Here is a 72089-nt window from a genome sequence, read left to right as displayed (position 1 = left end):
TGGAGCCAGGAATTGATACTGGAACCTCGGAGTCAGGACTTGATGTTTGAAACTTGGAGCCAGGGCTTGATACTGGAACCTTGGAGCCAGGATTTGATACTGGAACATCGGAGCCAGGACTTGTTACTGGAACCTCGGAGCCAGGACTCGATACTGGAACATCGGAGACAGGATACTGGAACCTCCGAGCCAGGACTTGTTACTGGAACCTCGGAGCCAGGACTTGATACTGGAACCTCGGAGCTAGGACTTGATATTTGAACCTCGGAGACAGGACTTGATACTGGAACCTCGGAGCCAGGACTTGTTACTGGAACCTCGGAGCCAGGACTTGATACTGGAACCTCGGAGCCAGGACTTGAGACTGGAACCTCGGAGCCAGGAATTGATACTGGAACCTCGGAGTCAGGGCTTGATATTTGAAACTCGGAGCCTGGACTTGATACTGGAACCTCAGAGCAAGGACTTGATACTGGAACATCGGAGCCAGGACTTGATACTGGAACCTCGGAGCCAGGAATTGATACTGGAACATCGGAGACAGGACTTGCTACTGGAACCTCGGAGCCAGGAATTGATACTGGAACCTCGGAGTCAGGGCTTGATATTTGAAACTCGGAGCCTGGACTTGATACTGGAACCTCAGAGCAAGGACTTGATACTGGAACATCGGAGCCAGGACTTGATACTGGAACCTCGGAGCCAGGAATTGATACTGGAACATCGGAGCCAGGACTTGCTACTGGAACCTCGGAGCCAGGAATTGATACTGGAACCTCGGAGTCAGGGCTTGATATTTGAAACTCGGAGCCTGGACTTGATACTGGAACCTCAGAGCAAGGACTTGATACTGGAACATCGGAGCCAGGACTTGATCCTGGAACCTCGGAGCCAGGAATTGATACTGGAACATCGGAGCCAGGGCTTGATACTGGAACCTCAAAGCAAGGACTTGATACTGGAACCTCGGAGCCAGTTCTTGATACTGGAACCTCGGAGTCAGGGCTTGATATTAGAAGCTCAGAGCCTGGACTTGATATTTGAACCTCAGAGCCAGGACTTGATACTGGAACCTCGGAGCCAGGACTTGCTACTGGAACAATCGGAGTCAGGACTTGTTGTTTGAAACTTGGAGCCAGGGCTTGATACTGGAACCTTGGAGCCAGGAATTGATACTGGAACCTCGGAGTCAGGACTTGATGTTTGAAACTTGGAGCCAGGGCTTGATACTGGAACCTTGGAGCCAGGATTTGATACTGGAACATCGGAGCCAGGACTTGTTACTGGAACCTCGGAGCCAGGACACGATACTGGAACATCGGAGACAGGATACTGGAACCTCCGAGCCAGGACTTGTTACTGGAACCTCGGAGCCAGGACTTGATACTGGAACCTCGGAGCCAGGACTTGTTACTGGAACCTCGGAGTCAGGACTTGATACTGGAACCTCGGAGCCAGGACTTGAGACTGGAACCTCGGAGCCAGGAATTGATACTGGAACATCGGAGCCAGGACTTGATACTGTAACCTCGGAGCCAGGAATTGATACGGGAACCTCGGAGTCAGGGCTTGATATTTGAAACTCTGAGCCTGGACTTGATACTGGAACCTCAGAGCAAGGACTTGATACTGGAACATCGGAGCCAGGACTTGATACTGGAACCTCGGAGCCAGGAATTGATACTGGAACATCGGAGACAGGACTTGTTACTGGAACCTCGGAGCCAGGAATTGATACTGGAACCTCGGAGTCAGGGCTTGATATTTGAAACTCGGAGCCTGGACTTGATACTGGAACCTCAGAGCAAGGACTTGATACTGGAACATCGGAGCCAGGACTTGATACTGGAACCTCGGAGCCAGGAATTGATACTGGAACATCGGAGCCAGGACTTGATACTGGAACCTCGGAGCCAGGAATTGATACTGGAACCTCGGAGTCAGGGCTTGATATTTGAAACTCGGAGCCAGGACTTGATACTGGAACCTCGGAGCCAGTTCTTGATACTGGAACCTCAGAGCCAGGACTTGATACTGGAACCTCGGAGCCAGTTCTTGATACTGGAACCTCGGAGCCAGTTCTTGATACTGGAACCTCGGAGTGAGGACTTGATATTTGAAACTCGGAGCCTGGACTTGATATTTGAACCTCAGAGCCAGGAATTGATACTGGATCATCGGAGACAGGACTTGATACTGGAACCTCGGAGCCAGTTCTTGATACTGGAACCTCAGAGCCAGTACTTGATATTTGAAACTCGGAGCCTGGACTTTATATTTGAAACTCGGAGCCAGGATTTATATTTGAAACTCGGAGCCAGGACTTGATATTTGAAACTCTGAGCCAGGACTTGATACTGGAACCTCGGAGCCAGGACTTGATATTTGAACCGCAGAGCCAGGACTTGATATCTGCAACTCGGAGCCTGGACTTGATACTGGAACCTCAGAGCAAGGACTTGATACTGAAACCTCGGAGCCAGAATTCGATACTGGAACCTCGGGACTGGGACTGAATATTTGAACCTCGGAGCCAGGACTTGATACTGGACCCTCCGAGCCAGGACTTGATACTGGAACCTCGGAGGCAGGACTTGATACTGGAACCTCGGAGTCAGGGCTTGATATTAGAAGCTCAGAGCCTGGACTTGATATTTGAAACTCTGAGCCAGGACTTGATATTTCAAACTCGGAGCTTGGACTTGATACTGGAACCTCGGAGTGATGACTTGATATTTGAAACTCGGAGCCTGGACTTGATATTTGAACCTCAGAGCCAGGACTTGATATTTGAAACTTGGAGCCTGGACTTGATACTGGAACCTCGGAGCCAGGACTTGATACTGGAACCTCGGAGCCTGGAATTGATACTGGAACCTCAGAGCCAGGACTTGATATTTGAAACTCGGAGCCTGGACTTTATATTTGAAACTCGGAGCCAGGATTTATATTTGAAACTCGGAGCCAGGACTTGATATTTGAAACTCTGAGCCAGGACTTGATACTGGAACCTCGGAGCCAGGACTTGATATTTGAACCTCAGAGCCAGGACTTGATATCTGAAACTCGGAGCCTGGACTTGATACTGGAACCTCAGAGCAAGGACTTGATACTGGAACCTCGGAGCCAGAATTCGATACTGGAACCTCGGGACTGGGACTGAATATTTGAACCTCGGAGCCAGGACTTGATACTGGACCCTCCGAGCCAGGACTTGATACTGGAACCTCGGAGGCAGGACTTGATACTGGAACCTCGGAGTCAGGGCTTGATATTAGAAGCTCAGAGCCTGGACTTGATATTTGAAACTCTGAGCCAGGACTTGATATTTCAAACTCGGAGCTTGGACTTGATACTGGAACCTCGGAGTGAGGACTTGATATTTGAAACTCGGAGCCTGGACTTGATATTTGAACCTCAGAGCCAGGACTTGATATTTGAAACTTGGAGCCTGGACTTGATACTGGAACCTCGGAGCCAGGACTTGATACTGGAACCTCGGAGCCTGGAATTGATACTGGAACCTCGGGACTTGGACTTAATATTTGAACCTCGGAGCCAGGACTTGATATTGGACCCTCCGAGCCAGGACTTGATACTGGAACCTCGGAGTCTGTACTTGATACTGGAACCTCGGAGGCAGGACTTGATATTGGAAACTCGGAGCCAGGACTCTATATTTGAAACTCGGAGCCAGGACTTGATATTTGAAACTCTGAGCCAGGACTTGATATTTGAAACTCGGAGCTTGGACTTGATACTGGAACCTCGGAGTCTGTACTTGATACTGGAACCTCGGAGGCAGGACTTGATATTGTAAACTCGGAGCCAGGACTTTATATTTGAAACTCGGAGCCAGGACTTGATATTTGAAACTCTGAGCCAGGACTTGATATTTGAAACTCGGAGCTTGGACTTGATACTGGAACCTCAGAGCAAGGACTTGATACTGGAACCTCGGAGCCAGTTCTTGAGACTGGAACCTCGGAGTCAGGGCTTGATATTAGAAGCTCAGAGCCTGGACTTGATATTTGAATCTCAGAGCCAGGACTTGATATTTGAAACTCGGAGCCTGGACTTGATACTGGAACCTCGGAGCCAAGACTTGATATTTGAACCTCAGAGCCAGGACTTGATATTTGAAACTTGGAGCTTGGACTTGATACTGGAACCTCGGAGCCAGTTCTTGATACTGGAACCTCGGAGTCAGGGCTTGATATTAGAAGCTCAGAGCCTGGACTTGATATTTGAACCTCAGAGCCAGGACTTGATATTTGAAACTCGGAGCCTGGACTTGATACTGGAACCTCGGAGCCAGGACTTGCTACTGGAACCTCGGAGTCAGTACTTGCTACTGGAACATCGGAGCCAGAATTCGATACTGGAACCTCGTAGCCAGGACTTGATGTTTGAAAGTTGGAGCCAGGGCTTGATACTGGAACCTTGGAGCCAGGAATTGATACTGAACCTCGGAGCCAGGACTTCATACTGGAACCTCGGAGCTAGGACTTGATATTTGAACCTCAGAGCCAGGACTTGATACTGGAACATCGGAGACAGGACTTGATACTGGAACCTCGGAGCCAGGACTTGTTACTGGAACCTCGGAGCCAGGACTTGATACTGGAACATCGGAGACAGGACTTGATACTGGAACCTCGGAGCCAGGACTAGTTACTGGAACCTCGGAGCCAGGACTTGATACTGGAACATCGGAGACAGGACTTGATACTGGAACCTCCGAGCCAGGACATGTTACTGTAACCTCGGAGCCAGGACTTGATACTGGAACCTCGGAGCTAGGACTTGATATTTGAACCTCGGAGTCAGGACTTGATACTGGAACATCGGAGACAGGACTTGATACTGGAACCTCGGAGCCAGGACTTTTTACTGGAACCTCGGAGCCAGGACTTGATACTGGAACCTCGGAGCCAGGACTTGTTACTGGAACCTCGGAGTCAGGAATTGATACTGGAACATCGGAGACAGGACTTGATACTGGAACCTCGGAGCCAGGAATTGATACTGGAACCTCGGAGCCAGGACTTGATACTGGAACCTCGGAGCCAGGACTTGATACGGGAACCTTGGATCCAGGACTTGATATTTGAACCTCAGAGCCAGTACTTGATATATGAAACTCGGAGCCTGGACTTTATACTGGAACCTCGGAGTGAGGACTTGATATTTGAAACTCGGAGCCTGGACTTGATATTTGAACCTCAGAGCCAGGACTTGATATTTGAAACTTGGAGCCAGGACTTGATACTGGAACATCGGAGCCAGGACTTGCTACTGGAACATCGGAGCCAGGACTTGATACTGGAACCTCGGAGCCAGGACTTGATACTGGAACCTCGGAGCCAGGACTTGCTACTGGAACATCGGAGCCAGGACTTGATACTGGAACCTCGGAGCCAGGACTTGATACTGGAACCTCGGAGCCAGGACTTGCTACTGGAACATCGGAGCCAGGACTTGATACTGGAACCACGGAGCCAGGACTTGATATTTGAACCTCGGAGCCAGGACTTGATACTGGATCCTCGGAGCCAGGACTTGATACTGGAACCTCGGAGCCAGGACTTGATACTTGAACCTCGGAGCCAGGATTTGATACTGGAACCTCGGAGCCAGGAATTGATACTGGAACATCGGAACCAGGACTTGATACTGGAACCTCGGAGCCAGGACTTGATACTCAAACTCAGGACATAAAACACTGAGCCGGGAATCCTCCTTAGACTCTGTACGGAGTCGGGTCTCTTCTTGACACAGGGTCAGGACTCTTATAGGGTACAGGGCCGGGACCCCTTTTAAACACAGGACACGGATACAGAGACCGCACAATGATAGACGGTACTATATCTGAGCACAAGTTTTCTCCAAGCAGCGGTGAGCTCCTGACTCACCCTGGCGGGTTAACCTTGCCGGACCCGCTCTGGCAAGGGTAGGAGGCTTGCTGGCACTGGCTTCGGGAGGAGACTTGGCTCGCTCTGGCAAGAAACTTAGTTTGCTCCGGCTAGATGACTTTGGCTCGCATTAGTTTCAGTGATTTCTTTAATGCTCCATAACGCTCCATAGCTCTCTTGCCCCGAACAGCTGAAGCCAGAGACGTATAAACTGCTGGTTTGGTCAAGAATAAATTGCCTTTAATCACCAAGCCCGAGGGACACGGGAAAACAGGGAATTAAAGGGAAACAAGGAGTCAACGGTCCAGATCGTAACACAAACAAGGTAAGTTTAAAGCGAACCCAGTCCGGAACATGGCAAGAGGTGTCTTCAGCTTCCATGATCTCTGCCCTGAATTTAACTTCCCACCACACTCCATGATTCTCTCTTTACTTGCCAAGGAATGAGAAGATATTAGGATAGATGACCAAATCCCTGGTCAATAGGACAGATCTTAATATACTCAAAACCTGCCTTTTTGGCCAGGCTTTTGCTGATCTGCCCAACAACATCTTCACTTGTGTCTTGCTGATAGAGAGCTAACAGAAGGGATAACATTATGTGTCTTCACTGATCTATTTCCTGCAGATGCATTTTTCCAGGGCACCATTGATAGGAGTGATCTTATCAACTGCAACATCTTTCTGGTGGCATATGTCCTTCGTGACTTTCTAGTCTAGGCCACAGAGGAGATTCACTAGAATGATGTCTGGGATGAAATGCTTCAACTTTGAGCAGGGGTAGAATAGTTTCGGATTGTTTACCTTGGATCTGTGAAGGCCAACGAAGTACCAGACGGTGGTACACAGAATTATGAGGGACTTAGATAGATTGGAAAAGATTTCTTCCAATGCAGAAATGTCTAAAGCCAAAGAGCTTAGGTTTACAGGGAAGAATAAAAACATTGAAGTGGATATAAAAATTCTTTGTCATGCAGAGGATGTTTGCAATCTGAGAAAATGGTGGAGACATGTACTCTTGTAACATTAAAAATATCATTTGGGTGAGTGCTTGCATTGTCAAGGCATAGTGAGCTGAGGTCCAAAGGGTAATAAATATGCTTAATATAGGTGGTACCAGACAGTGGGTTGAAAAGTTTGTTTCTGTACTGTGCAGTTTTTTCAAATATGTATATGACTATATGACACAAAAAACTCCCTACACATTGTGTAGAATTTCCATCATGTTTATTGGAATAGATTAAGTCTGTGTAACAAAAATATTTAAAAATTCTCTATTCAACTCGGGCTAGTTGCATATGCATTCACAAACAAAGGATACTTTTCATCCACTAAACGATCTGAACTGGAGAATGCCAACAAACACTCACACAGCCTTTTCTCTGTCTAACTAATCTCGACATACTTGTCCCTATCTTCTCCAGCTCTCAGCACTAGGACTGGTCATGACCTAGCCAAAGACAAAATTCTCCTCCTACGCCAAGAAGTTGCACCTTTTTTACACCCTGTAAGATTCCTTCAAAGCAGAACATAATTATCACCCCAGTGCTTTTCCATCCTTTCATGTTACCAGCTATACCCAAATATCTCTTACAAACTTCAGCCCAGACACATAATTTAGGAAAAAAAGAGACAATAGGTCTGTTAGGATGAATATATTATTCATTATCAAATCACAGGGATGTGCACCGATGCACGTCTCCAGACTATCACAACATTCCAAGCTCACACCATTCTTTCTTCAAACTTCCATTTTATTTTGACATGTACGAAGGAGCAATCACAATTAATTCTTCCCTTACAAGCTGGGAGTTCAAAACAGAGATCCATGATGTATTGTTTACCATTGGTAGCAATAGATGCAATTCCACAATACCTGTATGTTGATAACATGACATATTTTTATCAATCAGTCATGTTACAGAGACCAGTACCTGGATGCCAATGATAATGCCAAAGCATTTGTAAGCATCTTCCTTTTGGAAGCGGGTGACTCTTCTTGATGTTGTCTGTTGATTTTGGCTGCTACAGAAGCTATTCTTCAGCCACTTCAATTTATTCCACTCGGTATAAAGAAATGGAGGATAGTACTGAAAATTTCAAAGTCAAGGAACCAAAAACATCTTCAGTAGAGTACTTAAGATGTTCATTCCAAAACCAAATGTCCCTCCAGCCAAGCTATTCCAGTACATTTACAATGCTGGCATCCGCTCAATGAAGCAAGGTAATAATCAAATTAATTACTGCTCATTAGTTAACTAATTAATTATCAGTAAGGATGTCAACAATGTAAATGATTCATCTGAGCATCACTTAATCCTTTACAACCTGCTCATCAAAGCTCATCTGTTGAATTTGCTATTAGGACCATTTAGATCTAAACTCATGGTGATGTGAGGACAATTGGCCTTGACTTCAAGGTAGTACTTGACTGAGTCCACCAACAAGGAATCTCAGAAAATTTTCGCTAATTGATTATACTGTAGTTGATGGAGGTCAATAATCAATGCCCTAAATCATTGCTAGAAGCTTTTCAGGGCCATGTCCTGGACCAGTTATTTTCATCATCTTCATCAATGACCTCCTTCCATTATAAAGTTAGAAGTGATTTGATGATTGGAAACAAAAGTCAATTACATTATAATTCCTCAAAGAATGAAACAACTCATATGTTGATGTAGAAAGATCAAGACAACCTTTGGTAACCTTTATGTCACACAAGTGCAGGGCAACACAACTAAAGCAACTCCCTTTGACATTCAATAACATTACCATCAGAGTTCCACAGCATCCACATTCTGGGGTCACTATTAACCAGAAAATACTGGACCATCCACATTAATATTAGGTCTTAAAGAGCAGATCAGAGGCTACAAGTGAATCTCTGGACACCCAGATTGTCTCCAACATCAAATCAGGAGTGTATTGGAATGTACATACTGTATATCAGAAACACTACTCAGCCCATGAGAGAAACAAGCTTCCTCCCCATTAGGCTCTGGCTACACTTCTCACTACTTTGGAAAAGCAGCCAACATATACGAAGATGCCTCCCACCTCAGACATTCTTTATTTGGAGGTGCAAAAGCAGGAACAGACCCAACAAGCCTGTGCCACTCAATTACACCCGTGCAACCAATGAACCTACTAACCTGGACATCCTTGGAATGTGCGAGGAATGCAGAGCAGCCAGGGGAATCCTACAAGGCCATGGGGAGAACGTACAAACTCCTTACAGACAGCATCAAACCGGAGTCCCTGATGTTGTAATAGTGTTACACTAATCACTGTTACTGTGCCTCCCATGATTCTCCTTACTCACCACACCCATTAAGTAAACCATACAAAAGCCCAAAAGCATGTACGACCAGGATTAAGGACAGCTTCTGCCCTGCTGTTATAATACTACTGAATGTATCTCTTGTAGAATAACATTTAATCTTGATCTTACAATCACCATGGCTTTGCACGTTATTTTCTTCCTGCACAGCACTTTCTGTCTGACTATAATACCTTTTCCTACATTCATTTATTACCTTTACCTTTGCCAATAGTTGGTAGGGGAGGGGGAGAGAAAAGGGGAGGCTTGTTGGGCCTGTTATCTATCTTCACAACACCTCCTAAACTATCTAGAACAAGGGTTCCCAACCTGAGGTCCACAGACCCCTTGCTTAATGCTATAAAAATGGTTGGGAACCCTTGATCTAGAAGTACAAAGGAATCAGATATCAGCACCAGTTCCAGGTTCCCCTCCAAGTCACTCTTCATCCTAAATGGGTCTATGTCCTGTCAGCTCTCTATCTGATAGCACAATAGAAGTCACCAGTAAGACAACTGCTCTCCAATGAATTGCAACTGACTGAAGTGTGATTAGAGGTAGTCCTGAAAACTGACTTTGCTATTGACGTCTATATGGCCTCCTCTACATTGGTGAGACCTATCGTAAGTTGGGGAACTGCTTCATTGATTATCTCTGCTCCATCCGTCAAAAGCGGAACTTCCTGCGGTCAAACATTTTTATTACATTTTCCATTCCCATTCTGACATGTCAGTGCCTGGCTTCCATTTGTGTCATGAAGAGGCCACCTCCCAGATGGAGGAGCAACACCATATATTCCATCTGAGTAGAGTCCAACCTGATGGCATGAATATCGATTTCTCGTTCTGATAAAAATAAATTTCCCTCCCCCTCACCCTCTTCTATTCCCCACTCTGGTCCCTTACCTGATCTCACCTGATTATCACCTCCCCCTGCGTCCCTTCTTCCTTCCGTCTCTCCTATGGTCCACTCTCCTCTCCTATCAAATTCCTTCCTCTCCACCCCTTTACCACCTGGCTTCACCTAGCACCTTCTAGCTATTCTCCTTTCCCTCTCTCCAATTTTTATTCTGGCATCTTCCCCCTTCTTCTCTAGTCCTGAAGGCGTGTATAGGCCCAATATGTTGACATTTTATTCATTTCCATAGATCCTGCCTGCCCTGCTTTTGTGTGTGTTGCTTTGGTTTTTCAGCTTCTGCAGAATGTTTTAAAAAAAGTAAGTCGGTCTCTGTCAAATTTTGCTTGATAATTTTTTGGGGGAAGTGCTTAGATCTTTAAATGAAATAAATTAGTTGGATTTTCTTTCCAAAATGTGCTGATAAATTATTACAGCAGCTCCAGATTGCTTTGCACTTGATGCACTTAATGTTTTTGATCTTTTCAGTGAGCCACGTGCAATCATCTAATGATTCATTTTTGGCTGGTTGATAATTTTCATTATATTGTTTTTCTAAGTTTTACAATATCTCCCAAATTGAGAATTAGATAATTGATGCAATTGTTTGTAAGTTTTCAGAAATCCTTCTCAGCAATATATCTTCAATATACATTCAATATTGATTAACTGCATTTTGTAAATGTCACGTTCACCTTCTATGTTGATAAAGCATAATTTTAATAGAATTCATTTTTCGAGATCATTCTTTATTAATTAACCTTGACCAATTTACTAGGTCAAATATATTGGTGGATAAATGCAAGTACGAACTGATGAGGCTTTCTAAAGATTGGTCGAAATGCATTTGGAATATTGAAGCAATTTTGAACCCCCTATCAATGGAAGAATTTTCTGGTCCTGGACACTGTCCAGGGGACATTCACAAAAATGATCCCAGTAATAAAAGGCTTAACACACGATAAATGTGTAATGTCTCTGGACTGTACTCAGTGGAATGAGGGGAGGTGTGGGGTGGGGGTGGGGGTGGTAATCTCATTGACATTAAAGGCATGGATAGTGTGGAGACGGAAAGAATGTCTCTATTAGTAGAAGAGTCTGGGATCCAAGGTGACGGCCTCATAATTAAGCAATATCTCTATAAAACTGAGATGAGGAGAAATTATTCTGAGTATAAACCTGTGGAACTGCTTGCCATAGAGGGCTGCAGAGGCCAAGCCTTTGGCTGTATTTAAGGTGGTTTGATAGGTTCTTGTTTGGTAAGAGGGGTTAAGGGTTACAGGAAGATCACTAGAGAATGTAGTTGAAAGAATCAGCCATGATGAATGACAGAATAATCTTAATGAGCCAAGTGGTTTATTATGCTCTTATATTTTAGTTTTATGATCTAATGGGTCTGGAATCACAGAGATAAGTCTGGTAGATTTTCTCTCATGAAGAGCTTTAATAATAAGCTTTTTGAACGGCCCAGTAGTTTTTTTGGTTTCATTACATAGAGTGTTTTTCTTAAAGTTCCATTGTAGCGGTGTGGTACACGCAGCACCAAAATAACGACACAGAGTTGGTAAACTGCAGTTAAAGAAGATTTTATTCGAACTTCGCAGCTTTGTTTTAAAGCCTCCCTGATCCCGCCCTCCCCGGGCGCGGATGCTGTAGGGGGCACGTACTCACAATCCCGCGCGAGCCTTTCCCTTTGTTGGTGAAGCAGACCTGGTGCCCTTTTGGGACTGGCCTTTATGCCGGCGCACTGGCTATTTGTGAGCCGGTTCGAGTGCGCTAGGAAGTGGGTCGCCACACCATGTTATTAACTGAATGTAAATACCACAGTTGCTGTTGTGGGGTTTGAACTCAGACCTACTGGATTATTAATCCTGCCCTATAGGCTGCCACTGCAGTAATTTTCTGAATGTGAACTGTCCTCTATTCAGGACATTTATAGCAGCGGGTGTGAAGAAAGGGCCCGGAGGTTCATCAACCACAACCACAAATTGTTTCAGCTGCTTCCGTCTGGCAAACGGTGCCGCAGCATTAAGGCCAGGACCAACGGGCTACGGGACAGCTTCTTTCACCAGGTCACCAGATTGAACAATACACATTGATCTGATTGATATCTGACTGTACATACACGTATACAAAAACAGCTATCTATACCATCAGTGTTTGGGCAATATCCTCCCACTTTCCCCTTCCTTATTACTTGGATATTATGACAGAAACACAATATCAAGATTGTTACTTCCTCATTTTGTGAGATGGATGTAAGAAATAACATTCTAGTTCTAATTCTAATTGAGGACACTTTCAAAATGCGATACTTCAAAAAGGCAGCATCGATCATTAAGAAACCCCACCACCCAGGTCATGCCCGCTACTCATTGCTACCATGAAAGAGGAGGTATGGGTCTGATCACCTGACTGTACTTCTACTCCCTGAGTATAGGCAGAGACTAAAGACTGAAGAATCAGTAGTGAGGACCAAGAAGGCATGGACAAGGGAAGCACAGGAGCTCCTTCAGGATTGCTTTGAATCGGTGGACTGGACTGTATTTGGGAATTAACCAGGGGCATGCCCTTTTCTCACTGTTACCATCAGGCAGGAGGTACAGAAGCCTGAAGGCACACACTCAGCGATTCAAGAATAGTTTTTTCCCCTCTGCCTTCTGATTCCTAAATGAACATTGAACCGTGAGCACTACCTCACTTTTTAAATATATATTATTTCTATTCTTGCATGATTTTCAATCTGTTCAATACATGTGTACTGAATGGATTTTCTCATTTATTTATTTTTCTTCTTCTGTATTATGTATTGCATTGATCTGCTGCTGCTAAGTTAACAAATTCCATGACACCTGCCAGTGATAATAAACTGGATTTTGATTTTGTATGATTGCTGCTCTTTTGATGCACATGGGACCTCCTGCTGCAGGAGTGAGAGTTTGAAGAGCCTTGGACTCTCCTGCCATTTGATTGGAACAGGTTTTCAGTGGAATGGAAAATATTCAGGGATTATTGTCAAATCTGAATGAATATCCAACAATTGTCATTGACTTCATCAAGATCTGCGTGGGTGATTATGTGCCTTTGAGAACATCCCAGAGAGTCTCAAACCAAAAGCTATGGATGAACCTGAACATTTGCAGTCTTCTGAGGGCTAGATCTGCAGCATTCAAGACCAGTGCTCCAGATCTACACAAAAGTCCAGGTACACCCTATGGAAGGTTATTTTAAGAGCAAAAAAAAACAAGTTCTGGTTGAAGTTAGAGGTAATCGGACTCATGTCATCACTAGCAGGGTTTGCAGGCCAGTACACCCTACAAAGCCAAACCTAACCCCATGATTGGCTGTGATTCTCCACTCCCAGAGGAGCACTACAGCTTTTACGCACTCTTTGAAAGAGAGAATAGGACTAAGCCCATGCGAATCCCTGCAGCACCTTCTGATCCTGCGATCTCTATCATGGAGGACAACATCAGAACATCTTTCAAGAGAAAGAACCTTCACAGGGTCAGGCCCTGATGGTGTACCTGGTTGACCAATGAAAACCTGTGTTAACCAAACGCAGGAGTGTCGTTAGAGAGAAGGTACGAGAGCCTCAGGCTTCACACCAACTTACCACCCCTCAACCATCAGGCTCTTGAACAAAAGGGGAAAACTACACTCACTTAACCATCCATTGAGATATTCCCACAACTGATGATCTCACTTTAAGGACTCTTCCCACTGTCTCTTGCAAAAATGCCACCCCCTTCTCACAATCCCTCTGTCTCCACCGCATCTGCTCTCAAGATGAGGCTTTTCATTCCAGGATGAAGGAGATGTTAAACAAAGGGGCTTCCCTTCTTCCACCATCAACTCTGCTCTCAAATGCATCTCTCCAATTTCCCACACATCTGCCCTCACCCCATCCAGCCACCACCCCATTCGGGATAGGGTCCCCCTTGTCCTCACCTACCATCCCACCAGCCTCCAGGTCCAACATATAATTCTCCTTAACCTCCAAAGGGATCCCACTACCAAGCACATCTTTCCCTCCCCCCCCCCACCTTTCTGTTTTCCTCAGGGATCGCTACCCACGTGAATCCCTTGTCCATTCATTCCCCCCCCACCCCCCGACCATCCGTTCCCACCAATCTCCCTCCTGGCACTTATCCTTGTAAACGGAACAAGTGCTACACCTGCCCTTACACTTCCTCCCTCACCACCATTCAGGGCCCCAGACAGTCCTTCCAGGTGAGGCGACACTTCACCTGTGAGTCGGCTGGTGTGGTATTCTGCATCCGGTGCTCCTGGTGTGGCCTTTTATATATTGGTGAGACCCGACGCAGACTGGGAGACCGTTTTGTGGAACACCTACACTCAGTCCACCAGAGGAAGCAGGATCTCCCAGTGGCCACACATTTTAATTCCACGTCCCATTCTGATATGTCTATCCATGGTCTCCTCTACTGTCACAATGAAGCCACACTCAGGATGGAGGAACAACACATTATATACCGGCTGGGTAGCCTCCAACCTGATGGCATGAACATTGACTTCTCTAACTTCCGTTAATGACCCTTCTCCCCTTCTTTCCCCATCCCTGATATATTTAGTTTCTCCCCCTCCCCTCTTTTTTTCTCTCTGTTTCTGCCCATAACTCTGCCTGTTCTCCATCTCCCTCTGGTGCACCCCTCCCCCTTTCTTTCTCCCTAGCCCTCCCGTCCCATGATCCTTTCCCTTCTCCAGCTCTGTATCCCTTTTGCCAATCACCTTTCCAGCACTTAGCTTCATCCCACCCCCTCCGGTCTTTTCCTATTGTTTCACATTTCCCCCTCCCCATCCTACTTTCAGATCTCTTACTATCTTTCCTTTCAGTTAGTCCTGATGAAGGGTCTCAGCCTGAATCGTCGACAGTGCTTCTGCCTATAGATGCTACCTGGCCTGCTGCGTTCCACCAGCACTTTGGGTGTGTTGCTTAAATTTCCAGCATCTGCAGATTTCCTCATGTAGACAATAAAGCTGCCTCCTCACAGATCCAGTAACTGCTGATTCACTTTTGACTGTGTGGAATTTGCATGTTCTCGCTGTGACCATGTGGATTTCCTCCATGTGTTCCAGTTTCCTCCCTTGTTTGGAAGTGTGGTTGTCTTGTCCTTTGTCTGTAGGTGAGTGTTAGAATATGAGAGAGTTAATGTGGAATGTAGGCAGAGAGTTTAGTGGTCAGTGTTGACTCAAGTGATTGAATGATCTGTTTTTAAGCCTTATGACACTATCACTCATAGATTTACAATTATTGATAACAACACGAATCAGAAATGGAGCCGATTGCATGTTGCTAAAATTGCCAATATTTTGTGATTGTCATTGCAAGATAATGATTATTTTGTTTTCAATTGATTATATATTACAATCAATTTTTTAATTTTTCATCACAGCTTGCATGGTTTCTTTGTAATTATATGAGCTCTGTCAGCTCCAGGTGGTAATACAGCCACAATCGATAACCTTTTCTCTACAATTAATCTTTATTTTTGGAGTTAATGCAACCAATGACATGATCTAAGCCAGAAGAGTGCGGTGACAATGAAGAGTTAGATATTGTAAGAGTTGTATTGCCATCTAGCTCAACCTGATGCCAATACAACAACTTTAATCATCTTCTATTTCAGAGTCAAAGTATGTAGCCAAGATGGGAAATGGCCATATTGTTGCCTTGAAAGGCATCTTGTAACATGAGTCACCGAAAGCCAAAAAATGTGATAAGGACTACATTATCAATGGTAGAATATGCAACTGACAACAGCATAACATTATACCAAATTTGACCTGCATCCTACTAAAGGAATGTTATGTTTCTGTTGCATAAATCATTGCTGAGATCACTCTTGAAGTACTGTGTACTGTTTTAGTCACCCTGTTATAGGAATGATATAGCTGAACTGGAAAGGTTAATCAGGATGTATCCAGGACTAGAGGGCCTTACTTACAGGAAGAGGTTGGCCAAGCTAGATTTTTATTACAGGGAATGTAAGAAAGTAAGGGGTGTTACTATGGAAATGTTTAAAATTATGAGAGACATAGATAAAGTGGATGATAACAGGCCTCCCCCAGAACTAGGGGCATAGATTTAGGCCAATAGTGGCACAATTAAAAAGGAACCTGAAGGGCAACATTTTCATGCCAATGATGGTGAATAGATATTGGCATCAGGTTGAACAAGGTGGTAACATAACTCTTACAAACCTAATTATTCATTGACATGCCAGAGGAAGTGGTTGAGGCAGGTATAATAATAGGTCCATCGTAGGGTGGGGCATAGAGGGATATGGGCTGAATGCAGGGAGTTGGGATGAGCCAAGTGGGCAACATAGTCAGCATGGACTCATTGCCCCAAAGGGCCTGTGTCCGTGTTGTATTGCTCTTGACTTTATAAAAGCATTGATATTTATGATCCTGGCCTTGACTTGTGTGCCTAACATGCCAGAAGGAAGTTACACAAGTGCATGTGCTCTTTAGTTTGCTGACCATCTGTCACAGAATCAAATATCTCATTCAATATGTTCCAATCATGAGTGATCCAAGCTTCTATGAGCTGGTCAAGAAGGCCTATCACCATGGCAGTTCAGATTGTTGACCAAAGAGGCCAAAAATGACAGAGGGAGCCCTGTGATTGATTTTCTATAACCCTGATCACAGGGCTCCTCGCCTAACATATGCTGATGTGACAGTGTCTTTCCTGAACCCTGCAGAATTCCTTCCTGTTTTTCAAGATTCTCCCCAAAGTGCTGCAAGTTTGCTGTAGTGGAGGAAATGTGGATTGTATTACTTATGACATTGTCATCTGGGACTGAGCAAGTTTTAGCTAAGTCATGGGGTATCACACTCTTAAACCATCACCCTAATATTCCATTGGTTGATGTTTGGCTAAGTAGGAATTCAAACTGAGGAAATTAATCTTCATGTGCAACTTAGACATAAAAAACATATACAAATGTATCTTATTTCGGGTCAATATTTTCAGTTAGCCACACAATCATCTCCCTTCTTAATGGTTTCAGATGCTGAGAGACAGAAAGCTATTTCATGTCACAGATTGATAAGTGACGAAGTAACAAAAGAAATGAATTGTCCATGGATATGGAGATAAGAAGCTGGGGAGAGAAATGAACTCAGCCCAATACATCAATAGCTTGTCCCTCCCCCACCAACGGTAGTGTCTGTGAGAGACCTATCCACACAGACAAGGCTGTAATTGCTGCCAAAGGTGCATCTACTAAATACTGACTTGAAGAGGTGAAGACTTATGTAATCAATTATTTTGTGTTTCATATTTGTAATAAATTTAGATCACTTTGTAGAGATCTGTTTTCACTTTGACATGAGTCTCTTTCTGTTGATCAGTGTCAAAAAAGCCAAATTAAACCCACAGTGATTCAATGTTGCAAAACAATAAAAGATAAAAACTTCAAAGGGGGGGGGTGAAGTTTTTTGTAACTCAAATTTTTATTATTATTTATTCTTATTTTACAAAGCAGCACAGCATATCATAGAGCAGATACAGTACAGCGTATTTACACAGACATCCCATGACAGCAAAACATATAAAACTAAGAAACAGAAAAAAAACTTCTAATTTAATTTTAAATTAGTATACAACCAAAATTGATCCCATGTGTCTTGCACTTTTCCCTCACTGTTAATTCTTCCCAACATGTGTTCATACGATGAAATCTTAACCATTTCCTCAGTCCATTCCCTCACAGTGGGACATCTGGGTTTTTCCCAGTTTTGCAATATAATTCTTGCAGCTGTGATGAGACCCACCTTTAAAATAGTAAATCTGTCATTGTTTATGTTAGGTATCATTGTCCTAACACCGAGGAGACAAAGCCATGGGTACAAGGGCAGTGTAGGACCCGACCTATTCCCCAACAAATCAAGAACTTTACACCAAAATGGACGAAACATGGAACACTGCCAAATCATGTGAAAATATGTGCCCACCTCATTTTCACATTTTCAGCATAAATTATTATCAACAATCCCCATTTTGTAGAGTCTAGTTGGCATTCAATAATATCTGTGCACTATCTTAGTAGATGATACAATAGGTGATCTCTATGAGAATGGGATTTTTATGTCATATGTGGATTTGCAAAGGAAATATAACTTTGTAGATAAAGGGAATTTCTGGAAGTATTTACAAATAAGACATTGTGTTAGTAGCATATTCAAGAATGGTGGCCCACAAAGTAACCCTTTAACTGAAAACTTCACAGGAAGTTCATAAAGCATCAATGTTTTATAAAATGTTCAAGCACTCTGGGTGAACTGTGTAACAATCTCAAAGCAGTCTGGCAGAAGGATCTTGGAAGCGATATTGAAGATAATGAGTTGTCAAATATTTTATCAAATGTGGGTAGACATATTAGGGAAGCGAGAGGGTGAAACTTTTTGCAGACACTGTATAACTCTCACCAGGATATTTTTCCCCTTGCAATTCCTTAGTTCAACCCACAACGATTCAATATCTTCCAATATATTGGAAGGTGGGACCTGTACAGATTGGATGGGTTGCACCTGAACTCGAGGGGGAGCAATATCCCTGCTGGAAGGTTTGCCAGCATGGTTCTGGAGGGTTTAAACTAATTTGCAAGGGGGATGGGACCCCAAGTGATAGAGCAGTGAAAGAAGTGCATGGAGTAAAGCCAGATCTAACATATAGAGAGGCTTTGAGGAAAGAGCAGCAGAATAAAGGGTGTAAAGGTAGTAAGGTAGAAGGGTTAAAGTGTGTGTACTTCAATGCAAGAAGCATCAGGAACAAAGCTGGTGAACTGAGAGCTTGGATACATACATGGAATTATGATGTAGTGGCTATTACAGAGAATTGGCTGGCACCAGGGCAGGAATGGATTCTCAATATTCCTGGATTTCAGTGCTTTAAAAGGGATAGAGAGGGGGGAAAGGGGAGGAGGGGTGGCATTACTGGTCAGGGATACTATTACAGCTACAGAAAGGGTGGGTAATGTAGCAGGATCCTCTTTTGAGTCAATATGGGTGGAAGTCAGGAACAGGAAAGGAGCAGTTACTCTACTGGGCGTATTCTATAGGACCCCTGGTAGCAGCAGAGATACCGAGGAGCGGTTTGGGAGGCAGATTTTGGAAAGGTGAAAAAAATAACAGGGTTGTTGTCATGGGTGACTTTAACTTCCCTAATATTGATTGGCACTTGATTAGTTCCAAGGGTTTAGATGGGGCAGAATTTGTTAAGTGTGTCCAGTTTGGATTCCTGTCACAGTATGTTGACAGGCCGACTAGGGGGAATGCCATACTAGATCTAGTATTAGGTAACGAACCGGGTCAGGTCACAGATCTGTCAGTGGGTGAGCATCTGGGGGACAGTGATCACCGCTCTCTGACCTTAGCATTATCATGGAAAAGGATAGAATCAGAGAAGACAGGAAAATTTTTAATTGGGGAAGGGCAAATTATGAGGCTATAAGGCTAGTACTTGCGGGTGTGAATTGGGGGATGTTTTTGCAGGGAAATGTACTATGGGCATATGTCGGTGTTTAAGGATCTCTTGCAGGATGTTAGGGATAAATTTGTCCCGGTGAGGAAGACAAAGAATGGTAGGGTGAAAAAACCATGGGTGACAAGTGAAGTGGAAAATCTAGCCAGGTGGAAGGAGGCAGCATACATGAGGTTTAGGAAGCAAGGATCAGATGGGTCTATTGAGGAATATAGGGTAGCAAGAAAGGAGCTTAAGAAGGGGCTGAGAAGAGCAAGAAGGGGGCATGAGAAGGCCTTGGCGAGCAGGGTAAAGGAAAACCCCAAGGCAATCTTCAATTATGTGAAGAACAAAAGGATGATAGGAGTGAAGGTAGGACCGATTAGAGATAAAAGTGGGAAGATGTGCCTGGAGGCTGTGGAAGTGAGCAAGGTTCTCAAATACTACTCTTCGGTATTTACCACTGAGAGGGAACTTGATGACGGTGAGGACAATATGAGTGAGGTTGATGTTCTGGAGCGTGTTGATATTAAGGGTGAGGAGGTCTTGGAGTTGTTAAAATACATTAGGACGGATAAGTCCTTGGGACCTGACGGAATATTCCCCAGGCTGCTCCATGATGCAAGGGAAGAGATTACTGAACCTCTGGCTAAGATCTTTATGTCCTCGTTGTCCACGGGAATGGTACTGGAGGATTGAAGGGAGGCAAATGTTGTCCCCTCGTTCAAAAAAGGTGGCAGGGATAGTCCAGGTAATTATAGACCAGTGAGCCTTATGTCTGTGGTGGGAAAGCTGTTTGAAAAGATTCTTAGAGATAGGATCTATGGGCGTTTAGAGAATCGTGGTCTGATCAGGGACAGTCAGCATGGCTTTGTGAAGGGCAGATCATGCCTAACAAGCCTGATAGAGTTCTTTGAGGAGGTGACCAGGCATACAGATGAGGGTAGTGCAGTGGATGTGATCTACATGGATTTTAGTAAGGCATTTGACAAGGTTCCACACAGTAGGGTTATTCAGAAAGTCAGAAGGCATGGGATCCAGGGAAGTTTGGACAGGTGGATTCAGAATTGACTTGCCTGCAGAAGGCAGAGGGTTGTGGTGGAGGGAGTACATTCAGACTGGAGGGTTGTGACTAGTGGTGTCCCACAAGGATCTGTTCTGGGACCTCTACTTTTTGTGATTTTTATTAACGACCTGGATGTGGGGGTAGAAGGGTGGGTTGGCAAGTTTGCAAACGACACAAAGTTTGATGGTGTTGTAGATAGTGTAGAGGATTGTCAAAGATTGCAGAGAGACATTGATAGGATGCAGAAGTGGGCTGAGAAGTGGCAGATGGAGTTCAACCCAGAGAAGTGTGAGGTGGTACACTTTGGAAGGACAAAATCCAAGGCAGAGTACAAAGCTAAATGGCAGGATACTTGGTAGTGTGGAGGAGCAGAGGGATCTGGGGGTATATGTCCATAGATCCCTGAAAGTTGCCTCACAGGTAGATAGAGTAGTTAAGAAAGCTTATGGGGTGTTAGCTTTCATAAGTCGAGGGATAGAGTTTAAGAGACATGATGTAATGATGCAGCTCTATAAAACTCTAGTTAGGCCACACATGCAGTACTCTGTCCAGTTCTGGTCGCCTCAGTATAGGAAGGATGTGGAAGCATTAGAAAGGGTACAGAGGAGATTTACCAGGATGCTGCCTGGTTTAGAGAGTATGGATTATGATCAGAGATTAAGGGAGCTAGGGCTTTACTCTTTGGAGAGAAGGAGTATGAGAGGAGACATGATAGAGTTGTAAAAGATAGTAAGAGGAATAGACAGAGTGGACAGCCAGCGCCTCTTCCCCAGGGCACCACTGCTCAGTACAAGAGGACATGGCTTTAAGGTAAGGGGAGTGAAGTTCAAGGGGGATATTAGAGGAAGGTTTTTCACTCAGAGAGTGGTTGGTGCGTGGAACGCACTGCCTGAGTCAGTGGTGGAGGCAGATACACTAGTGAAGTTTAAGAGACTACTAGACAGGTATATGGAGGAATTTAAGGTGGGGTGTTATATTGGAGGCAGGTTTTGAGGGTTGGCACAACTTTGTGGGCCAAAGGGCCTGTAATGTGCTGTACTAATCTATGTTCTATATCTACCTGTTTCTAATGGTTTGTTATCAACAGAGCCACGTCACCCCCTCTGCCTATTTGCCTGTCCTTTTGAAACAATGTCTATCCTTGAATGTTAAACTTATGCAATTGAAGACAAATAATTGACTTGGTTGAACTAGAGAGAGCAATAGGTATGACTAGCAATCAGCACAAAGTGCTGGAGGAACACAGCAAGACAGGCAGCATCTATGGAGGGGAAATAAGCAGGTAACATTTCAGGGTAAGACTCTTCATCAGGACTTCAAAGGAAGGGGGCAGAAACCAGAATAAGAAGGTATGAGTTGGAGAAGGTGTACAAGCTGGCGAATAAGATGAGGTGCGGAGTGAAGATGGGTTGGTGCAATGGGCTGGGTTAATCAGACCCAAAAGACGCAGACCAGTTCAAATGTCCAGGAAATGTGGGTTTAAGCATATAACCACAACAAAATATCTTAAGCATAATCTATTATCATAAAATAGAAAGCACAAATAAACCCCACAAAATACTATGTAGTAAGTTACAAAGATATCCACAAAGATTTCAGGGCACATGATTCATAGTCTCCACTTGATTGTTGTTGTCTTTAGGTATTTGTCATTTATGTTGGGGGATCTCTGGATTCCAACTTGTGAAATCACTCTGAGTCCATCCTAGGCACCGATGATCACAATTCTTCAGTCTAAGTGAAGTCCCAAGAACTGAGTGAAAGGTGCCTCAATAAATAGGGATTCAATCCACAAACATAGTGAGACACACCAAAACAGGCAAATTATTTGGTCTTTTGTTCTCATGCAGTGCTGCCTTAAGGTCAAGAAAGAATCCAGCTGCTATTAGCAAACATTTAACAAACCTACAGTGCCTAGTTTGTACAGTAATCTTACATGCTGCAAGCTCACAAAGAGTTAATGGGTCACTTGGAATGTTCAGTCTTTCATCTAATATTTTTACAAAATTTAATACAGCATAACACAGATGGCAGAGGAGAATGGATGAAGTAAGAAGCTAGGAGAGAATAGCAGAAGAAGTAAAGGGCTGAATAGGGGAGGAGGGAAAGTGGGAGCAATTACCAGAAGTTGGAGAAATGAGTGTTCATGCTATTAGGTTGGAGGCTACCCAGACAGAATATGAGATGTTGTTCTTCCAACCTGTGTTTGGTTTTTTGTGGTAATAGAGACTAATTCGCAAATACAGATATTGGCAAGAAATGACAAGCATGTTTCTGCAAGGAACTGCACTGAGAACAGACTATTCAGCTTTTATTATCAGCTTATTTGATCCATTGAAATGTCACATATCATTGTGTAGCAGCAAAATCAAATCAAAACAAAGCCTGCGACCACCACTGGATTGTTGTACTTGCATGGCTCACCCTCAGCTCAAATGGAATGATTGTTCCAAAGAGTTGAATACTAAACTTCTTCTTTTACTAGAAATCAGCAAACATACCATCCTGAAGAGATATCAAGTGGTATTAAGAGATCAGCAAAGATATGACCTCCACAGGTCCCAAGCTACAAACTGCCAAGAAATGAGCAAGAAAGCGGAACTTATTCCCTTTACCTTTACCAAATCCCCACTCATGTGACTAGTTACCATAACAAACATAATAAACACACAGCGCAGAATACATGGATCCTACATCATATTTTGCTGTTCCTATTCAGTTTGGTGAATAAGAGACAATTAACCTGAAATATTAGTTTTGCTTCTCTCTCCACAGATGCTGCTTCACCTGCTGGCATTTCCACGCTATTTTTCGTTATTAACAAATGTGAGGTGATACATCTTGAACTTATAAAGGATAGAACAAAATACATCCCAAATATTGAAAAGCAGATGGAACAGAGAATCTGAAGAGATCCAGTTATGTATACACATTAAGCAATAACATGATGACAGGATGCTGAAAATCTGAATGTAGAAGTGTTGAAAGAAATCAGCAGGTGTGGGAGATTTGCTGTATGCTTTTGGCATTTTCTATTTTTATATTGATATTTCAGGTAGGCAAAATATTGTAAAAAGGAATAAAATGCCAGCATTTGTGTAGACAGCACTAGAATGTAACAGGACAGAAGTTACAGTGCAGCTATGAAAAGCCCTGATTAGACCCATCCTGAAATTCCAGAAGCACTGGGCATCACACCCTACAGAAGATATATTAGACTTTTCTGAGAGATACCATAAAGTTTAAGGGTTAATGTGATTGCAGAAATTAGGACTGCGGTCACTAAATTTAGAAGATAATATATCAATACTTTTAGGACATAAAGTGGATTAGAGGTGAAAAAAAGTTTCACAAATTGGCTGAGGGGCAAATAACTAAGTTGTATACATTAAAACTAAGATGCAGGATTTTCTAAAGTAAAACTAGGTTGTGCTTCCACACAGAAAAATTGGTAGAAATTTGAATCATCTCTCGAAGTGGCAGTTGTTCCTCAGTCAATTGTTAATGTTAAAATCAGAGGTGAATAAGTTTCTGTTAACTAGAGTTATGAAAAGATATTCTACAAAGGCAGGAATGTGAAGTAATGTCCCAGACCAGTCATCTCATTAAAAGGTGGAATGGGAGATTAAATGGTCTGTTCTTCTTCCTTCATTCCTGAGTGATGTTAATGTCACACATGAGAGTTAATTTCTCCATGAATAGGAAAGGCTGTCATTCAATTAATATGTATTTACTGTGCAAAAACCATTTATCCTGCACATTAATGCTTGCTAACCAGGGAACTGTCATGACTCTTTCATCAGTCATCAATCCTCTCTGCCGACAATGGTGACTCAGACTGGCACACAGATAGTTGTCAGCTGATTACAGTTATCCTCTGAAGATATAGCTTATGAATCAATACAGTTGTTACAGTCAGAGTGAGAACAAATATAATGAGGCTCCAGGTCAACAAGGAGTGTCACAGAGTCCTTAGGCATTCTGAGCTCTTCCTTCAACTGGCAGATTGAATCAAATAGATTCGTACAACACAGTTCAATGAGAAGCAACAGAGTTCTGCAGTATATAATCTTATACCAGTTATAATCTTATCAAGAGTTCCTGAATCAGGAAGCAGAAATAGGATGATTAAATGGTCATTGTTAGTGGTATTGGAAATGGAATATGATTGTTGCATGTACCAAGATACAGGGAAAGCTTGTCTTGCATACTGTTTCGACAGATCAAATCATTACACAGTATATTGCACTAGACCAACATAAAGCAATAACAATACACAATAAAGTGTAAACCACACTGAAAAAGTGTAGTACAGGAAAACGATAATGTGCAATAAAGTGTAAGGTACATCATGATGTCAAGAGTCCATCTTATTGTAGCAGAGGTCTGTTGTCCTTCAGCATGGTGATATGTGCTTTCAGGCTTTTGTATCTTCTGCCTGATGTGAGAGAGGAGAAGAGAGGACATCCGGGGTGGGTGGGGACTTTGATTATTTTAGCTACTTTACTGAGGAAGGGAGAAGTATATATAGAATCCATAGACGGGAGGTTGGTTCCTGTGATATGCTGAAATGTGTCTACAACCCTCTGCAATTCCTTGCAGTAACGTGCAGAGCAGTTGCCATATCAAGCTTTTATGCTTTGTACAGTGCAAAAATAAAAATGATAAGAGTTGATTCGGACTTGCTGTATTTCTTTAGCTTCTGAGGAAATAAAAGGCATTGGTGACCTTTTTTGTAGTGACAACTGTTAGAACAATTTTTTGGGTTTAGAATGTACACATTTAGCACATTGACTATACATTGACTTTGGCTACCAGTCTTCACGTCTGAAAATGTATTGTGCATTTAATTTAGAGTGCAGCTCTGAACAGTGGGTTCCTAGAAGCTGTGAATCCCAGTCCAGACAATGCTGATGAAAATTCATTTGGATGTCTGTGGTGGGGAGGCGAATCAGGAGATGTGAAGGTTGTATGTAGTTTCAAAGAAAGCATTGCCTATACATCGTAAAAATGAAGTTGTCCTTTGATGTTTGGTACATGTAATATTGAGACCTTTCGATCAAAAGCACCTCCATACGATGCCTGCTGTACCTTGTTTTGTCAAATAAAGAAGCTGTTTTATATCTATCAGTAATTCTGATAATTACATTCAGGCAACATCATCTGGTGTCAGAAGAGAGATACCCTTGTGACCCATCGCATGGCCAGTGATCTTAGTAGTCTAAGTGGGTGAGTATTTTTTAAAATTTAGCACTCCACTTCGGGGAGCAGCATTTAGCGTAGACGTTTCTCGAGGGTGATGCAAAGGAAAACAACAGGATCATGAGTTCAGGTGCTCAGAAGTGGCAGATTGCGGAGCACGTACTCAGCTGTTTAACTGGTACCTGTCATTTACATTTTGCGTGGTGTGGGAATCAGTGTGGAAATATTTCAGGGAGAGGTTTTACACATATTCATCTGTCAGGATGGCACCTATTGGGGTCAGACAACGTCAAGTCGAGAACCCTGATAATCTGAGCCAGCCCATGACTCTGATTATCACCATTCATAAACCCTTCAACCCCAGGGAGAAGCAAAGCATTTTGTCAGAATTGACCTCACTTAATTCCTCGCATGTAGGAATTCAGAATTCTGGTGCAAGCTCGAGGAAATGGTCCGGAAGATAAACTCATGTTGGTAGAAGTGAAGCGCCCGAGGAATATGTGGGATAGTAAGGCCCAGTGGCTGTGGGATGGTACATGGGTAACTACCGGGAATGCCAGCCATGAAGAAAGACATCATTCTTTTAAAGGGGAGGTGAGGCAGTGACTGGGGGGAGGTGAGAGTAATTGGAAAACGATAATGGCAGTAATTCAAAGAGCTGATGAGACGGCCATGGATAATGCAAAATGCAAATATTGAGTGTATGAGGAGTATTCGGGATTGGATAATCCAGGGAGGAATGACCAAGTCGTCCTGAAAATGCTGAAGGAAGACCTGAGCTCAGCCCACCAGGAATTTTAGATTTAGGGATACCTGCTTTGCGACAGTTTTGTGGGCCAGTGAGATTGGCCAAAGAAAGTGCAAGAGAAATCATAAAATGGATGCAGCTGTTGTGATGTCCCAGACAGTCTGTTTTGTTTGCCAGCAGCCAGGGCTCGAAGCAAAGAACTGCTGGACTAGACGTGGGAGGGTAAAGGAGTTGATATGCTACAGGTGTGGCCATTTGGGATATGGTTGGAGGCGGTGCCCAAAACAGACGAAAGAAAAACAGGTGAACATCACAGAAGACACACAATCTCTCACCCCATCGGTGCCCAGTCTGACCAATCTGACTGTCAATCAGATCAAAGAGCTAGTAAACTCGGCTTCTAGGTCAGAAAAAGATGTGGCAGTGGCCCCCCTGCATGCACTGGTTACCCACGGATGTACACAACAGTATTGTTAGGGGGCCAGCAGTGCAATATGTTAGTGGACACAGGGGCATCGGTATCAATAACAGACATAACTGGACAACCGGACAGGTTATTTATATTAGGGGTGTAGGAGGGAAAAGAGTGAAGGCAGAAAGAAGCGAGTCGCAAATACTCGAAATCGGCAGAGTGCAACTTCCAGTGTATTTCTGGATTAATCCAAATAACGGGGGCACTATCCTTGGAACAGACATCCTAAGAGAAGGGAAGCAGGAGCCATTATAGATTTGGGAAAGGGAGAAATCATACAGACAAGTCAGGGGCAGCGAACATGTACAACAATAGAATACACAACCTGCCTAGTATAGTCGCAGCTACTCCGATCACTGGAGACTGGAGCCAGCAGGGTGGGGTAGACTGTGGTCGAGTAAAGATAAACCCAGTTAAAATAGAGGGGGCCTTATAAACCCCATAAATAATACCCTATAAAAACCGATGCACTGATTGCTGTTCAGGGTAAAGAGAAGGAACTAAAACACTGGGGATACTCAGAAAGACTGCAGCAACTACTAACTCACCAGTAAAGAAGCCCAATGGATCATATCCATTAACTATAGGCTTTGTTGCCCTTTAGACCTTGGCAAGAATTCATTCTATAGTGGCAAGCCCTGCAACAATACTAAACAAAAAGTACACTGCAGATGCTGTGGTCCAATCAACACCTACAAACAAGCTGGATGAACTCAGCAGTTCGGGCAGCATCCATTGTCTCCAGGGTAGTCTCCAGCCCCTTGGTATGCAACATCTCATATACTCCTCCAGCCCCTTGAAATGAACATCCAACTTCCGGTAATTCCCTCCCTCTCCTTTCCCCCATCCCACTTTGTCTCCTCTTCCAGCTGCCTATCACCTCTCTCATGATTCTGCCTTCTTCTACTACCCATAGTGCTTTCCCCTTAGATTCCTTCTTCACCTCTCCTGCCTATCCCTTCCCTGCTTCCCCTGTCCCACCCCTTGATCTTTCCTCTGATTGGTTTTTCACCTGACACCTTTCACCCTCCCCCACCCCTTCTTTATAGGGCCCCTGCCCCCTCCTTCTTCAGTCCTGACGAAGTGTCTTGGCCCGAAACGTTGACTGCTCACTTCAATGGATGCTGCCCGACCTGCTGAATTCCTCCAGCTTGTTTGTACCTGCAACAATACTGAATGGCCTGTCTCCAGAACATAAAATTTGTGTTGTCCTGGATATCACTAATGGATTTTGGGTCTCGCCTTAGCACCTGAGTCCCATGACCGACTTGCCTTGACCTTAGGTGGGCAGCAGTATACACGGGCCTGATACCCCCAGAGATTCCACAACAGTCCAGCTATTTTCCAAAGTCATGGCACAGACTCCTGGTTGACACGCTTAGAAAATGCAGATAATCTATAAATGGTTTTGGAAGCTGATGCAAACAATTTAAGGGCGATAGCCAGTGTTTTAGAGATACAGCAGGGCGAAGAGGCAGTAATTAAACTAAAAGCTCACCAGGAAGGGGGGAGTAAGGATCATAAATGCAATGAGTGGGCAGACATCACTGCAAAGAGCGTAGCAGAGGACCAAGAGGCAATTGAAATTGCGAGTGTGCAGGAAGATATGTCAGGAGCCAGTTTAGCAAAATTATATGAATAGTTAGAGGCAGAAGAGAAGGAGAAGATATGGAGAAAGGGGGGGACCAGATGGGAGTTGGGCACTTGGAGTCATGGCCCCAGCATGTATTAGGCAGATAATACTGAAGTTATATCATGGGGTGATGCGTCAAGGGATGATCGTGACCCTCCAGCAGGACTGGTGTTGGCCAGGAATGAGCAAGGATATTGAGAAATTCATCTGCCATTGTGTCATTTGTGCTCAGCATAACCCTGGCAAGGGCCGAAAGCTACAGCTAGCAGATCAGCCACAGCCAAGGGGACATGGGAAAACATCCAGATGGACTATACAGGGCCCCTACTCAAAAGCAGGGGGGGGGGAATGCTTCTGTCAAGTAATTATGGATCACTTCACGGGGTGGGCAGAGGCTTTGCCAACAAGAGGCTGCACTACCAGCACCGCTGAACGGATTCTAGTTCAGGAATACGCCCAAGGTGGGGAACCATAGTTGAGGTGGACTTGGATCAGGGAGCATGTTTCACAGGGAATGTGATTAAGGAAATGTGCCAACTGCTGGGGATTTGAGAATGGTTCCAAGTACCCTACCACCCTTAGAGTTCAGGGATGGCAGAAAGGATGAACCGAACAATCAAGAATACCTTAGCCAAAGCTGTAGCTGAGATGGGAAAGACATGGATTGATGTATTTTACCAGGAATCCTGATGAGATTAGAGCAACCCCAAACTGCAAGCTGGGTTTCAGCCCCCTACAAATTACTGATGGGGCAAGCAATGCAACTCCCTTATGGGGTAACTACAGGCAGTAGGGAGCCTGCGACTTAACAGGGATAGAATGGCACAGTATGTGAAAGTCCTTTGTATCCAGCTTAAAGGACGGAGCAAAACAACAGCAGCACACTGCTGATTTAGAGAGCGGGAGGAAAAGGAATGAGTCTTCCCATAGCCAGGCGACCTGTGAAGATGCTGCCTGAAAGGGCAAGATTTGCTTCCAGATGGATAGGACCACAGATGGAACTTTTTACAAGTGACAGACTCAGTGGGACAGGCAGCGGAAGCATTAGTCTCAGGTTAAAGTGCAAGACTCACCAACAGAATGGGGGATCAGGTGTACCCAGTAACTGTGCAATAACAAAGAACCAAAGAGATGAACACTAGCCAGCCACACCAGACCTGACCACAGTTGATGAAAACATACCGGCAGGAAACGCGAGTACAGTCGACACCAAGAGCGTGACAGAAACCCATGGATAACAAGCTGAAGTATGGTGGTGATGGTGCTCTGTAAAGAAGGCCGGTTGCTGAAGGCAAATGATTAGTTTCATAGCATAGGACAGAAAAGGTATTGGGGAAAGTGAATGGGGAGGGATTTAAGTTAAAGCAGAGCCAGGGAGCTCCACAACTTCGATGGTATTTCAGACTAAGAAAGATTTCACACAGCATCTGAAGGCACTCACCCCCAGACTGAATGGGGGGTGAATACAAATGAGTTGGGCCATTTCAGCAGTCCAGCCAGCGACTGACTGGACAGTTTGAAGGGGGTTACCACCGGGGAGAGGTCCTTGCGGTCATTCAAATGCAGAGTATCCCCAACCCCTTCCTGTACATTGATGAGAGGCCCTGTGAGCCTTATGCACGTACCTTGCCGGTACATCGAAAATGAAAGGGTGAAGACAAGAAATGTGATTAAGTTGCATTTGGCCAGCAGGGGAAGAACCAACAGGAATACAAGTGAAGCTAGATTTCTAAAGATTGTGGTTCAGTTTTCTGGAACAATCTCTCTGCTTAGCATTTTGCAGGTAGCGATTAGTGATGATAGGATAGATGTAGAGGCACACAAAGTAATTGGAGGGAATTCCGAGGCAGGGCAGCTTTGCTGCCCTATTTGAGTTGATCCTCCTTTGGGTTGGCCTTTCCTGGTACAAATTTATTTTTCTCCAGGAGGGCCAAGAGGAGGGACTATTAGAGCAATTTTTGGGTTTAGGACATATACATTTAGCAAATGACTTTGGCTACCAGTCTTCACATCTGAAAGTGCGTTGTGGATTTAATTTGGAGTGCAGCTCTGAACAATGGATTTCTAAAAGTTGTGAATCCCAGTCCAGACGATGCTGATTAAAATTCATTTGGACATCTGTGGTGGGGAACTGAATCAGGAGGTGTGAAGGTTGTATGTAGTTTCAAAGAAAGCATTGTCCAATCATTGTAAATATGGAGTTGTCCTTTGACGTTTAGCACATATAATGTTGAGGCCCATGTTGGGCCAGTGAGACCTTTTGACTGAAAGCGTCTCTATACAACGCCTGCTGGATCTTGTTTTGTTGAATAAAGAAGCTGCTTTGATTCTATCAGTTCTTTTTCTCCAGTGACGTCATTCATGCAACAGCATCAACAAGGGGACTGGATTGAGTGGAGAGGAGAATGGAGACAGATGGATAGGAATTAGGGGGAAAAGTACTTCCAATCCCAGTGAAAGACATGGAATAAAACCACTGGATCCAGAAGGGTACAACTGGTGGCTCAGAACTTGCAGTTGATTTAATAGGACAAGAAAGTTTTGAATGGTAAACAGAAAGGATAGTTTGATATTAAATGGTATTTGCATTACAATGAGACGTTTAGAATGAGCAACTTTTTCCCTCACATTCTAATGAAGAAAAAAGCTGTTCAATCTAAATGTCTTTCTGTTAATGAAAAAGTCATTAGTGGATCTAAACTTTGAATATGTATGATAAAGATGTCTGACTTACTAGTCAGTTTGCTTTTGACTTATTGGTAAACTTCCATACTTGCTTTCATAACAACTTTTTAATTGTGGATTTACTTAACTGAACTTAAGTTCTTGAGCTGCCTACGAGTAGTGGATCCTCCGAATACATCACAGGTATAGTCCTCCCAACATCGACGTTAAACACTGTTGTAGGAAAGCAGGCCTATCATCAGAGATCGCCACCAACCAGGCTGCAACTCACACCACCAGGTTCAAGAACAGTTACTACCCCTTAACCATCAGGTTATTTAACAAAACGGGATCACTACACTTGTCTGTCCATCCATTGAGGTGCTTCTACAGCCAATAAACACACTTTAGGAACTCTCTATCTTGTTATTTCATGTTCTTGTTATTAATCACTATTTATTTATATTTGCATTTGCTCAGTTTGTTGTCTTCTGCACTCTGGTTGATCTTTCACTGATCCTGGTATAGTTACTATTCAATAGATTTGCTAAGTATGCCCACAGGAAAATGAATCTCAGGGTTGTATATGGTGGCATATATACATACTTCGATAATAAAATTTACTTTGAATTTTGTGAAACATAGAAACATAGAAAACCTACAGCACAGTACAGGCCCGTCAGCCCACAAATTTGTGCCAAACATGTCCCTGCCTCAGAAATTACCCATAACCCTCTATTTTACTAAGTTCCATGTACCTATCTAAAAGCCTCTTAAAAGACTGTATCGTATCTGTCTCCACCACCGTTGCTGGCAGCCCATTCCATGCACTCACCACTTTCTGAGTAAAAAACTTACCCCTGACATCTCCTCTGTACCTACTCCCCAGCACCTTAAACCTGTGTCCTCAGGGCAACCATTTCAGCCCTGGAAAAAAGCCTCTGACTATCCACACAATCAATGCCTCTCATCATCTTGTACACCTCTATCTGGTCACCTCTCATTCTCCATCGCTCCAAGGAATTTGATATTTTCAGCTCATGTGTCAGTCATAAGATACCAGTACATCAACAAAATTGTTCTGCCACACAAATCATTTTATTAACTTTGCTTGATATTCCTCAGCCTTCATTTACCCTCTCATTGGCACCTTGCATAGCTGCTCATGCCTGGGAGTCTGTCAATTGCAGAAACTTTTCAAGTGCATCCATAGCTCTTGTAATGGTGTGAAATTTCTCTGACGCTGAACTGAAATGCCCTTTTCATTCTACCTGCATTGCACTTTCTCTGTACAGTAAGACTTTATTCTGCAGTCAGTTACCTTGTACTATCACCTGTTGTAATGAATTAATCTGTATGAATAGTGTGCAAGACAAGTTTTTCCTATACTGTGACAATAATAAGCCAATTTTAAAGGTGGAATTTCCTACTTTTGTTTTCCCAATTTAGGAGCCTCGTTTCTCATCTTTAGTGACGTTTTGATGGATGTCCAGAGTTCTGCACTTGCATCTGATGCACCCTTATATTCTGCTCCCTCTCGTGGTGGTTGAAATAACTACACACCCAGGTGCTGCTGAAGGAAACCTAAATAAAACTGCAGAAGTTGGCAATCAGGTGCAATATCAGAAACCGTGGAAACAATCATCAGGCCAGGCACCATCCATGAAAGGAGAAATGGCTAAGGGTGTCAAATCTGAAACACCAACAACTTGTCCTGCACAAGATGCTGTCAGATCTGCTGAGTGTTCCCAACGTTAACTACTTTGGTTTCGGTTATAGCTGAATATTTTTATGCAGACGCTTCATCAAAGAGTCAATGAGTGCTATGTTGTTAACTAATACAGTGTTTCCAAACAGAATCTCATATCTTGCTGTCTAAAGAACCATGACTCGGAAAAATCAGTCATATTCACCAGAAGGAAAATAAACACAACGACGGTGTTCTCTACAACATAAACAAAATCCTGAAGGACCTCTGAAGCTGTCTATGGAGGAAAATAAACTGGATGAAGACTTTGGCCAGAAATAGTAACTGTTCATTTCTCTCCATAGAAACAGCCTGACTAGCTGAGCTCTTCCAGCATTTTGCATGTGTTGCTCAGGATTTCCAGCATCTGCAAAGCCTCTTGGGTCTCAGCAGTGCCTTCTGGATGTACTAAACTGACTGCATTGTGTCAGCTATGTGGCATACTTGTCAACACCAGACTCCTTAACAAGATATTCTGCTGGACTTCTGCACAGAAATAAAGATTCTGGAATGTGCTCAAACGTAAAATGTTAAAAAATACATAAAATCTTCACTGACTCTTGGGAGTATAAAACAATCTGCTATTATAGTTTAGAGCATCAGACAATGGTGGGAGGGGGTAAGAGGGAGGAGCTGTCAATGTCTTGAATTGAAACACTGCCTCGGCACATGATAGTGTTGAGGTATAGCATCAGAGGCACACTGAATCCCATTTCAGGAGTGAAAGGAAGGTGTTTCACAAACTGCTTCCCCACCTGCTTCTTGGCCGCCTGCAGTCCCCTCCATCAAAGAGTCTCCTATTCCTACATTCTCCTCATCAGCCCTCTCAGAACACACAACTGAGCAGATGTATTAAATCATCTTCAATCCAAGAGCACTGTCTAAGAAGGAGAATTAACAGAAACTGGAGAATGGATAGTATCTTGATAGGTTATAGCATGGCCTGGTATGGAAAGACCAATGCCCTTGAACAGAAAACCTTATAAAAATTAGTGGATACAGCCCAGTCCATCAGAGGAAAAACCCTCACCACCAATAAGCATATCAACATTACCCCTCAACCATGAAGTTCCTGAACCAGTATAGAAAATTTCATACACCTCAACACTGAACTCATTCCACAACCTATGGACATTTTCATGGACTTTAAAACTCATCTTCTCAGTATTGTTTGTTTTTATCTATCCATCTACAGGGCCTAGAACACTATTTACCCTCCCCCCACCAGAGGTTTTCATGTTTTGTTGTTCTACAATGTTGTATCACAGTGGATTTAACTTGGCTTTTTTTGGACATTGATCAACAGAACAAGACTCTGCTGTGTCAAAGTGAAAACAGATCTCCACAAGATAATCTAAACATTAAATAGTTGATTGCATAACTACTCACCCTCTTCAAGTCAGTATTTAATAGATGCACCTTTTGCAGCAATTACAGCCTTGAGTCTGTGTGGATAGGTCTCTACCAGCTTTGTACATCTGGACACTGCAATTTTACCCTATACTTACCAAACTGCTCAAGCTCTGTCAGATTGCACGGGGATCATGAGTGAACAGCCCTTTTCAAGTCCAGCCACAAATTCTCAATGGGATTGGGGTCTGGACTCTGACTTGGTCACTCCAGGACATTAACTTTGTTGTTTTTAATCCATTCCTGTGTAGTCTGGCTTTATGCTTGGGGTCATTGTCTTTCTGGAAAACAAATCTTCTCCCAAGTCGCAGTTCTCTTGCAGACTGCACCAGGTTTTCCTCCAGGATTTCCCTGTATTTTGCTGCTTTCATTTTACTCTCTACCTTCACAAGTCTTCCAGGGCCTGTTGCAGTGAGGCATCCCCACAGCATGATGCAGCCACCACCATGCTTCACGGTAGGGATGGTGTGTTTTTGATGATTTGCGGTGCTTGGCTTTCGCTAAAAATAGCATATAGTCTGATGGCCAAAAAGCTCAATTTTGGTTTTATCAGACTACAGAAAATTCTCCCAGCTGACTTCAGAGTCTCCCATATGCCTTCTGGCAAACTCTAGTCAGAAGTTAATTTGAGTTATTTTCAACAGTGTCTTTTTCTTTGCCACTCTACGATAGAGCTGAGATTAGTGAAGCACCCCAGCAATGGTTGTCGTATGCACAGAATCAGAATCAAGTTTATTATCACCAGCATGTGACCTGAAATTTGTTAATTTAGCAGCTGCAGTTCAATACAATACATAATCTAGCAAAGAAAAAGTAATAATTATAATAAAGTAAAAATAATAATAAAAATAAACAAGTAAATCAATTACAATATATGTATATTGAATAGATTTTAAAAACCTGCAAAAACAGAAATTCTGTATATTAAAAAATAATGAGGTAGTGTCCAAAGATTCTATGTTCATTTAGGAATCAGGTGGTAGAGGGGAAGAAGCTGTTCCTGAATCACTGAGTGTGTACCTTCAGGCTTCTGTACCTCCTCCCTGATGGTAACAGTGAGAAAAGGGCATGCCCTGGGTGCTGGAGGTCCTTAATAATGGATACTGCCTTTCTGAGACACCACTCCCTAAAGATGTCCTGGGTACTTTGTAGACTAGTACTCAAGATGGAGCTGACTAGATTTAGCTTCTTAGCTTCTGTGCAGTAGCCCCTTCATACCAGACAGTAATGCAGCCTGTCAGAATGTTCTCTGTGGTACAACTATAGAAGTTTTTGAATGTGTTTTTATAACTACATTGATATGTTGGGACCAGGTTAGATCCTCAGAGATCTTGACACCCAGGAACTTGAAGGTACTCACTCTCTCCACTTCTGATCCCTCTATGAGGATTGGTATGTGTTCCTTCGTCTTACCCTTCCTGAAGTCCACAATCAGCTCTTTTGTCTCACTGACATTGAGTGCCAGGTTGTTGCTACAACACCACTCTGCTAGTTGGCATATCTCACTCCTGTACACCCTCTTGTCACCACCTGAGATTCTACCAAAACTGGTTGTATTGTCAGCAAATTTATAGATGGTATTTGAACTATGCCTAGCCACACAGTCATTTGTACATAGAGAGAGAATCTCTCCCATCTCAGCCACTGAAGCTTATAACTGCTCAAGAGTTGTCATAGGTCTCTTGGTGACCATGCTCACTGGTCCCTTCTTTCACAGTCACTCAGTTTTTGAGGACAGCCTGCTCTAGGCAGATTTACAGCTGTACAATAGCCTTTACATGTCTTGATGATTAGCTTAACAGTATTCCAAGGGATATTTAGTGACTTGGCAATTTTCTTGTATCCATCTCCTGGACTGTGCTTTTCAATAACCTTTTCACAGAGTTGCATGGAATGTTCTTTTGTCCTCACGGTGTAGTTTTCGCCAGGATACTGACTCACCAGCAGTTGGACCTTCCAGGTACAGGTGTATTTTTACTACTATCACCTTGACTGCAAAAACTGATCTGTATTTAACTAATTAAATCTAAAACTAAGTGGCTGTACCAATGATGATTTGGTGTGTCGTATTAACGTGAGAGGGAATACTTAGGAATCAATTATTTTGTGTTTAATATTTGTAATTAATTTAGATCACTTTGTAAAGATCTGCTTTCACTTGGAAAGGACGTGGAAGAGTCCTTTTTTGTTTATCAGTGTCAAAAAAGCCAAATTATATTTACTGCGATTCAATGTTGTACAGCAATAAAACGTGAAAACTTCTGGGGGTGGGGGTGGGCAGGGGTGAATACTTTTTATAGGCACTGACTCTATCTAAATATCCATCTATTTATTTAGTTATTAATTATTTCTGTTTTTCTGTTCAGTTTGTCTTTTACACATTGATTGTTGATCTTTGTATTCATTGATTTAGTTGTATTTCTTTATTCCACTGTGAACGCCTGCGAGAAAATGAATCTCTGGTTAGTTATATAATGACGTATATATACTTTGATAAGAAATTTCCTTTGAAACTCAGGATATGAAGATATATACTGTAAAGCACTGAAGAATAAACTTCGGTAGAAGAAATAAATGTGCAGACTAAATGGTGAAAAACTCCAAAATTCTGTGATGCAAAGGAATTTGGGAGTCCTTGTGCAGATCACCCTGAAGGTTAACTTGCAGGTAGAGTTGGTGGTGAAGATGGGAAATGCAATGTTGGCATTAATTTCATGAGGACCAGAATATAAGAACAGGGATGTGATTCTAAGGCTTGTGAGGTCTCACCTTGAGTGTTGTGAACCATTTTGAGCTCCTTATCTAAGAAAAGATGTGCTGGCATTGGAAAGGGTTCAGAGGAGGTTCACGAGGATGATTCCAGGAATGAAAGATTTATCATATGTTTGATAGCTCTGGGTCTATACTCACTAGAATTAAGACGGATGAGGGGAAGATCTCATTGAAATTTTCCAAGGTTGAAAGACCTATATAGTAGATGTGGAAACAAGGTTTCACATGGTGGGGGAGTTTAGGACAAGAGGGCACTGCCTCAGGATAGAGAGGCATCCATTTAAAAGCAAGATGCAGAGAAATTTCTTTAGCCGGAGGGTGGTGAATTTCTGGAATTTGTTACCACAGACACTCTGGAGGCCAGGTGGTTGGGTGTACTTAATGTTGAGATTGACAGGTTCTTAATTGACTACAGTATCAAAGGTTCTAGGGAGAAGGGCAGTGAGTGGGTCTGAGGACAGAAAAAAGGGATCAGCCATGATTGAATAGTGGAGCAGACACAGTGAGCCAAATGGCCTAATTCTACTCCTATGTCTTATGGTCTATAGTCTTTCCATGGACTGTGTCTACACTTCTTGCTGCTTCAGTCAAGCAGCCAGCATCATCAAAGACACCACCCACCCCAGAATTCTCTTTACTCCCCCTCTCATCGGATATGAGATATAGAAGTCTGAAAGAGCTTAACAACCAATCTCAGAGACCGTTTCTATCCTGCTATTATAGACTATTGAATGGATCTCTTGTACGAAAAGATAGACTTTCAACCTCACAATCTATCTTGTATCATTGTCATACACCTTATAGTCTGCACTTTGTACTGTAATAATTTATTCTGCATTCTTTTATTGCTTTTCCATTGTACTAACTTGTTTTCCTCTCTAATATCTGTAACTTCCTCACAATAGGTCCACACATGTGACAATAATAAACAAATTTACAAAATTACCAACTCAAATTATTTCTGCTATGTTTACTGTCAGGAAAAGACTTCTCGGCCTATCAAATCTTTGAGAATATGATCTCATCAGCACTCCCAATGCTATATAGACCAGTCCAAGAATATAGGATATATTGGTCCATAAGGAATCCTGTGAGGTTTAACAAGGTAGATGCAGGACTGAGATAAGAAAAAAGCTTCTTCCCTTAGCAACGTGACTGTTCGTAATTCTCTGCTCAAGAAGTCTTTGAAGGCTTAGTTGCAGTGTGAATTCAGAAGATCAAAAGTTGTCAAGCAAGTCACTAACCCTAACCGCACATCTCTGGAATGTGGAAGGAAACCAGAGCACCCAGACGAACCCCCCCCCCCCCCATACAGCCACAAAAAGAACGTATAAACTCCTTAGAGACAGTAGAGGAATAGAAACCCGATATTATGATGCCATGATGCATCAGAATCATGAAGGTGGGAGCCAGTGACTGGACAGTTGAGGGGCTGCCCCGTGGAATCTCACTCTTCATCGCCATCTGCTGGCCATCAGGTAAAGTTCCAGCAGCAACAAGATGGGAAGGAGCATATCAATGCCTCTTATAAGAAGACAAACAAAAAAATCTCTATATAATTAATTATTTTTTAAATTACCTCTAAATGAGAGCAAATCAGACCACACTGAGAGGTGACCTATTTTTTAAACAGACGGCACCTACTTCCATACAACCTGAGGATGTATATTATATACATTTCTCTGACATTAAATATACCTATTGATACTTCCTGAGTCTAACTGCCTTGCTACTGCATTCCACTGTTTATTCCATCATTATGTTGAGTGTGATGGAATGCTCAACCCTCAGCTTCAAATCCCCTGACTCTTTTAAAGTTCCACTGCATCCGTTCCATTCAAGCACGCTTGAGAGTGTAGTGAAATTTCTAGGCAGTTCTCCTTATGTTATACTCAAAACTTTCGACACACGTGCTGTCAACTAGTGACTTGAAGAAGAAGTGAATGCTTGTCTAGCTCACAGCATGCAAACCTATTGTAAGTAAAATCAATTTAAAAAACAGTAATAACTTCTGACAGAAGCTGCGTCAACATCTCCTAATGAAATCAGGAAATTGTAAAGAGTGAAAGACAATTAAAAACAAATCCAATTCATTTCTTCATTGGAGATTGGTCACCAGACTTGACTGATAGAAAAATTATCCATAACTACACCCAGAATAGGAATAGTTTTGGCTTTACTTCCCCTTTAATATTTTACATGTGACTCCATTGAGTATTGTTTAGCATTTTCCGCTAGTTGGGCTGATGTGCTTGTGACTACGAATGTATTTATTGAAGATGATGCATTACTTTGTTTAATCTGACTGGACAATTGAGTTTCCTGACTCCGTTTGTTCAATGAGGAACATTTGCATATTCAAAATTGTTTGAAAATATCTTATTCCAGGCAAGAGGAAATAACCATGATATGATTAGCTTTCACGCTCCCTTGCTCACTACTCTTCTGAAACACTGAAAAATGATGTGCACTTGACAGATGGAAACACAAAAATATACAATACCCAGAAGGGGTATGATATTCACATGGCTTTTCTAATTGGCAGGCAGTTATCATCCTCCTCTTCCACACATTTCTACAGACCCCATTTCCAGAAAAGTTGGGATATTTTCCAAAATGCAATAAAAACAAAAATCTGTGATTTGTTATTTCTCGTGAACCTTTATTTAGCTGACAAAAGTACAAAGAAAAGATTTCCAATAGTTTTACTGACCAACTTAATTGTATTTTGTAAATATACACAAATTTAGAAGTTGATGGCTTCAACACACTCAACAAAAGTTGGGACAGAGGCATGTTTACCATTGTGCTACTTGACCTTTCCTTTTAATAACACTTTTTAATCATTTTGGAACTGAGGATACCAATTGTAGTAGATTTGCAATTGGAAATTTTGTCCATTCTTGCTTGATATAAGACTTCAGCTGATCAACAGTCCGTGGTCTCCATTGTCTGATTCTCCTCTTCATGATGTGCTATATATTTTCAATAGGAGATAGACCTGGACTGACAGCAGGTCAGTCAAGCACATGCACTCTGTGTCTACAAAGCCACACTGTTGTAGCCCGTGCAGACTGTGGTCTGGCATTTTCCTGCTGAAATAAGCATGGACGTCCCAGGAAGAGACGTTGCCTTGATGGCAATATATGTCTCTCTAAAATCCTAATATATGCCTCAGTGTCAATGGTACCTTCACGTACATGCAACTCACCCATGCCATGGGCACTGATGCACCCCCATACCATCACAGATGCTGGCTTTTGCACCTTTCGCTGATAACAATCAGGATGGTCGTTTTCATCTTTGGCACGGAGAACTCGATGCCCGTTTTTTCCGAAAACTAGCTGAAATGTGGACTCATCTGATCGCAGCACATGGTTCCACAGTCTTTCGGTCCATCTGAGATAAGCTCGTGCCCAGAGAACTCGCCGGCGTTTCTGCATAGAGTTGATGTATGACTTCCTCCTTGCGTAATACAGTTTCAAGTTGCATTTCTGGATGCAGCAACGGACTGTGTTAAGTGACAATGGTTTTCTGAAGTACTCCCAAGCCCAAGTGGCTATAATTGTCACAGTAGCATAACGGCTTCTTAGGCAGTGCCGCCCGAGGGCTCGAAGATCACGCGCATTCAACAGTGGTTTCCTACCTTGCCCTTTACGCACTGAGATGTCTCTGAATTCTCTGAATCTTTTCACAATATTATGTACTGTAGATGTTGAAAGACCTAAATTCTCTGCATTCTTGCATTGGGAAATGTTCCTTTTGAACTGACTAACAATTCTCTCACGAATTTTGGCACAAAGTGGTGAGCCACGACCCATCCTTGCTTGCAAAGACTGAGCCTTGATGGAGGCTACTTTTATACCCAGTCATGATACCTCCCCTGCTACCAATTAGCCTGCTTAATGTGGAGTCTTCCAAACCTGTGTTACTTGAATATTCTGTGCACTTTTCAATCTTATTTTAACTCTGTCCCAACTTTGGTTGAGTGTGTTGCAGCCATCAAATTCTAAATTTGTGTATATTTACAAAATACAATTAAGTTGGTCAGTAAAACAATTGAAAATCTTTTCTTTGTACTTTTATCAGTTAAATAAGGGTTCATGTGAATTAACATATCACTGATTTTTGTTTTTATTGTATTTTGCAAAATATCCCAACTTTTCTGGAAATGGGGTTTGTGGTTAACCCTGAAATTCTATTTATCCAACATACTGCTCTTTCTACTATCTGCATGGAATATACTTTCTATGGCCACTTTATTAGAAGCCTCCTGTACCTAATAAAGGGAAACAGAATGTGTGTTCATGGTCTTCTGCAACTATTGCCCATCTACTTCAAGGTTCAATGTGTTGTGCATTCAGAGATGCTCTCCTGCACACCACTATTGTAATGTGTGGTTATTTGAATTACTGTCATCTCCCTGTCAGCTTCAACCAGTCTCTATTCTCCTCTGACTTCTCATTACCAAGATGCCTTCTTGTACAGAACTGCCGCTCACTAGTTTTGCTTTTCGCACCACTCTCTGTAAACTCTAGAAACCGCTGAGTGTGAAAATCCCAGGAGATCCACAGTTTCTGAGATACTCAAACCACCCTGTCTGGCACCAACACAGTCAAAGTCACTTAGATTACAATTCTTCCCCATCCTGATGTTTGGTCTGAACAACAACTGAACCTCTTAATCGTGTCTGCATGCATTGAGTTGCTGCCACATGTTTGGCTGATTGAATATTTGCATTAACGAGCTGGTGTACCTAATAAAGTGGCCAGTGAGTGTAATGTGTAACAAGTAGTGGGTGATGACAGTTCATTTAGAATTACTCACAGTTATTACTCAAGCAGCCTTAAATTACCTCTGCAGGCGATAGGATCGGTTTGGACACAAGTAGTATTTTACTGACTTCTTCACATTTTCTGTTGGAGAAGGATTTGAAATTCAAAGATACATCTTTTGGCACATTGTCAAAAATAATGAGTTTACAGAGTTTATTAAATTACTTTAATTCAGAACAGCAATAAATAAATTAGTGAAGCAAATATTTAGAAAGAAGCTGTGAGCAAGCATTTCAAAGAAGTTGCTCATTTGCTTATAATCAAGAATTTCTCATTTGCAGCAAAGAAACTCAGTGTACGATATAGGTTCAGCAATTCAATTGCATAGAGGTCTTTATTTCAGTTTTCAATACACTCAGTGATGGAGTGAAACAGGATAAAATACATTTACAAGTTACATCAACTGGACGATTTTGTCCCAGAACGATCAGTTCCAGTTCAAAAAGGCTGAGCCGGATTCCCATGCTTACCTTTCACTTCTTGTGCACACCTCAACAATGCTTCCTTTCACTCCCAACAGACCCACAAATATCATTGTAACGTTCTCCTTCGCGTGTCACGAACACCGAATTTAATGTCGAGATAAACCACAGTTAATAAGAACCAGATCGCAGTAAGATTAACCATTTACTGTTCACTCTTCACATTAACATATGGTGAAAACTGTCGACAAAACAACACAAGATTGATACAGCACTTGCTCCCTCCCCAACCCCACATCCCAAGTGTAAATACTTGCAAAGGTGACCACAACCACACCACACCAAGGCGCAGCATACAGGGAGAGCCCACCTGCTCCACTGACCACTCCAAACACACTTCCATGCAAACTATCCGCGACTCTTTAACTAACGAAAGCATAAACATTATCTACCGTCGTTACTTCCAACAGGATCGGCATCAACATCCCAGCTCAATACATCGACCATCCACCAACCTACAGCGTTGCTCTCACTGTGATTTCTCATGCCTGCAAAACAACTTCTGCTCAGGTGAGCCTCGTGGCAAGCCCCCACCCTCTCGCCAATTTCAAACCGGCACTTTCCCACAAGACGCGGCGAAACCGGATGCGACGCCATCGCACGCCGATACACTTTACATGCAATGAATATACTTTAAACACTTCTAATTCTAACCAGAAAACACTATTGAATGAATTACTAAGCGAAAATATTATAAACCAAATAACTGTCGTAAAGACAGCACAATCATCTCCAAACCCCTTAATCAGTCCCACGTATAACTCTCCATTAGTAAAATCCCCAATAGCTCGTGTCCTGGCCTGAACAGTGACATGCCAATCAATTGTCTTTTAAAACTGACAGAACTATCTGGTTAGAGGCAAATCTGAAAATTACTTAATCAATTTTTTAGATTGATTCAAAGACTCAAAGTGCATTTCTTATCAAAGAATTATCAAAGAATGTATGAACAATACAACCTTGAGACTTACCGACAGTCACAACACAAGGAACCCAAAAGTACCCAAATAGAAAAAACAGACCAAATCCAGTGCCCACAGAGAAAGAGGAAAAAAAACACAAAACAAATCATATAAGCAACAGAAGCAAGCAACAACCACAGCATTCTGAACCAAATTGAGTCCTTAGATCAAAATCCCCGGAGCAGTCTGGAGCAGGCGCAAAGCCTCAGTATGCAGTTATTCATGTTAGCAGGGCAAATCGCCGCAAAGTTTGCAGACACAAAGCAGAGCCACCGGAGTAGTGTCACTGCCTTATCACTGCAGAGAGCGGATCCCCCAGACTACCTGGGCCAGCGTTTAGATTGTCTGAATCTCGCACTAGGACCCAACCCCACTGCAGCAAATCACTCCGGGCCTAGATTTCACTGCCAGAGAAGCTGTTCTTGACCTCTCCAAATCAGCTCAGTTCCCGGAGCAATCCGACCTCGCCCACACCCTGCCTTCCAGCCTGTCCTAGTAAGGATGTGGCCTACAAATTACAATGGGAGATAGAAAGTGCATGCCAGAAGTGCAATATTACAATAGTCATGGAGGACTTCAATATGCAGGTAGATTGGGAAAATCAGGTTGGTGCTGGATAACAGGAGGGAGAAATTTCTAGAGATGGTTTTTTAGAGCAGCTCATGGTTGAGCCCACTAGAGGACCAGCTATTCTGGATTGGGTGTTGAATAAAGAACCAAGATTGATAAAGGACCTAAAGGAAAAAGGACCCTTAGGGACAAGCGATTGTAACAGAATCTAGTTCAACCTGAAATTTGAGAAGATGAAGCTAAAGTCAGATATATCAGTATTACAGAGGGAAATACAGAAGCATGAGAGAGGAGCTGGCCCAAGCTGACTGGAAAAGAACACTGGCAGGGATGACGGCAGAGCAGCAATGGCTGGAATTTCTAGAAGCGATTCAGAAGACAGAAGATTAATACATCCCAGACAGGAAGAAGGATACTAAAGGAAAGATGACATAACCTGCACTAACAAGAGAAGAAAACACCAACATAAAAAACAAAGAGAAGGCAAATATTAGAACAAAAATTAGTGGGAAGTTGAAGGATTGGAAAGCTTTTAAAAACCAGCAGAAGGCAACTAGAAAGTCATTAAGGAAGTAAGGATGGAATAAAAAAGTAAGCTAACCAATAATATTAAAGAGGATACCAATAGTTTCTTCAGATACATATAGTGTAAAAGAGAGATGAGAGTGGATATCAGACGGCAAGAAAGTGATGCTGGAGAAGGAGTAATGGAGGACAAAGAAATGGCAGATGAACTGAATAAATATTACTGGATATTCCAGATGTCAGGGGTCATGAATGCGTGAAGTTACCAAAATGAGGGAGAGATTTTTGGGTAACTGAAAGGTCTGAAGGTAAATAAGTCAGATGGTTTACACCCAATGTTTCTGAAAGATGTGGCTGAAGAGAACTATGGAGACATTAGTAATGATCTTTCAAGATTCTGGAATGGTTCTGGAAGACTGGAAAATTGCAGATGTCACTCCACTCTTCAATAAGGGAGAGAGGCAGAACAAAGGAAACTATAGGCCACTTACCCTGACCTCAGTGGTTGTGAACATGTTGGTGTCGATTATTAAGTATGAGGTCTCAGGGTACTTGGAGGCACATGCCAAAATAGGCCATAGTCAGCGTGGTTTCCTCAAAGGAAAATCTTGTCTGACAAACCTTTTGGAATTCTTTGAAGAAATAAGCAGGATATACAAACAAGAATTGGCTGATGTTGTGTACTTGGATTTTCAGAAGGCTTTTGACAAGGTGCCAAAAATGAGGGTCCTTAACAAGCTATGAGCAGCCCATGTTAATACAGGGAAGATTCTAACATTCATAAAGCAGAGACTGATTGGATGGAGGTGAAGAGTGAGAATAAAGGGAGCCTTTTCTGACTGGCTGCCAGTGACTAGTGGTGTTCCACAGGCTTCTGTGTTGGGACCAATTATTTTTATGTTATATGTCACTGATTTGGGTGATGGAATTGATAGCTTTGTTGCAAACTTTGCAGATGATATGAAGATATATAGAGGGGCAGGAAATTTTGAGGAAGTAGAGAGATTAGACAGATTAGCAGAAGGGGCAAAGAAATGGCAGATGGAATACTGTGTTGGGAAGTGTATGGCCATGCACTTTGGTAGAAGAAATTAAAGGGTTGACTGTTTTGTAAATGGAGAGAAAATAAAAAAAAAACTAAGTTGTAAAGGATCTTGGGAGTCCTTGTGCAGAATTCCCTAAGGGTTAATTCTTAGGTTGAGTCTGTGGTGAGGAAGTCAAATGCAATGTTAGCTTTCATTTCAAGAAGACTAGAATATAAAACAAGATGTATGCTGAGGTTTCAAAAGACATCAGTCAGACAATTTCTGAATTGTTGAGAGCAGTTTTGGGCTCCATATCTAAGAAAGGATATGTTGCCGTTGGAGAGGAACTGGAGGAGGTTTGCAAGAATTATCCCAGGAATGAAAGAGTTAATGTATGAAGAGCATTTGATGGCTCTGGATTTGTATGCACTGGAGTTTAGAAGAATAAGAAGAATTCTTATTCAAGCTTACTGAATATTTCATGGCCTAAGTAGAGTGGCTGTGGAGAGGATGTTTACAACAGTGAGAGAATCTAGGACTAAAGAACACAGTCACAGAATAGAAGGATGTCTGCTTAGAGCTGAGGAGGAAGTTCTTTAGCCAGAGAATTGTGAATCTGTGGAATTCTTTCTCACAGGTTTCTATGGAGGCCAGGGCAGAGGCTGATAGATTCTTGATTGGTCAGGCATGAAGGGGTGTGGGAAGAAGGCAGGGGATTGGGGCTGAAAGCAAAAGTGTGTCAGCTATGACGAAATGGTGAGCAGACTCGGTGGGCCAAATGGCCTAATTCTGCTCCTATATCTCATGCTCTTATGGTCTTATTTGGACTAGCATGTAGTTTGTCCAGACAGCGTATTGTACCTTGCATTAGGACCTAGACTTTGCCTCAGCAAATCGCTCTAAGCCCATAACACATCACCCAGCGATTTGCTTCGGACCTTGATTTTACTGCCAACGAAGCCATTCTCAACCTCACCAAATCATTTGGTGCTTAGAATGATCCAGCCTCGCACCCGTGCTAGCTGGACAGGCACTGGAACTTCTCTGTTCCATCTTCTCCCCTCCAAATGATCCACTCCAACTAGCACAGCTCCAACTCCAATTGTGTTGATTTTGCAGCACACCAGTAGGGCACATCTCACAAATTCACTTTGCCTTGTGTCACCTCTTCATTGTTTGTCATGATAGTTTATCACAATTTACTTCAATAAAAGCATTGTTAATGATGTTTTTAATCAAATTTCTTTGCTTTTGAACCTCCAGTAAGCTGTTGTACATCTTCAGTAGCACGATCTTAAAACAGAGTTTAAAGTTTGATATCACTATTGTTCAGCTGAAATAGCATTGACCAATAGGGATAAGAGGATTAATGCATCACAGTTATAAGAAAGTATCAAATGAAAGTTATCAAGGACTTTCATACAGTTACAATGAACATTGTATCTATCAATAGACGGTGAAGTAGGAAGTCACTAATACAATGGTATTAAATGGATTTTTAAAAAATGACCATACAATTTTTCAGGAGCTCTCTGATATATAAGAGTGAGTAGTTCTTTTTACTTACAATAAATACTGAGTTGGCCCAACCCTGTAGCTATTCAAATACACTTTTCTCATTTAAAGCTATCAAGCACAAAATGAATAGATTTATAATAAATCTTTCTTTCATCTTCTGCCTCTCACCTACCTTCTTGATAAATCTGAAAGGTTCGGTTTTTACCTAGCAATGTACAGTACTTGTGGTTATTCAAACTTCCCTTGCTGTTCCTCATGGGCTCGAAGCATGTTACCCTCTAAGCTGCCTCCCTTACCTGAGCTCTCAATGGGCCCAATCTGTTCAGTCAAATCTTCCTTTCCCATATTTTTCATCTTCTGCAACTCCTTTCCTCTGTCATGCTGCTCTTGTTCCTGCAGTCCACAGACCTTTAGTAGTCTACCCTAGGGGTTAGTAACATCATAATATTGATCATTACTTTCTGGTATCAGAATGTAATCATCAATGACAAAGTAATTCCAGATAATGTACATTCAATAAGCTCATTAAGCTTGGCACTGAGTTGTGCAACTCCACTGCTAAAGGCAGGTAAATCTGTTACCTTGCAACCTGGCCCACGACTAACACATTCTAAAATGTTTGATGCTGTGCACTACTGGAAGGGCACTACAGTGCTGCAAAAGGTACTTCGGCTGTCTCTCAACACCTAGGTTCAATCCTGACTTTGGACTCTGTCCGTGTGGAGTTTGCACATTCTCCTTGTGACTATGTCTGCTTCCTCTTGAAATTCTGGTTTCCTTCCACCTTCTAAAGGTGCACCCCATATTCTGGAACTGTGACCTCTGGTTCTAGAATCCCAAGCCAAGGCAGTGTTTAGTACGTTAAGCCCTGTCTCCTCTCATTTTTTAAATTTCTAATAAGTAAAAGCCTAGTTGATGCAACCTCTCCTCATGCAATGGTCCCATCAACCCAGATCTCAGTCTGGTGAGCTTTTGCTTCACCTTCTCATTAATAAATATATCATTTAACAAAGGAAGCTAAAACTGAATGCAATTTATAAAACTGAAGGATGTCCTTCCTGTTCCTCCCAATGTACTTCACTCTCCCAAATGAAGCAACATTTAGATGGAAATAACAAGCAGAAGTCAATGTGAGTTGAACACAGAACACATGTGACAAAAGCCAAATCGATGACAGAGAAGCATTAGCAGAAGGATCAGATTCTTAAGAGCTATTTCCTAAAGTTCAAGAAACCTAATACTGTATATGCAAAAAATAACAATGTAGATTTCAAAGTTCAAAGTGCATTTATTATCAAAGTACATACACTCCATACAGCCTTGAAATTCATCCTCTTGCAGGCAGCCACAAGAACAAAGAAAGCCAACAAAATCCTCAAAAAGACTGTCAAACAATCAATCTGCAAAATAAAGGAACAAATGGTACGGACAATAAAAAGTAAACAAATACCACTCAAAGTTCAAAGTAAAATATTATCAAATTACACATACAGTATATCACCATATACAACCCAGAGATTCATTTTCTTGTGGGCATACTCAATAAATCCATAATAGAATAATAACTATAACAGAGTCAGTGAAAGACCACACCAACTTGGGCATTCGACCAGTGTGCAGAAGACAACAAACTGTGCAAATACAAAAAGAAAGAACTAATAATAATAAATAAATAAATAAGCAATAAATATATAGAAAATGAGATCAAATGTCCTTGTAAGTGAGTCCATAGGTCGTGGGAACATTTCAATGATGGAGCAAGTGAAGGTATCCCCTTTGGCTCAAGAGCCTGATGGGTGAGGGGTAATAGCTGTTCCTGAAGTTGGTGGCATAAGTCCTAAGGCCTCCATACCTTCTTACTCATACCAGCAACGAGAAGAGAGCGTGCCCTGGATGATGGGGGTCCCTGATGATGGAAGCTGCTTTCCTGTGACAGTGTTCCATGTAGATGTGCTCATTGGTGGGGAGGGCTTTACCCTTGATAGACCAGGCCATATCCACTACTTTTTGTAGGATTTTCCGTTTAAGGGCATTGGTGTTTTCATACCAAGCAGAGATGCAGCCGCTCAATATGATCTCCACTACACATCCATAGAAGTCTGTGAAAGTTTTAGATGGCATGCCGATGTCATGTATGAAGTAAAGTTCACAGAAGGAACCGACAACCACAAAGCCAGTTCATCACTGCCACCGGTCTGGGAGCCTACCGGTCAGACCACAGCCTCAGTTCAGCACAGGGACGAGTAAACCTCATGGAGCAGCAAGTTGAATACAGGACTGTCCTTTGCCTCAAGCCCAGACACCCTGACCTTTTCAATCTGGCCCTGCACTTAAATCAGCAAACCTTCAGCTCACACCTTGCTCTCGACCCGGGTCCTGCTGCTTCAGTTCAACCCCAAGACTGCTCAAGCAATAGCCAAACACTGGCTCATTCCTCAATCTTAAGCCCAGGCTCTGCTGCCTGTACCTGATCCACCACCTTGATTCAGCCTGTGGTCCCCGAGCCACCACGCTTCACCCACCAGTTCACAGAATTCCCAGAACAAGGCAAAAATGCTGGGTCATACAGATAATTCAAAAATATAGCTCCAAACGGGATGATATAGGCTATTGATTGCAGTGATCATTGTCCAGAAAAAGTGTGATTAATAGAATAGTTAATAGATTCAGTTGCTGCAAATAAAGCATCACTATGTTGCTGTCCCAGAGATTAAAAATGAGGACTGTGTCATGCAGTTTATCCTTTGGGGATGAGGCAAATTGATCATGAATAAACGCAAGTTGCAAGCTGGTTCCAATGAGCAGGGATATAGCTGAAAAACATTTGTTAAAATTGCCAAAGCATTAGATTTGAACAGATGATGAATCATTTAAGTGGCATGGATGGTTTGCAGGATATAAGCTTTAATTAAATCTAAAACTGCTTTGATCAAGAAAGAAATGTGCATCAGGTTACTTTACCTCATGATAAACAATAGTCTGTCTCATCGGCTGAGAGCCTCACTCATCATGCACATTGCTTGAAGCACTGCAGATTTCCTCCAGAAGGCTGGCCCTGCCTTAATCAAGGAGACTGAGCATTAGTATGCTTTACAGTAGGAAATGCTAGACCCTGTCCATCTCACTAGCTCTCTCATTCACTCTCAAAGCTTTTGGAAGAATGTCCGTATTTCAAGCTATCAGCAAAAGAGCTTCAAAAGCTTATAAAGTCAGGCAGCATCTTTCTGTGGCTTCTTCCACACTTTCATTTCCCATTGTTTACGTCCAGAGGGAACTTAACCACATGTTACAAACTCCAGAGTGGTGACAGTGTTAAAGCAAACATTGTTGTACACATATCAAAAGGATGAAAGATAAAAGTAAAAGTCATGAGAAGAACAGTCCAGTGGACATGTGCTTTATTTATCATGAAGTCCTCCCAGTCATGACAGCATCAGAGTTAGTGTAACAATATTACTGTGGCATCAATCCTGGTTCGTTTCTGTCACTGGCTGGAAGAAGTTTGCACACATTTCCTGTGACCATGTTGCTTTCCTCCAGCTACTCTCATTCCCTGTCACATTCAAAAAACATATGGTTCAATAGATAAATTAATCCCACGGATATGATTAGGCAACACAGGCTCATAATGTTGGAAGTACTTGTTGCCTTGCTGTATCTCTAAATACACTTATATTTTTAAAGAATTGGATAATGGAGTGTCTTCTCGTAATGACTTGTGTTTCTCCTGGAATCAGTTGCTGAATTGTAATATTTTTGTCTGCTGGGTCAGCGATGCATCTGCAGATTTCTCCACATCTTCTTCGGCAAAGCCAGACTCTTCCATTATCTTTCAAGGATTCTTCCAACATGGGGTGCCCACCCTCATCAGAATCTTACATGATCTTTTGTACAGTTTGTCTGCCACATCTGACACAAGTCTGTTGTTTCCTTCATCCTCAATGTGTCCACAGACCTTAGCACCGAAAGTAGACTGCCACTCCATTTTTGGCTGGCTCCTATGCTTACTTATATTCTTTTGCACTGTGATTCCATTGTTTCTAGTTGCTGACAGTCAAGTGTTATCCAATTATAATTCTTTGTCATTCCTTATGAGAGGTATTGCAGAAAGCATGAATGTTTAAACATAGATCGTGATGATTTCGCCCTCTTCAGCAATACCATAACACTTTCACGGTAATTCTGCCTTGCCATTGTTTCCCCTTTTCCAAACACCAGGATGTCATAATCTGTGGTTTTACCCAGCTGAGTCCTTCAAGTACAGCCTCAAAAGTGTACTGAAACTTTTCATGTGCTGTTTTGAATTAAGATGGAACTCTTTTACAATGATGCATTGAGTTAGGCTTCCTCTACCAGCCTAACACATATTTTTCACCAAGCACACCGAAAGTTTTTGTTTAGGCTCAGCAAAGCACACGTGATCTTCGTCGCAGTGTACCGGCTCTTCTTCTGAATTTCATTCAGTTCTCCTGAGTCTAGGGAATTTCTCAGCTTGCCACATTATTTCTCAACAACAGGGATATTGTGTGCAATGGGACTCCCACCCCAGCCAGCCCAAGTCTGCCGTACCATCCAAGTCTTAAGTTTCTCCTTCAGAGACATTGGAACATGCATTGGCAGATTTACTACTGGTTGGAATATATGGTATTTGTCATCCTTTTTGTTGTTCTCTGTACCAGTGGGTTGCATGGATGAAGAAACTGCTTTCATAGAAGCAACATCCATGAGCTAATTGTTATTATTTTTACAATCAATCACATTCTAGCAATTACACTCAGTGGCACACCTGCTCGTTAATGCAAATACCTAATCAGCCAATCATATAGAAGCATCTCAATGCATAAAAATACAGGCATGAATAAGATGTTCATGGCATTCGGTTATTGTTCAGACTAAACAGCAGATTGGAGGAGAAATATTATCAAAGTGACTTTGACAGTGGAATGATTATTGGTGCCAGATAGGGAGCTTTGAATATCTCAGAAACTGATGATCTCCTGGGATTATCATGCATAACATTCTCAATAATTTACAGAGGATGGTGCAAAGTACAAAACAACATCCAGTGAGTGTAAGTTCTGTGGGCAAGAACAACTTGTTAATGAGAGATGTCAGACTGATTCAAGTTGACAGGAAGATGACAGTAATTCAAATAACCACCCATTACCACAGTAGTGCGCAAGTCTTGATGCACAATACTTCAAAGCTTGAAGTGGCTACAACAGCAGAAGACCATGGACATTCACTCAGTAATTTTAAGTACAGAAGGTACCTAACAAAGTGTCCACTGAGTGCACTTCCAAAGATAGCATTATATCTTTCTGGTATACTGTGTTGGAATCCATATTGTAAACTCACTTGATACTTCATCACCTTCACAAAGCAGCTCCAAACCCGTTTCAAAGCAGTATAATGTTGTTTCAATTACAGGCGACATCTTGACTTAAGCTGCACTTCCACCAGATTGATTACTTGCTTGCATTTTATTTCAAGGTTGTTGAAATGCCTTTGGACTAGCTTCTCTGTGTGAATAATGTCACATTTTGTAACTGCAAAACAAAACTAATTGAAGGAAAAACAAGGGTATCTGGGATACATGTACATTAGTTTTTACGTTAAGCCAGCTGCGCACTTACAATGTGGTGGCGTGATGACATAACATTCATGTACTTTTATGTATAATCCACAGTGCAATATGTGAACAAAGAATGTTTAATTGAACAATATATTGACAATATTACTGAAATTTTAAAGACACGACACTCCTCTCTGCTTAGCTATAAACTCCAACTCAATATAGAATGCATCCGAACTTACATATGTAATGCATTGCCCTCTGGTCATCATATATATACTCAGTATACCATAAAATACAACCACTATATGGAAATCCACTGCGTAGAAAATTTTTAATTATCCCATTCAGGCCCAAAGATTTAATTGCTGTAGAGGAATTCTTCCTCTTATGGGATAACATCTTCCATAATAAACGGGGTCACTCCGCTTTGCAGGAGAGAATTATTGCTGTGAAATAATCTGAGGTTCCAGAGCCTCCTCCGCTGTGGTTGTAGGGGTTAGCCTCAGTTTGTCTCAACTGTTTGTCTTGCATACTCCGCGTGACATTGGGTTTGAGGAAGTCCAGGCAAGAGCACAAGAGACGTCCCGGGAATAGTATAGCCGGTGCATTGTTGGTTATGGAGCATGCTGCATTGTGGAAACTGACGAGCTTCTGATTCAGTCAGGATAGTGTGCTCCACTGACATTGCTTATAGTGCATTCTTTACTCTCTGTCCAAACCTTTCCACCAAACCTTTTGTAGCTGTGTGGTACAGTGCAGATGTAATATGTCTATTCTGTTTATTGTCAGGAATGACTGAAAAGTCTGCAACAATCTGTGGTCCATTATCACACACCAGTCCTCAAGAAGAGGCTTCTCAACACATCAACAGTGTGTGAGGCTGTAGTGGAGGCTATTGGAAACTGTTTTGGTTTCCTTGTAGCTGGATCCAATACTACCAGGAAGTTCATGCCCGTGAATGGTCCAGCAAAATCCAAATGAATTCTCTGCCAGGGCAATTTAGGTCATTCCCGAGGATGGAGAGGGTCTGCTCGTGGCATCTTCTGGAAGTGTTTGCATCCCAAAGAGTGCATGGTGAGCTGCTTGATCTGTTGATCTCTCCCAAGCCACCAGACAAAGCTTTAAGCCAATGCTTTCACTTTGGCCATGCCTAGATGATCAGCATGCAGCTTCTCCAAAACTTTTTCTCTCAACTTGGCTGGCGCAACAACTCTCAATCCCCACATAAAGCAAGCCTTGTCAAGGACAAGTTCAGCTCAGCGCTGGTAAAGGTGGGGGAACTGGAGTTTCTGCTGCATATCCCAACCTTTTGGGTGGCCATGTGGACCTGAGACAGTGTGGGGTCTTTTCTGCTTTCCCTTTGGACCATTTCTGCCATAATAGGGAGACTTTTGATTTGCATTCTGGAGAATTCATTAAGAGGATTATCCTCTTCTGCCAATTTTTCAGGTATTCCCTTTTCCAATGGTAAATGGGATAATCCATCAACATTTGCATGATTAGTTGTCCTCTTAAAATCAATCTTGTAATTGTGTCCTCCAAGAAACTGAGCCCACCTTTGCATTCACGCTGCTTGTGTTCGTGGAACTCCGTATTGTGGATTGAAAATGGACTCCACTAGTGATGAGGGTAAACTCTCTCCCATACTGGTACTGGTTGAAACATTTTACACACCAAACCAGACTCAAAGTCTCTCTTTCAATCTATGTAGTTTTTCTCTACAACGGTAAGGGAACATGATGCAAAGGATAAAGGGTTTTCACTCACAACATGTGACATGACTATATCTATACCATAAGGCACGGTATGACAGGCCAGTTTCACTGGATGATATGGGTCATAATGAGTGAATACAGTGTCTGATGTCACCATTTCCTTTGCCTTTTGGGAAGCCACCTGTCCTGTGGGGGGGAGGGACATAGTTTATTCTGCCTGTCAAATGTTGCTTCTGTCCTGAGTGGCTAGTTTAGAAATTGCTTTTCCTGTTGGTTAGCTGCCTGGCGTCCAGTTCCAAACATCCCAGGTATAAAATAGCATGTGGAAGGGGCCTGCTCTCTCTTCCTTTATTTAAGCCAAGCGGTGCACATAGCCATTGGGAAGGCATGCTCTGCGCGTGCTTTTAACTGAGTATGTTCGTTGAATATTCAGCTTTGAACTGTCCGTAGCCTTGGAAACATGAATGTTTGGTTGAATTTTTACTCTTTTTAAATAAGCGATTAATATTTTTATTCGCAGTCCATGTTTTATGTCTTACTCGCCAGACGCGTGAAGCTGATCCAACATTACATTTTGACACAGTGAGCAGGGTCTGGCTTTCTAAGCAGAAGTGCAATTCTTTCAAAGATTATTTAGAAGAGTGGACCCCCCCCCCCCCCCCACCATATGAGAGATGCTGAGTCCCAGGTTGTACAGATGGGCAGATAATAGTGAGGGTTTGGAGGTTTCAGTAACTGACGGGTTACGGGATGCAGGTAGATTGGTCAGACCAGTAAGATTTTGCTGAGTTCGAAATGGGACATCACATTGTTTCCATGAATAAATCGTTGAGGTTTCTCAGGAGAAAAGGCAGCTGGCGGGATGCTTTCTGGCTGGTTGCAGCAATTGTAAGGCGTCAGTATAACACAATAGCAAATCTTATGAATGAATTCGAAAATCTCAGTCAGTGCTGTATTATTCTGAGAGAATCACAATTGATGGCTCAGATTAGGGTGCAACATTAGAGGATAAGAGGATAGAGAGAGCTTGTCAGCTAATGGAGCTACAGCACTTAGATACTGCATGCTGAGTAGGTTGCCTGCCTAATCTGTTAAGGTTTGAGCTTTAATGAAGACAATGATTCTATTCTGGGGCTAGGAGATGGCGATGTCTGTTTGGGTGATGAAAATAAGGTAGAGAGGGTAGTATGGACCCTTAGTTTAATCCTCAAAATGATCACCCTCTCTCGTGCGTCCAAAACACTACAGGCCAGACAAGTGACCATGAGCTCCCATAGCCGCCGCTGGGGGCATTAGCCCCTGGTTTCATCCTCTCAGGAGTGGGAGGGCGAGGCAGATTAGAAATATCTGAGGTATGGTGTAATAGACACCTCTGAGACAGCAGATCAGGGAATTCTCCTCTGAGGAATTAGTGAGTTTAGGTCATAGGTACAGACAAAAGGCTGGGGAGTCTATGGCCTCGTGGTTATTGAGGATGTGGGATGAGGGATATGCCAGAGTGACCCTGTCTAACAGAGAGAAGGGCGCCGTTGGGAGCCTCTCACCTCAACACACAATCAATGACACCCTGAGGACCACGTTTGCTTCCCCCAGGCTTAATGTGTCACAATGGTTTCAGATGACAGCAGTGGTTAGACCTGAGTATCATTCTCTGACTGAATGGAATATAAACCCCAAGTGAAATGGAGCACAGTAGAGGAGGATACTAAATTTCCGCAACAATGGGCTCTCATCACAGAATTACGCCACGATGGTTGTAGCCCACTGCAGGATATTGAATTAACTTCTGGAATGATAACGAATGCTGTTACAGTGGCAGCTTTTCAAATAAAAGGGGTGGTGCTCTCTTTACTAGCATCAGCTGTAGGTCATCCTCTAAATACAGCGATTCAACTGTTACAAGGTTTATTACAAGATTTACAATACTTGCAAGTTTTAATTATTACAATATCTACCATGAGGGTGCACAGAGCCAAGTTCAGAAGTTAGATAAACAGACGGAGTGGAGGATCCCACGTATCCGATAAAGAGGTGTTTTTATCATTGCTTAAAGCTGGGGTCCCGGAGCAGCAGATAAATGGGGTCCCACCCCTACCCTCTATGCAATGTTGAGAAAGTACTGTCTGGGGAAGCTAGAAAGGAAGACTGTTGAGGGGGAAGAGTCAGTCTTCTGACAGATTCCTTGCATTCCATACAGGATTCCCTATATCCCATGCTGGAGGCAATACTTGCAGAAAAATGTGTGATGTGGCCACATGTGACAGTTTGCTTTTGTATGTTTGTGAACATGCGTGTGAGGACTTTGCCTTTAGCAGACTCTGTGAATGTGTTGGACCCCAGCCAGTTGCTTTTTCCCTTCTCATTTCTCCTCTGATGAGTCTGCTATTCCTCTCTGAGAAATTAGCTGTCAATTTTGAATTTGCAGATTCATACAAAGTTCTAAAGGAGTACAGCCTAGGTTTTGTGTTCTAATCAGTCACTTTGTTTCTTGTGTCTGTTTAGTCAATTACTTTGTTTCTTGCTTATCTGTTACATGTTTAGAAACATAGAAAAACTGCAGCACAATAAGTCCCTTCGGCCCACAAAGTTGTGCCAAACACATCCCTACCTTAGAAATTACTAGGCTTACCCATAGCCCTCTATTTTACTAAGCTCCATGTATCTATCTAAAAGCCTCTTAAAAGCCCGTATCATATCCGCCTCCACCACCGCTGCTGGCAGCCCATTCCACGCACTCAACACTCTCCGAGTAAAAAACTTACCCGTGACGTCTCCTCTGTACCTAGTCCCCAGCACCTTAAACCTGTGTCCTCTTGTGGCAACCATTTCAGCCCTGGGAAAAAGCCTCTGACTATCCACACGATCAATACCTCTCATCATCTTGTACACAGTATGTTTATTGTGTCTTAATGGGTTACTTTGTTACTTGCTTCCCCATGTACTTGGTTTTATGGAAGACTCACATTTCTTACTGGCCATATGAAATTTGAGCCAAAGGGGTAGAAACTTGGGCAACTTTATTCCGGATATGAGATGTTCATAATGCAGAGGGGCACAAGCATTTGGGTCATGTGTTTTCTGCATACCCAGTGACTAATCGGGAGCAAGTGCATTTGTATCTCCCTGCGGTACAGAATGGCAAAGTGGTGGATGCTGATCTTGGTGGGAGATCCTCTGATACAATCCTGTGGATTGTGTTTGCATTTGCCCACTGGATTAACAGGTCAGATTGCTAAACTTGTATGGAGGCCTCCTTACTACATTGCAGAAGGAATACCGTGTTGACAAGGAAAAAAGACTGTTGGAATGAATTATCTAGCCTCTCAGGTTTTGATTTGGGGGAGCTGGGAGGGGGTAGTCTGTTCCAGTCAACTCGATCCAAGCTATGGTAACAGCCTTAAGGGACTTGAGCCTTAATTGCCTCTGTAGAGTCTGCGCTTTAAGAGCTGGTATTTCCCCACATACTATTTGTTTAATTGGAAGGTCCTGAATCTTAAAGATTTCAACAGCTGAGAGAGTGTTGAGTAGGGGGCATGTTGAGTCCAGTAGGGGGCAAGGTGAATGAGAAGTGTGAGCAGGGACGGTATCCTGTGCCTATGCCAAATGGTGCTGTGAGTTGGACTCATGTTGGACACTGAATGGCACTTACTGAGTATGCAGTTCTGAGGGTGGTGCAGTTGAAATATGGTGCTGTACATATGCCACCCCAGTGCCCTGGATGAGCACCTTCCCCATGCTGGTTGGTAAGAGAGCTATTACAAAGGAAAGAAGGTTTTTTATGCAGTTCAGTATCTTTGAAATGCTGTTCAAACTCATTTTGTAGAGTGACTGATGTCCAATTACATTTTAAATAACTTGCTTTACTCTTCTGGTGTAAACCATATTGTTTGTCAATTGTTACTTTTCACATGGTAAATCTCAAGGTTACCTAGTCCTGTGTCCTTCTCAACAATATCAGAGTTTTTATCAACAGCATGCAGATTAGTGTGCTTTTTGAAACTGCAACTTGATATTTTAGCTTTTTCTTTCTTTCTTTCTTTTTCAATCTTTTTATTAAATTTCATATATAAAAAAAAACAACACAAAATAATGAATAGATTACAGATTCAATAAACTTGAGATTACATTAGTAATAGGATAATAATATCCTATTAAAACATCCATCAACAAAAGGTGCATAAATCAATCAAGTCTATGTAAATATATATGAAAAACAAAAATAATCGTCGAAAAAAGAGAAAAAAAAAATTGAAATTATATATGAGAAAAAATATATAATGAAAAAAAATACTAAACTAACACTAACATGGGCAATAATAACACTTTATAAATATATAAAGGTGTCAAGAAAAGAACTCCAGAACTCCATACCTGAACAAGTATAAGTAGAGAAAAGGATCTGAAATAAGCCAAATTAATTCATATGAAAGTGTCGAATAAATGGTCCCCAGGTTTCTTCAAATTTAATTGAAGAATCAAAGATAGTGCTTCTGATTTTTTCCAAACTCAAATAAGAAATAGTTTGGGAGAACCACTGAAATGTAGTAGGAGGATTTACTTCTTTCCAGTTTTGTAATATAGACCTTCTGGCAATTAATGTTACAAAGGCAATCATTCGTCTGATTGAAGGGGAAAGTTGATTGCCATCTTCATTTGGTATACCGAAAATTGCAGTAATAAAATGGGGTTGTAAATCGATATTCCATACTGAGGAAATGACATCAAAAATGTCCTTCCAATAGTTATGTAAAGTGGGACATGTCCAAAACATGTGAGTCAATGAAGCCACTTCTAAGTGACATCTGTCACATTGAGGATTGATATGCGAATAAAATCGGGCAAGTTTATCTTTAGACATATAAGCTCTATGTACAATTTTAAATTGTATTAAAGCATGTTTAGCACAAATAGAGGAGGAATTAACCATTTGTAAAATTTTTTCCCATTTATCTGTTGATATATTACATCGAAGTTCTTTTTCCCATTCTTGTCTAATTCTATCCGATATTTCTGGCTGTATCTTCATAATCATGTTATAAATAAAAGCTACTAATCCCTTCTGACAAGGATTAAAAGTAAAAATCAAATCTGAAAAATCCGATGGAGTTGAATTAGGAAAAGATGGAAGAATTTTATGTAAGAAATTTCTAATTTGTAAGTATCTAAAAAAATTAGATTTAGGTAATTCAAATTTGTTGGATAGTTGATCAAAGGACATCAAAGTACCTTCAAAAAAAAGATCACGAAAACATTTTATACCTTTCCTTTTCCATATACTAAAAGCTTGATCTGTCAATGAAGGTTTAAAAAAAAAATTACATAAAATAGGGCTGTCCAAAGCAAAGTTTTTCAGATTAAAGAATTTGCGAAATTGAAACCAAATTCGTAGTGTATGTTTAACAACAGGGTTAGATATCTGTTTATTGAATTTGGCTAAATCAATAGGAAGAAAAGAACCAAGAACGGAAAATATAGAATATCCCTTAACCTCACTACATTCCAAATTTACCCACTGTGGGCACACAGGTGAATCCAAATCTAGTTTCCAGTACATTAGGTTACGAATATTATTCGCCCAATAATAAAATCTAAAGTTAGGTAAAGCTAGACCACCATCTTTTTTAGACTTTTGTAATTGCCTTTTGCTTAACCTAGGATTTTTATTTTGCCAAACAAATGAGGAAATCTTTGAATCAATATTATCAAAAAAAGATTTAGGAATAAAAATTGGTAAAGCTTGGAATAAATATAAAAATTTCGGTAAAATCATCATTTTAATAGCATTAATCCGACCAACTAATGATAAAAATAAGGGAGACCATCTAGTAGTAAGTTGCTGAATTTGATGAAGCATAGGTAAAAAATTCAGTCCAAATAAATCTTTATATTTCTTGGTGATTTTTATACCTAAATAGATAAAGTTATCAGTAACAACTTTAAATGGCATCCTATCACTCAATAAAGTTTGCGCGTTTAAAGGGAATAACTCACTCTTATCTAAGTTTAACTTATAACCAGAAAAACTACCAAATTGAGCCAACAAGGATAAAATAGCAGGAATAGACCTACTAGGATTAGAAATATATAACAACAAATCATCAGCATAAAGCGATAATTTGTATAACTTCTCATTACGGGTAATACCAAAAATATTAGGAGACTCACGAATAGCAATAGCTAAAGGTTCTAATGCAATATTAAATAATAAAGGACTTAAAGGACAACCTTGTCTCGTACCACGAGATAATTGAAAAAAAGAGGATCTATAATTATTTGTAAGAACAGAAGCAACAGGTTTATAATATATTAATTTAATCCATGATATAAAATTAGGACTAAAATTAAAGTTTCTCAATGCATTAAATAAATATGTCCATTCAACTCTATCAAAGGCTTTTTCAGCATCTAATGAGATAACACATTCTGGGGTTGTAGGTGATGGCTTTTTCTCTTCCCTGAGCAGTCCATATATTTTATCTGCCCAAAATGCTCTTTTGTATTTGTTCTACTTTGTGGCATTTCCTGCAAGTATCACTTTTAAATTGGTATTAACCTGTATGTGAACCTCTGCCGCAATGGTGCATGCACACTTCTCTTTAGTCATTGCAATTTTGCTCACATTCACTTTCTTTCCTGATTGCAAATCAATTGCACTCTGAGTGCCGTTTCCACTGATATGTCTAATTCAACTGCTCTTTAAATGTAAGGTGTGCTTCAGTTGGCAGTAATTTTTGAATGTTTTCTTGTAAAATTCCACAAACTGAATGATCTCTCAGTACATCATTAAGCCACTTAATGAACTGACAATGTTTGGGCAACTTCTTCAATTCAGCCACCTACTGTGAAATAGTCTCCCCTTCCTTTTGTTTCCAGTTATGAAACTTAAAGCATTCTGCATTCAACAATGATTGCAATTCTGAATGTTTTTGCATCACTTTCACAATATCAGCAAAGCTCATTTCAGCTAGTTTGATTGGAGCAGTTAAACATCTAAGCCAACTTTCTGCTCTTTCACCTTGTGCACTGAGCATAACTGGCTCTCACTTTGCATTTACTATTTCAATTGCTTCAAAATACTGCTCAATTCACACAGTATACAATAACAAGTTATCTATTGTAGGTAGGCCGAGACCCTTGGACCTACCTGGAGAGTACCTGAGGAGGAAGGTAAAGCTGCGCAAGCATGGGTGACATCAGCGGCGAGCGCAGGCTTTAAAAAGCGGCCCACTTTCAGGAGTGGGCAGCGGAGCGGGAGTAAAGAGTGCTTGTGACTGGAGATCGGAGGATCAGAGGATCAGCTGTTGTAGGTAGGCCGAGACCCTCAGACCTACCTGGAGAGTACCTGAGGAGGAAGGTAAAGCTGTGAAAGCGCGGGTGACTTCAGCGGCGAGAACGGGCTTTAAAAAGCGGCCCACTTTCAGGAGCGGGCAGTGGAGTGCGCAGGAGCAGAGTGCTGGGCTTTGGCTCAGCGGACTTTGGCACAAGAGGACTTCGGCAAGAAGCCTGCTTTTCATTTATTCTGACTAATCTGGGATCAGGTAATGGGGGAGACAGTTAGAGCAGTGGTGTGCTCCGTATGCAGTGTGTGGGAGGTCAGGGTCAACACAGTTGTCCCTGACGTCCACACCTGCAATAGGTGCATCCATCTGCAGCTCCTATCAGACCGAGTTAGGGAACTGGAGCAGGAGCTGGATGAACTACGGATCATTCGGGAGGCAGAGACAGAGATAGATAAGAGTTATCGGGAGGTAGTCACACCGAAAAGACAGGAGGTAGGCAAATGGGTGACAGTCAAGAGAGGCAGGGGAGCAGACAGAGAGAGCAGAGCACCCCTGTGGCCGTTCCCATCAAAAATAAGTACACCGTTTTGGATACTGTTGGTGGGGATGACCTACCAGGAACAAGCTGCAGTGGTCCTGTCTCTGGCACTGAGGTTGGACCCTCGACTAGGAAGGGGAGGAGGGAAGAGAAGAGAGCGGTATTGATAGGGGATTCTATAGTCAGGGGAGCGGATAGGAGATTTTGTGGGGAAGATCGGGAGTCTCGGATGGTATGTTGCTTCCCTGGTGCCAGGGTCCGAGACATCTCAGATCAGATGCAGGTTATTCTCGAGAGGGAGGGCAAGAATCCAGATGTTGTGGTACATGTAGGGACCAATGAGGTGGGTAGGATGAGTGAGGGGGTCCTGCGTAGGGAGTTCAGGGAGTTAGGTGCAAAGCTGAAGAGTAGGACCTCCAGGGTAACAATCTCAGGATTGCTACCTGTGCCATGTGCGAGTGAGGCAAGGAACAGAAAGATTAATAATTGGCTGAGAGGATGGTGCAGGAAGGAGGGCTTCAGGTTTGTAGATAATTGGGCTTTGTTCCAGGGAAGGTGGGATCTGTTCCGAAGGGACGGTTTACACCTGAACTGGAGCAGTACTAACATTCTTGCAAGGGAGTTTGCTAGTGCTTCTTGGGGGGGGCGGGGGGGGGGGTTTAAACTAAATTTGCAGGGGGCGGGGATCCAGAATGTGAGAGAGGATAGCGAGAGGTAGAATAAAGGACTGGTGGGGACTACATGGTTCTGGAATATTAAGCGTGTAGTAGAGAAAGGTGAGGCGGAACAAGTGATAAAGGAGGACACATGTACAGAGGGATGGTCTGATGGAACATGGAGTTAAATGTGTTGAACGTATAAGTAAATTTAGGAAGGACAACAAAATTTTAGGGGCATATAGCCCGATGGGAGTTCAGGGAGCTGGGTTAAGCACAATAGGCAGCGATTCAAACAGAGAGAGGAGAAATGGGCTAAAAATTCTATACCTGAAAGCACAAAGTGTCAGAAATAAGGCGGATAAGCTTGAAGCCCAGGTGCGAATAGGTAACTATGATGTTGTTGGGATAACGGAGACATGGCTGCAGGGAGATCAGACCTGGGAAATGAATGTACAAGGGTATACGTGCTATCGTAGGGACAGAAATGTGGGCAGAGGGGGTGCGGTGGCCCTGTTAGTGAGGAATGAGATTCAGTCCTTTGGAAGGGGGGGGGTCATAGGGTCAGGAGAAGTAGTGTCTGTGTGGATAGAACTGAGGAACAGTAAGGGCAAAAGGGTGTTGTCTACAGGCCACCAAACAGTAGCATGGATATTGGGTGCTAGTTGAATACGGAGTTAACATTGGCATGTGGCAAAGGTAATGTCACAGTAGTTATGGGGGATTTCAACATGCAGGTGAACTGGGAGAATCAGGTTGGTGCTGGACCCCAGGATAGGGAGTTTGTAGAGTGCCTACGGGATGCATTCTTGGAACAGCTTGTACGAGAGCCGACCAGGGACAAGGCTATTCTGGATTTAGTGTTATGTAATGGACAGGATTTGATAAGCGATCTTGCAGTAAAGGAGCCATTAGGAGGTAGTGATCATAATATGATAAGTTTTTATCTGCAATTTGAGAAGGATAAGGGCAGATCGGAGGTGTCAGTGTTGCAGATGAACAGGGGAAACTATGGAGCCATGAGGGAGGACCTGGCCAAAGTTGACTGGATGGATAGCCTAGCAGAAAAGACAGTGGAACAGCAATGGCAGGTATTCTTGGGAATAATGCACAAGGTGCAAAATCAGTTCATCCCCCAGAGAAGGAAGGATTCAAAGGGGGGAAAAGGGCCACAGTGGATGACAAAGGAAGTCAGAGATTACATAGCATTAAAAAAAAGTATGACAGAGCTAAGGTGAGTGGGAGGACAGATGATTGGGAAGTTTTTAAGGAACAACAGAACTTAACTAAAAAGGCAATACAGGGAGAAAAAATGAGGTACGAACGCAAGCTAGCCAGGAATATAAAGGAAGATAGCAAAAGCTTTTTTAGTTATGTGAAGAGAAAGAAGATAGTTAAGAACAATGTTGGACCCTTGAAGAATGAATTGGGTGAAATTGTTATGGGAAACAGAGAAATGGCAGAAGAATTTAATGAGTAATTTAGATCTGTTCTCACTAAGGAAGACACAAGCAATCTCCCAGATGTATGGATGGGCCAAGGACTTAGGGTAACAGAGGAAATGAAACAGATTGACATTAGGAAGGAAACGGTGATGAGAAGACTGATGGGACTGAAGGCTGACAAATCCCCAGGTCCAGATGGTCTGCATCCTAGGGTACTAAAGGAGGTGGCCCTGGAAATTGCGGATGCATTGGTAATCATTTTCCAATGTTCCTTAGATTCAGGATCAGTTCCTGAGGATTGGAGAATGGCTAATGTTATCCCACTTTTTAAGAAAGGAGGGAGGGAGAAAACAGAGAACTATCGACCTGTCAGCCTGACATCGGTGGTAGGGAAGATGCTAGAGTCTATTATTAAGGATGAAATAGTGGCATATCTCGATAGCAGTAATTGTGTTGAGCCAGCATAGATTTACCAAGGGTAAATCATGCTTGACTAATCTGTTGGAGTTTTTCAAGGATGTAACCAGGAAGTTAGACGGGGGAGATCCAGTGGATGAAGTGTACCTTGATTTTCAGAAGGCATTTGATAAGGTCCCACATAGGAGATTGGTGGGTAAAAATCAAAGCTCATGGCATCGGGGGGAAGATATTGACATGGATAGAATACTGGTTGACAGATAGAAAGCAAAGGGTAGCGGTGAATGGGTGTTTCTCGGAATGGCAGGTGGTGACTAGTGGGGTGCCACAGGGCTCGGTATTGGGACCACAGCTCTTTACAATTTACATCAACGATTTAGATGAAGGCATTGAGAATAACATCAGCAAGTTTGCTGAATATACTAAGCTGGGTGGCAGTGTGACATGTGATGAGGATGTTAGGAGAATTCAGGGTGACTTGGATAGGCTGAGTGAGTGGGCAGATACTTGGCAGATGACGTTTAATATGAATAAGTGTGAGGTTATCCACTTTGGGAGTAAGAACAGGAAGGCAAATTATTATCTGAACGGTGTAGAGTTTGGTAAGGGAGAAATACAAAGAGATCTAGGAGTCCTTGTTCATCAGTTACTGAAGGTGAATGAGCAAGTGCAGCAGGCAGAAGGCTAATGGAATGTTGACCTTTATTACAAAGGGAATTGAGTACAAGAGCAAGGAAATCCTCTTGCATCTGTACAGAGCCCTGGTGAGACCACACCTGGAGTATTGTGTACAGTTTTGGTCTCCAGGGTTAAGGAAGGACATCCTGGCTGTAGAGGAAGTGCAGCGTAGGTTAATTCCTGGGATGTCTGTACTGTCTTACGCACAGAGGTTAGAGAGACTGGGCTTGTACACGCTGGAATTAAGGAGATTGAGAGGGGATCTGATTGCAGCATATAAGATTATTAAGGGATTGGACAAGATAGAGGCAGGAAATATGTTCCAGATGCTGGGAGAGTTCAGTACCAGAGGGCATGGTTTGAAAATAAGGGGTAGGTCATTTAGGACAGAGTTAAGGAAAAACTTCTTCCCCCAGAGAGTTGTGGGGGTCTGCCTCGGAAGGCAGTGGAGGCCAATTCTCTGGATACTTCCAAGAAGGAGCTAGATAGATATCTGCTGGATAGGGGAATCAAGGGATATGGGGACAAGGCAGGAACCTGGTATTGATAGCAGATGATCAGCCATGATCTCAAAATGGCAGTGCAGGCTCGAAGAGCCGAATGGTCTACTTATACACCTATTGTCTATTGTGCAATCAAACGTGTTTGTCTTTCCAATGTAACCAGCTATTTCTGTTTTTGTTTCTGATGAAGCCACGTGCTACTTTTTTTTAAACTCTTCTGTTTCTCATGGCACTTTTTTAAATAGAATATATCACCATGCATTTTTTTTTAAACTTGTACTTGTACAGTGCTTGTTTAAAACTTCCTGGTCATTGTTGCTATGTTTTTTAACTTCAAAACATAAAACTAATTGAAAACAACATTAGAGTCCAGAATATGTGCTGTGAGTTTTGTTTTTATTTTAAGCGAGTCACTCACTTATGACCTGGTGGAACGATGACGTATATCTTTCACGTACTTTTACAGATAACCTGCAATGCATTATAGAAACAAAGAATGCTCAATCAAATAATATATTTATAATTGTTGCAGAGAACAAGCAAACTGGCACGGAGATAGAGTTAGGATGCAGATGAGGGCGTGAGCATGGCTGGAGCTGAACAGCAAACAGAAGTGTGAACAGAAAAGCAGGAGGCAGGCAAAACTTAACTTGAAAGAGGGTGTTGCTAGAGCTGAACAGCAAACAGGAGACAGGTGTCAGGCAATTCTAATCTTGACACAGAGCATTGATGAGCTGAACGGCAAATGGAAAACCAAACGGCAGGCAATGCTTATCCTGACACAGAGAGACAGAGTTCTGTAGGTAAACCTCAGTACTGAAATAAAACTTAAAATACATAATCCTAAGCGGCTGGGAACATGAATTACCACACTGGCTAAACCAACGATCTGGTGATGAGTGGATGCAAAGCCGGGATATTTATGCTGCAGATCTAGATGAGAATCAGGTGTGCCTCAATCAAAGGGAATTAGGAGAGTGTAGGGAATTAACTGTCAGGACTGTGACAGTACCCCCCACCCCCCCCCCCCAACAGGAGCCTCCTGGTGAACCACCAGGCTTGCCCGGATTGTCGTGATGGAAGTCTTGAATGAGCGAAGGGTCTAAGATGGAGCAGGGAATCCAGGTGCAGTCCTCAGGACTGTATCCCTCCCAATCGATGAGGTACTGGAAACCCCTGCCTCTGTGGCACACATCTAGTATTTGCCGGACGGTGTAAGCTGGGTGATTGTCGTCAACCCGGACAGCTGGAGGGGGTTCAGCAGGAGGACACAAAGGGCTGACAGACACAGGTTTCAGTTGGGAGACGTGGAATGTGGGATGAACGCACATGGGTCTGGGTAGTTGGAGTTTGACTGCCGAGGGGTTGATGATGCTCTCGATTTCGAATGGTCCGATGTAACGAGGGGTGAGTTTCTTGGATTCAGTTTTGAGGAGGATGTCTCTAGAAGAGAGCCAAACCCTCTGACCAGGCTGATATCTGGGTGCTGGAATCCAGCGGCGATCGGCAATACTCTGGTTGTGGTCAGCGGAGCAGAGCGGGGCCCAGCGTGCATCCCTCCAGACCTTGCGGCACTGGCGGAGGACGGGCCTGAACTGAAGACACAGCGATGTTGTCTTCGTGGGCAGGAAATATGGGGAATTAACCATCAGGACCGCGACAATAATATTACTCAAATATTACTGAAATATTAAATACACAACAGGTGCATTTAGAACGATGAGCGGGTAGTCAGTGTGGTTTAGGCTTAATAAGCTAAATTGGTCTTGTTGACACAAGATACATTTTGTTCAATGGACACTTTGAATCTTCCTCAGTCTCTGTGGTCTATTGACATTCACCTCATGATGCATTATATGTAAAATAATTTTCCAATCCACAACTCATATCCATTTTTCAATACAGAGAGCATTTCATTCTCCATTATTCACAACACTTACTAAGCTTAAGCCATACTGACTAGCCGCTCCCTGTTCTGCCTTTTATTTCATGCCTTACAACATTTATTTCCTGCTGCTGTCTGTCCAACATTTCTCGCCTGGCTTTGTTTAGCTCTTCAGATTTGTCTGTCTGTATGCATTCTTCTAGAAAATAATTTGTTCCATGAAGTAGCACTTTCTTCAGGTTGAACTCTTGAAGTCCACAAGTATTTCAGTGTTTGAAGAGAAAGGTCCTTAGATCTTTCAGATCTTAGTTACTTGTTGACAAACTTAGCTCAACTAAGAATGTATCAAAGGTTTCTCCCTGCTGCTAGTTGCATAGGAGGAACTAGTGATAGTTGACTATTTCATTTCTGGATGGGTTGCCATGTGATGGTAATGAACGGCACTCATGCGTTCTCCAGGTTCTCATTTGGTCTGGTGCCATTCTCTCCACTGATGATGAATTAGATACAAAAATGTGCCAAAAGTAAACTGAGGGATGAGTGGTTTGAGCAGTGCTTAGGGTGTTGAGGCAATTGTTGATGTTTTGTGACAACACCCTGCATCAGGACAAATTCTTCACCTTCACTGTTTCCATTTTATCTATTATGGTGAGCTCAATATATAGTGCCAATTCTTCATTTCTCTGTCTTCATATTCTTGCCATTTACACCATTGTATATGTTCTGGATTGTATCACATAGCTATCTATTTCTCAGTACCATATCTGTGTGTTATATCAACAGAAAGGAATTCTATCAAGCATTTAGATTTCATATTCAACTTTGATTTTGAGATTCCTGCTTTCATTAGACAACACTTGAGGCTATCCCAGTCTCTCTCTCTCTCTTGTTCATTCCTGAAGATATCAAGTAAATCAAATTATCAACAAAATACCTTTGTTGCTTTGAACCAAGCCTCAAACATCCTGAGTGCAGTTAGTCATTGAAACTAAATATCTTACAATATTATGCGAGAACCTTTGTAGAGGACTGCAGCTCCCCACTGCTTTCTTAATAGAAATAAAAGTGACATCCACTTTTAAAATAAAATAACTGTAAACATCCAAGGACCAGCATAAATTAAATATTCTATTAAGGTACTTTATTATTTTAAAACACTTACAAAAATATATAAAACTATATATAAATTTTATAACAAATAAATAATACAAACTTTCTTTCACTTACCTTTCTGCCTCGCGGCTTTTCCTCTGCAATCTGGTGCCAAGTGAACACCACAAGAATAGCTATAAAGAAGATGCTGGCAGTTACTCACTGAACTGACAACTGGTGTTGTCAGTTCAGACCAATGCTAACAAGTTGCAAGTGTGCCTTTAGCAGTACATTGAATAAAACCAACTATGATGTATTTTGAAAAAGAACATTATAATCTCATAATGATTGTAACATATATTAGAATTAATTAACCTGGTGCAGTACTTGTATTTTGATGTTTTCTGAACATTAATTAATTGGGAGAACACATGTAGTTCAGTATACGACAAGGTTTGAAATCTCAACCACGTGTTTCAAATGTTCCGAGTTTACATTCATTCTAATTTGATCAAATTTGATAGTGCTATTGAAATTTTGAAAACTACTTGAAAATCTATTTGCAGAAGTATCAGGATATTCGTGGTTAATTAAAGAGCTAATAAATAATTTATTTTAAAAAATCATTTTGCCATTATGTTATAATCATTTTCATCCCACTCTTCATTATTCCATGCCAACAGTTAAAGTGTGTTAGTTGTTAATTTTGCTGATCTCAGTTTCTGTTGTGGTGGTACTGTAACTGCTCTTAACCAGCAAGTGGAGAAAATCCATACAGATTAACAGAGCTCTGCTCCTTTTTTATATAATGGTTAAAGATAATGTGCTTGGAGTTATGAACAATCATTCGGAGGATATGGGTATCACTGGTAACATTAGTACTAATTTCTCAACCAAGGTTGGCCTTGACATGTTGTCATATGTCACCATCCAGAGCCACCGATTGCAACGTAAATTCACAAGAGACTGCAATATTGCAACCTGATGTAACAAGCAAGAGGAAGCATCTAGATCTGAGACATCTGAAGTCTATTTCCCTCCACAGATGCTGCCTGGCCTGCTGAGTTCCTCCAGAATCTTGTTTGTCGGACTGAGAGCAACAACATATCCAGATAAACCACTTCAACTAACTATTGAAGAATTGACAGCACTAGTACAGAGCTGGTGTCTCAGAGAGGTCAGACAACATGAAGATAGTAAATTAGACCCCTGGAGGTTATTTTTATTGAATCATTATTGATCTTATCTAGGCCATGAATGAAAATGAAATCTACCTCTCTTGTCCTTCTTAACTTGTTTACAGCTTTAACATGGTTGGCCACACCATCCACGAGAACAGTTCTCAACCAACTGAATAAGGTCTCCTGATCCACTTCCCACCGCACTCCCTCCCTTCACCACATTCAAATCATCTTTGCACAATTGGATTTCCCACTCCTGTACCTTTACTTCAAACTACACTACACTTCTCATTCATTTAATGCCCATTGCTAATATTGAAAGCACGGCACCAATTTCAGCCTACAGTCTAATGACCCCTCAACTCAACCATCCCTTCCTTTGTCCCCTCCTCAACTAAATGCTAAAGGAATTAATTTAGTGATACCCACAAACTTTCTGTTTGAGAACTTTCCTCGGTAACGATTCTAAACTGAAGGTATTTAATCTCAGACATAGTCTCAGTACCCTTACAAAGAGAGACACAAGAGATTGCAGAAAAGGGGAAGTAATATAGAGAACAAAGCAGATTCAATGACAGAAGTGTCAGTATTGTTAAGAGCCGGTTTAAAGAACATCAAGGAAGGAACAGATAAAGAGAATATCCAGGGCTTAAGAACTTGTCAGCTAAAGGCACAGGTACGATAATGATAAATAAGATTCATGGTGAATTTGAAACCAGAACTGGAGCAATATAAATAGCTTGTGGATTTGCAGTACTAGTAGTGTATCGCTATTTATGAATGGAAATGGTAAGGTGAAAGAGGTCCTGGACAGATAAGAAAATGAGGATGAAGATTTTATGACTGATATACTGCTTATGTGAAGGCTGGTAAATATCATTAAACACAGTTATGGGTGGCTTACCGTAAAAACATTCAGATATGGTCCAAACGCCAAGAGAGAGGGTTGGCAGTTCACTGACTTTAATGAGAACTGTTGCAGAATTTAAAGGAAAAGAGAAAAAATAAATGCTAGGCCAAGAGGGCCGTTAACTAACACTCTCAAAGTGAATGTTAGTGCCAGTGCTGTGGCTGTAAGCAAACACTAAAATACTAAATGGATACCACTCCTTTACAGGATCATTTGAAGCGGCAGTCCACATTCCCTGACAAGGACAGGGGTAAGCAGGGAGTGTAACATTGCTGTGCTTCGACTACAACAAAAAGAGTAGAGCTAAATACCCCCATAATGAAACAGTAAATAGCTAGAACCTGCATATTCACAAGCGCAATTACCAAGCCCACTGTGCAGCCTGCCTGTGGGGGCACATAGACCCCACAGCAGAGTCTGCGCTTGTGACAGTTAGTGCAAACAAGAAGAGGGAGATAGACCTAGAGTTGGAATTGTTTGATTTCCAATCTTCCTCAGCAAGCCCAAGGACCTGAAAACATTAATTGATTTCTCTCGCCACAGATGGTGCCTGACACACTGATCATCTCTGGCATATTTGATTTCTGCTGTAATGGTGAAGGCACCAGGTTTAATACCACAATGGCATTTAATATCTTTAACAAAACATGACTGGATGATTCAAAGGAGCATTATGAAAGAAAATTTGACCCTCAGCTTTAAAAGGAAGGTTGAACAAAATGGTGAGTTGAATTTCTAGAGCTGTATTTTTCTTTAGATATATTTACCACTAAAGTGGCCATTGTTAGATTTAAATGAATGCAGGTTGTGGACAAAGACTAATCAAAAGAACAAAAAATAAAGATGCTTGAAACTATTTCCAAACTCTTGACATACGTGTAAACCCCTCTAGTAAAAGGTATCAGCAAGCTCTCATCAGATTCCCAAGGTAAATGAAGGTAGGCTAGCCAATAATACAG

At 42.2% G+C, this 72089-nt stretch overlaps 1 long non-coding RNA gene across 1 annotated transcript; it reads right to left on the bottom strand.

Moving 5' to 3' along the window:
- Nucleotides 1-41629: 41629 nt before the first annotated feature.
- LOC132380177 (uncharacterized) lies at nucleotides 41630-69393 on the bottom strand. Its single transcript, XR_009507691.1, has 7 exons — nucleotides 69175-69393; nucleotides 66481-66533; nucleotides 61690-61887; nucleotides 52611-52774; nucleotides 50214-50311; nucleotides 48560-48652; nucleotides 41630-42251 (listed from the first exon to the last, which is right to left on the bottom strand). It is a non-coding gene; the product is annotated as an uncharacterized LOC132380177 (long non-coding RNA).
- Nucleotides 69394-72089: the final 2696 nt, after the last annotated feature.

The sequence above is a fragment of the Hypanus sabinus genome, chromosome 23, assembly GCF_030144855.1.
Source record: "Hypanus sabinus isolate sHypSab1 chromosome 23, sHypSab1.hap1, whole genome shotgun sequence".
Classification (NCBI taxonomy): domain Eukaryota; kingdom Metazoa; phylum Chordata; class Chondrichthyes; order Myliobatiformes; family Dasyatidae; genus Hypanus; species Hypanus sabinus.
This window is presented reverse-complemented; position numbering and strand designations above follow the sequence as displayed.